Genomic DNA, 72089 nt, shown 5'->3' on the forward strand with positions numbered 1-72089 from the left:
TTGCCCTATAAGTACACTTTAGATGAAGGTCAATGGGCTGAGTCCTTTTATTCCACTCAAGTGTGACCCACTAGATAGTATGGGTTGAAAAATAATTTAATATAAAATTAAAGTATTTAAATGAATATTGAAGTTTTAAATTTATTTTTTGTTGTCCTAAATTGACTAGTGAAATCTAAGTCTATGATAGGGAAATGATATGTCCTAGATCTGATGGAACAGATGATGAATGGTGATGGATGAGGATGTGATGTCGAGTTTGTCATGTCTCCTGTCTCATCACATGTCCCAGGATTTTGACAAATTCATTACATTTTTTTCACCTGTAAGAGGACCACTCGTCCAGTCCTCGTCTCATCACCAGACAGCATCCCTGTCACAAGGGACGAAAGGACATATCTACAATTACACATTTTACACGTCTAATTTTATCATTCAGGTCTAATTATTCCAATTCTCTCTTGGTTACTCTCTTTCTCTCTATGTCTCCATCTCTTTCTCGGACACCCTCTATATTGCAGAAATAAATACATATCAAATTATAATGTATGTATAAATATTTTATTTTATTTTTTTAATTTTGACCACCATATCTCTTATTTTATTCGAAACAATTTTAGTTTCCCCTTTCCCCTTTTTTCATTAGGATGGCCATCCTATCACATCACCTGTCAGAGACCCTCCGTCATTGTCACATCACCTATCATGGATATTTCATCATCCAATCCGTCACCACCATGGGGCTAAAAAACGTCATCCATATGGATCCGTCACTGTGACAGATGATGTTTGCTTTTCCCTAATCTATGCATTCTAATTTAGAAGACTTATGGCCAACCATAAGCATATGTATAAACCTATAAGGATATTATATGATAAATGAATAAACCATTTTCACAGGAGCATATTCAGTTCATAAATAATATGTTCATGATTATGAATTCAACTGACATTTGACATCATGATAAATAATTTGAAACTTAAGATTGGATCAAACTTTCTTCTAAAAAACCATTTATCTGAATTTATAATTTCATAATTTGGAAATATTATAAGAGAGACTATGATTGAAATTAATATTTGGAAAGCTTCACTCAATTTGCAATCTTTAATGGGTCAAAAAAATCAGAAAATGTAGACTTAAATTTATTTAAGATCAAATTTTGCACGTATGGCAATAAATGTAGTGTGGAGAGTGGACTAGATTGAGCATATATATACTAAGATAGACATTAGCTGATGGCAAGAAATTGATTCATGTAATATTTGATTTGAAAAAGAGAGTAGTGCATTTATATTAGGTTGAAATAGAAAGTAGTAGAGAATCTTATTTTAAATAGAAGGATATTGAGAAATTTGAGGCATTGGATTATTTTAATGAAATAAAACCCGTATTTTTTTTGTTAAATTTTTTATCAGTATTCAAGATTAATAGAGGGATAAGAAAGTGAAAAAAGGGGATCCCCTAGAGAAGGAGAATGCTATTGGAAACCTTCATGACTGAAAGAGGAGGAAAATGATACATCTCAATATTGGGGATGTCTATGCAGTAAAGGAAAGATCATCTTCATCTCAAACTTCCTAGAGTAAGATCATTTTAATTTTCAGAAGAGTTCAATAAGTTTTGTTGGCTTATTTGGATATGGTATAATCTCAAAGTGGATAAATTAGGCAAGTAATTTCATCAATTATTATAATTTATGTTATCTTGAAAATATTTTGGTGACTAAGACTATAGTTCAGTGTGCTCCCTCGCTAACGTGTTAGGGATATCCATCACATTATTGTGATGAATCCTAAAAAATGTGAGAGCCCCCAGGATAAAAATTACTTGAGATAAAAAGACAGTTTACTGCGATATTGATAAAATAAATTTTGGTAAACTCTAATCTTATACCCCAAAAGTCTTCCAGATAAGATCAGAATTATACTTCCTCTATCTGATCCCCCAAAAGACTTCTCTGGGCTGGCCCATAAGACCTCCCCTAATTGACCCCATACGCCATCAAAAAACTAGTCAAGATCTATATACTAATTTAATTGAAACCAATGTACTGTAAGTGTACCAAAAATTTGATAAATACAATCTCCAATAAAAATATCCAATTACTAATGAAATTTTTTTCATTAGTATTTACTAATTACTCAGATTATATATCAATGATATTTCCCAAATAATTAAGAAATTCAGAAGTGTTCAAATGTGTAAAAAATACAACTATGAATATGAATATCCTAAAGTTTGAAATACCTTTTGTTTACCTTTTCCCTTTTGTTTCTTGATTTTTTAAAAGTTCTTTTCTCCTAATCAATCCAAATTTTTCTTTCAGCTAATCCTCAATCCAAAATTTTCTCCTAATACAATCTCCAAAATACATGATTCTAAATCCAATGAACTTGGAATTTTCAGATGCAATGTAATGTTTAACACAAACTGAAAAACAGTTCATAGAGAGCTCCAAGATTCAATATTCTGTTCTAGGCCTATGGTCGTGCAATCTCTGGAGGACAATGTTCTTTCAGCCATAACTAGTTGAAACATGCACCAAAACTAATATTCTAGATCATATAGAATTTGATTTTTGTGATACATTTTTTGGGCCAATGTAAACCTCAAAAACATCACGTTTAAATAATCAGATTGAAATCTTCTGATGTAGTTTTCTAGATTACAATTGTGCTTCACCTATTAACTCCACAAAACCTTCCACAAAATGAGATGAACCAAGGGTCAAAATGTTTTTAAAAATGTTTTCTAAAACTTCTATGTGCAAATCTAAACTTAGAAACACCATATTATTCCTGAAAATTTGAGATCACAAAGCTTTATTGTCTTTTTCGAGGAACCCAAAAGAGTGCCTTTTCAAATTGTGTCACCAGCGAAAGTTAAACATAAAAAAGAAAAGAGAAAATAGTAAAACAAATTGAGCGATAGATCTGGTAAAATAGTAAAACAAATTTGAGTGCAATTTTTAAATCAGACATCTTTGAAAATTTATGGTATAACATCATCGCCCAAGATATACGAATAATAAATCAGATTGTGATATATCTGGATTTTTTAGTCACCGAATTTTAAACGCACATGTCACTATTAATGTCACCAAATTCTTTAGTCTTGCATTGACGATTTGACACATTGACCATATGGTCAAAGAATTTTATTCTAAATTTAAATGATGATATACTCCTCTAATCGCATTTATGTAACTTCAAATCATACTGAATTACAGATGCCTAAGTCAAATTTGGATATATAACTGAATTATGTCATCATGCCTTTGCTTAATTTAAAGATGTGGTTGACCAAGCCACAGTACTCTTATCTATCTTGCATTTTCCCCCCAAAAAACAAGTCTTAATCTTTCAGTTTGTCTACATTAATTGGGATAAAGGCTCGGTGATCTAGACACATGATAAGGGTTGGGATAAGATCCTATTGAATTCTTCCTGATAAAAAAATTGAACTAGCCACCCCATGAGGGCCAATCATATCATGATCTAATCGGTCCAACCCAGTCAATCAAAATGTCTTGATCACATTGACGAAATCATACTGACAGCATCATCGTCATCAATTTATGATCTTCCTCTCAAAAGTAATTCTGAAATCGGGCGAAATTAAACTTACCATGATCAAAGTTAAGAACTTTAGATGTTATGACAGAGTCCCCTGGAGAAAAAAAAAGAAATAACTACCTTCCAGGAGCAGAAGCCATCGAATCCCCAAATCTCTGATCAGCCGAATTGGGCTTCCAGAATAAGAAAGAAATAAGCAAAAAAATAATAATAATAATTACCTTCCAGGAGCAGAAATCATCGAATCCCCAAATCTCTGATCAGCCGAATTGGGCTTCCGGAGAGCAGGAAGAAGAAGAAAATATAAAAAAAGGCAAATCCTTCGGCGTCATGATCGACCCACTTCAAGAACACGGCGGAGATTCCTTCAAGAACCCGCCGGAGATTCAGATCAAAGTTAACAACTTTAGATGCTATGACAGATTCCCCTGGAGAAAAAAATAATAATAATAATTACCTTCCAGGAGCAGAAATCATCGAATCCCCAAATCTCTGATCAGCCGAATTGGGCTTCCGGAGAGCAGGAAGAAGAAGAAAATATAAAAAAAAGGCAAATCCTTCGGCGTCATGATCAACCCACCTCAAGAACACGGCGGAGATTCCTTCAAGAACTCGCCGGAGATTCAGATCAAAGTTAACAACTTTAGACGATACGTCAGATTCCCCTGGAGAAAAAAATATTATTAATTACCTTCCAGGAGCAGAAATCATCGAATTCCCAAATCTCTGATCAGCCGAATTGGGCTTCCGGAGAGCAGGAAGAAGCCAAAAAAAAGGCAGATCGACCGACTTCAAGAACACGGCGGAGATTCCTTCAAGAACTCTCCGGAGATTCAGATTTGCACGGCGGAGATTCCGACTTGCTTCTCTCCCGCTTGACGCCGATGGATACTCCGAAGAGGCGGGGATGGCTTCCCTCTTCTCTCCGCCGCCGCTGCCGCTCCCCCGCCTCGCCCGCGTAGCCGGAGAGCAGGCAAAGAACCTTGTCGCAGAGCCCCCTCAACAGCCCCAACTCGCTTCTCAGCCTCTCGTTCTCCCTCCTCAGCCGGAGATTCTCCGCCGTCAGATTCCCCCCGAAGAAGGAATCCTCGCCGGAATCCGCCGCCGCCGGCGGCGCCGCCTGTTGCTGCGCGATTTTCCGGCGGTTGATCTCCCCGAGCAGCCCCCTCTCCCCCCTCCGGAAGCAATCGTTGGCGAATTCCCATCTGTCCGCCACCAGCTTCCTGAAACCCTAATTCGTTCGAAGAATTCCGATTCAGGCGGCGATCGGGAGAGAAACAGAGATAGATTTTGCGAGAGATGATCACGTAGGTGTTCAGCTGGCGGACGAAGCTGGAGAAGTTGCTGTGCTTGAAGAACTTGGGAAGAAGGTCTCTCGCGAACTCCGGAGGACGCCAGATGACGAAGCTCGATCCGTCTTCGTTCCACGAGATCACGTCGTTGACGGTAGGATCGTCAACGAGCTGGTACGTTTTGCTCAGGAACGGCGCCGGCACCGCCATGGCTCACAAGAAGAGATCGAGAGAGCAACCCCCGCAAACCTCCATCGTCTTCTTCTTCTTCTTCTTCTTCTTCCTTCTTCTTCTTCCTCTTCTTCTTCTTCCTTCTTCTGCTTCTTCTTCTTCTTCTTCTTCTTCTTCTTCGTCTTCCTTCTTCTTCCAGAAGTTTCCACGACGCCACGTAGGATTCGAAAACTTCTTTCCTGTTCCTCGCCTGAAAAGAGCGAAATTGTGGTTGTACCCTTCCTTTACAAACTGCCTCCTGACTTAGGGACATAGCCTTAGTTTTTTGTTTTTATGGGTATTATTGGAAGTAAGGGATCTTTGAAAGGGGTTTTGAGGAGTTTGATATGCTTCTTAGAAGATTCTGGAGCTCCTCCTAATTGGCCTAGCCGCGGGCCCCACTAGAGATAGAGATACGACGAGAAATTCTTATCCCTTCTATCTTAACCTATAGTTTATAAATAATATTTCGGTATGAATGGCGTTGAAGTTCAAATTTGGACTCCACCGTTTCCCTGCTATCTTAACATATAGTTTATAAATAATATTTCAGTACGATTGGCATTGAAGTTCAAATTTGGACTCCAGTATTTACGAGTTAAGATATGCAAATAAATATATATTCTTTATATAAAAATAGCCATTTTGAGCTTTGCTCTAACTGAAGTTATTGCATCGTTTGCCCATGTGGCTGATCTCATTTGTCTTCGAAAGATGCCAAATCGTTACTCTTCTCAATAGAAGACGAGGTCCTGTTAAATCCATTGACTGTAGGAGGTGAGTGAGTAGGACCTCCAGTTCTTATAGAAAAAGATAAATGGACTAGAATTTAAATTTCAGAAAAAAAGAAAAAAAGGGTCACCAAGTAGGGTTATCAAGCCAACAGGATCGGCCTTCAGACCCAGTGGACTTGACATCCGATGCAGCCTCCATATGGATCGAATTGGTCGGCCCGGGCCGACCTGACTGCTACATCTTTACAATGGGCTCAGGGATTTGGTCATTAAAGCCATTATCGAATTCAGGTCACGATCCAACCACGTCCATTGTTCCTAGTGGTCAAATCACATAAGAAGGGCCAAATTCACTCAAAATCCACGGTTCGAATCCGATCGAATTGAATGAGTCAATCTAAGAAACAAAATACAAATTTATTTTATATTTGAAAAATAAGTAGGAAACTTCCATCGGCCCAATTTCCCATGTGCCAGCCCTCTCTATCTCTCTCTCTCTCTCTAATAGAGATGGTCCGTGCGATCGATTGCAATCGATTGAGATCGCACCGCACTACGCACATCATATGCTGGAACCGCACCACACATCGCACAGACCTTCATGAGGGGCGAATATGCAAAAATGTGTGATTTTTCTCTTTTCTCTCTCGTTCATCTTTATCCCTCTTTCTCTCTCTGTCGCTCTTCTCTTTCTCTGGCGCACTCTTCTCTCACTAGTTCCTCTCTCTCCCTCTTTCTCTCTCTATATCGTTCTTCTCTCAGCTTCTCATGCTCTTTTCTTACTCTCGCTTCCTCGTCTCTCTCCTCTCTCTCTCTATCACCCATCTCTTTCTCTGTGACACTCTTCTCTCCCTCTCTCTGTCGTTCCTCGTTCTTTTTCTATCGCTGTTCTCTCTGCTTCTCTCGCTCTTGCTCCCTCGTCTCCTTCCCTCTTTCTCGTTATTTCTGTGCGGCACATCGCACAGGGGGTTTTGTGCTAGCAAAAAATTGGCACAACATGTGCGGAAATTCGCCCCGCACGGCACGACCATCTCTACTCTCTATCGAGTAATTCAATTAGATCTGAGTTGAACTGCATTTTGATCGTTCCACATGCCGCCCCAAAAATCAATTTGAATCGAATCCAAGCAAGGTCTGCCCAAAAATCAATTGCTGGTTAGTAGTTACTAAAAGGACGACGAACGGGACGGGAAGAAACCAGCCCATACCATCATCCGTCCCGTCCCGTCCATGATCATCCGTTGTCCGTCCCTTTCTTGTTCCTCAAGACAAGATCAAGAAACCGCAACGGAGGAAGACGAGAGTGGAGAGGGAGAAGACGGCGTGAACGAGCGAGATCCACCACGCGAAGAACAGCGCCGCCGCGGCGGCGGCGGAGGCGGCGGCGCCGGGGAAGAACGCCGCCGTCTGCGCGACTCCGACGAGCAAGATCTCCAAAGCCGGCGGCGCGAAGAACTGAACAACCGCCAGGCAGAGATTGTGATTGTGCAGGAAGATCTTCGCTCGACCTTGATCCATGGCCAAAACCTTCCCCCCGTGCAGCATCTGGTACCAGGACAGCACCGCCTCGTTCAGGTACGCCTGTAGATCAGCGCGGATCGCCATCAGCTTCAAGATCGCGGATCCGGCGAGAATCAAGGTTTTGATCTCGGTCGGCTCCCGGAAGCTCGCGATCGGCGCGGCCACGCCGGCGACGAACGAGGCGTAGAACAGGAACAGCGAGATCTTGCCGGAGACGGCGAAATCGAGGTTCCAGCGGAGCTGATCCGTTCCCAGCCAGAGCGATCGGGCGGATCTGACCGCCGGGAGGAAGAGGACTCCGGCTAGGACTCCCGCCGAAGCGGAAATCGCGACTTCGGGGAGGAAATCGAAGATCGGGGGTTCGAGAGCGGATCGGAGCAGGATCGCGGCGAGGAATCCGAGGACGGAGATGAAGGCCGCGAGCTGCTTATCGGAGGATCGCTGGAGAGAGGATCGGGCGAGGGAGGAGGAGATCTGGAGGGTAGCGAGGAGGGAAGACGAGATCGGGACCGTCGCTTGGGGGATGGACGGCGGGAGATGGGATTGGGAGGATTGGCGGAGGAGGAAGAGGGCGAGGAGGAGGGCGGAGGCGGCGGAGGCGGCGGAGACGAAGCAGCGGCGGTAGTCGGGGAAGAAGAGGCGGGAGCGGAGGTGGGAGTCGACGAGGCGGAGGCGGAGGAGTTGCGGGCCGGAGTCGGCGGCGGCACCGCCGTCAGAGGGGCGGCGGACGGCGGCGGCGCCGCCGATGCTGTCCTGTGTGACGTAGGTGTTGATTCCGTCGAGAAGCCTCGAGGGAAGGGAGAAGCGAGAGGAGAGGAACGCCATGGCCGCCAAGCAGGCCGCCTGCCCGGCGAGCTCCGCCATTGCCGGAGAAGAGGAAGAAGGTCGGAGAAGACCACCGGCTGCCTGGCTGATCTGACTTTGCTCTGCTCGGAGTGGTATTTATAGTGCAGGGTAGAGCTGGCGGACGAAACAGACGGCGGTTTTGAACGGAACGGAACGGAACGGACTTCCGCTCCGATATCCGTCCGGGGGAAATTTTTCCGTCAATTTCGTCATTCGTCACCGTTCCGTCATCGTCAGAAGTACTTCATTCGTCCGTTCCATCAACTGTCCACTGAAGTAAACGGAACGGAACGGACGTCACGGTGACGGAAAACGAACATCCTTGACCCCCCCCCCCCCCCCCGTCTCACAAAGACTCTTCGTCTGTCGCCATTTCTCCTCCTCTTCATCTGTTGACTCTCTCCCCGTCTCCGTATCTCGCCCCTCTCCATCTCTCCGTCTGTCCCTTCTTCCCTGTGCGGTCGTCGAACAATAACTCTCCTTCGTGTTGTCGCACAAGACGAGACTTTCTCTGCGAATTTCTTGCATTTACGGACTTCTTTCCAGAATTAAATTATATTGCCTTGAGCATGACTTAGTTATAGAGTCGTGCACTTACTCCGTCTTCTATCCCCAAGAGGAAAATGCATCCCAGATTAGTTCTCTCTAGTAGCTCTTTTCACATAAGAGTGGAGAAGGGAAGGAGTGAAGGAGGGGCAGAAAGAGAATTAGAAGTATGTGTGGATTTAGAAAACAATCGCAACATAGAGTCCAATTGATGCTAATCTCTGCGCTTCGACAAGGGGAATCTCGCTCATCAAGAGAGAATAAGTCGGAGGATCTCCCCCCAGTACATGGAGGACTTCTCCGTCTCTTCCAGGCAGTGGTCCTTCTCGTCCCGCGTCCAGTCATGCGGAGAGCCAGAAGAACAACACCATTACCACAATTAGAGGTCCCCAAAACCATCATGGCAAGTTTATCTCACGAGATAAGTATTTACATTGGCAACATCGTTGACCTTCTCTCGGACATTCTGCAACAGCAGAGAGAGATCGATGTCCCACTTGTAGAACTCTAGCTCCCTGTTATCGAGTATCTTCTCCGCCACCTGAAAAAAAACAGTGCTAAGAGATGTTTTGGGAGACACCCAGAACAATGGTTTCCGAGTTAACAGGACCTTCTTGTCAATTATTCTCCCTGCGGCAGTGTGCGCAAAGTAGATGTTATAGGACCTTAATTTTGTCTTCGAATTTGATTGCAATGATACTTCTTTCATCATTCGCGCCTGAGCTAGTAGCACGATAATAGCAGTGGCGGCGGGAGCACGGGAGGGGCAACAGCAGTGAGCAGGGGCCAGCATCATCGGTAATAGTCATTTGCTATTTTCGTCTTTTCATCCTTCATTTTTGTCATCCATCATTTGTCACGAATGATGGATGACTAAGGACGAATGACGAAAATCCAACCGTTCAGTCATCCGTTTGTTGTTATGGACGATGATGGATGATGAAATTTAAAACGACGGATGACGAAACGTCATCCGTCGTCCAGCTTTAGTGCACAGATGCGAACAGGAGGGTAATTTCATACTTGGAAGGATCGTCTGCCCATTCCCAGACTGGACAATTGCTTCGTCTATGGATGAAATAACCATCCCCCCGTCTGGGGCCTTGGATGGGGGACAGGACGGTTATTTTGTCCTGGTGGAGTATACTGTGTGCCTAACATGTTCACCAGCCAGGTGTCAATTTCTGAGTGGTCTAATGCCGACGCACGCCCTGTTAAGTCCCGAGACATTGGAGGGGATGAGAAATTCTTGGATGGGATGAGACGTGAACGAAAAGAATGGGACGGGATGAACCTTGAATGGGACGATTTAGACGAAACTCTAAAAATTGGGTTGTAGGACGAATGATCTGGAACTTTTACTTGGAGAAGAAGCTTTCATCTGTTGTTTCTATCCGTTCCAATTGGGCAGGGCCTAAAGTAATGGTCAGATCAACCTTGGTTTAGGGTTGGGGATTTTCTTGAATGGGTGAAAACACGGTGCCAGGTATGACGGACCCGAGGGTCATGCTCGTAGACCGATCCTGCTATCCCCTAGATGCCGCCCTAGGGGTTTTAATAGATTTTATAGGGGTTTACATGAACTACACTCGCCCACACCCACGGCAGAGTGAAAATATGCATTAGGCTAGGATAATAGGTCATCTTCATTGGGTGTAGGGTTTGGTTGATATGAAAATGATGATCAGTTTGACTGATTGAAATGGGCATTGTCGGTCACCGTCAATTAATGGTGAGTTTGACTGGGCCCAAAAGTAATGGTTAGATCAACCTAGATTAAGGGTATGACCTTTTTTTGAATGGTGAAAACATGTTGCTGGGTATGACTGACTTGAGGGTCATGCTTGTATACCAATCCAGTTGTGCCCTGGATGCCACCCAGGAGGATTTTAGAGATGTACAGAATTTTTAGCCAAGGACATTAGGTGGAGTTGAAAATAATGATCAGTTTGACTAATTGAAATGGAAATTTTCAGTCAAAGTCAATCTGATGCTTTGGGTTTATTGATCTAGGATTGGGCTGATCAACTTAATCAGTTGACTAGATTAATAGCTCATCAGAAAAAAGTTGATATAAACATCTGTGGATGTCAATTTTAAATGTAATAAAATAGTACCTTGGTACACAATTTTGTGAACACTTAAATTTATGTTGTGGAACTCATTGCTTTCTCATTCGGCTCCTGCTTCTTGGGCCCCTCTTGCCTTGTCACCTCGGGATTGTCATATCGACAAGGGGATGTCTTCGTTTTTATATTTCATCAATTCAAAACATGAATATTACTGATTTGGTGTAATTTACCCAGAAATTATTTATTTATTTACTTCAAACTGATGAACAAAGAAAATTTTAGTTTCATTGATTCTTCTATGCTGACCGAAAGTGCCAAACGAAGAATGTGGCAGATTTATAATTTTCTTATATGTAGTTCAAAAGAAAAAAATGCAAAGTTTTGATTTGAAGCCTTTTAACTTAAAACTTTTGAACTGGATTTTTATGATTTGTAATCCAAAAGAAAATTGACTTTATTAATAATGTTTTTCAAAATGATAATGCAGTGTATCCTGTATTTTTGGTTTCTAATGAAATAATGAGAAGTTCTCTGTAAAAAATATTTTTCTATGAGAGAATAAAGCAAGTCTTAGCTTCCAAGTTTCAAGAGACAATCAAAAGTGGTAAAAATTTTTCATTTTATGGTTTACCTTGAATCCTGTTTCAGTATACTTTTGTTTTGCCGGTTCTCCCAAAAAGTTATAGTTTTATGTTTAAACATTCTCAAACTGAGAAGGAAAAACCATGGGGTCATTTTAAATCATATTTCTATTAATGCTTCTTTGGTAGTATAATAGGTAAATTTTATTTTTCTTGATAACATATATACAAACATATAGGTGTTTTGGAACCTTTGACTCATGAATTATTATAGATGGAATTACACATCAGCTTAGCTCAAGTGCACCAAGAAATTAATTAAGATGACTAAGTGGTGAAGATGGGATCATTGGGCATCATTACAAGAGGAAGCTCAAGGAACACGATATGATAAAATCATTGGCCAAGATAGTAAAATATCTTAAAAGATTTTTGTGTTAATTTTCCAACACAACAATAATCAAGATGAATGATTGATTTTTTAAACTTAGTCATATCATAAGTCATCTCAACAGTGTATAGTGTCAAAGAGCCCATTCATAGACAATATTGTAAGTTTTTAGAGAAAGCTATTAAACTCATTTGTATCTTATAGAGCATGAAGTGTAGCTTGAAACCCTACAAGATGGAAATTTCACTTAATGATTAAGTTAAATCGTTAATTGATTAAGTAATTTATAAGTTGATAGCAATAATTAATTAGCTTGGTCAATAAAAATTATTGGGCCATTAGAGATGTTAATTAGATTGATAAATGGGTTTGGAGGATAACACCCAAATGGCCTTGTGGACATCAAAATTATATGATTGAAGTTTCAGGGTTCTAGAAAAAGTATCATCTATTATAGATAGGAGAAGGCCATGAACTAAACTCGCAAAGGCCAGAATTCTTCCGGTGCCCATCTTTTGTCTCCCATCTCTCATTGGCTCCCCTTCATTCTTGATGCATTCAAAATGGCATAACGCTAGCAATGGATCAACAATAGGTTTAATCGAGATGAAGGAAATTCAATTTGTTAGGGCTCCAAATCCCTCGAACCTAACATACACATCATAATATATTGTAGGATATTATGGAATTCATGTATCATAAATTCAATTATCTGATAGCTCAAAATGGACAGCTCTAAGAGGTCAAATTTGACGATAACAATTTATGGGATTTCTATGATGATAATTTAATGTTTAAAAAATTTTAAGTCTATTTGAATTTATTCTTTGTTTATACGTTCGGAAATTGAATTTATTATTCTTCCTAGGTTCAGATTTATACGTTGAAGTAGCTGTATGATGAATACTGACTCCATTATATCACAACGTCATAGAAGAATATTCCATTGCAATCTCCTTTGTTTGTTTCATAATTTGAGCAAGCAACATATGCTTTGCATCAATCAAACCTAGGAGGTGAAGTGTGTGTAATACAATAAAATGACTTTACTATTGTGGGTGAAGTTCTATAGCTGATAACGAACAAATGGTTCTTGTCATCGCACCTGAATGTAAGACAGAGGATGATGGAGCTAATGTAAGTTCTTATGATATCCTCCATAATGTGGTATGATGTGAATATGATATTTATTTGTGGAAAGTATTATGAGAGATATTACATTTGTAGTGACTAGAAAAGAGTTAAATTAACTAGGACATTGAGTTCTCATAGCTAGGAATTCTCTTTACTATGATCATCACGAAAGCACTGAGGCACAAAGTCACGTGATAATCACGCACTATAGGTATGCTTTCAGAGAAATTTCTCATTGATAATATATCTAGTTTTTTTATTTGGTCAAATGATAATTTGAGAATATTATCTAAGACCATCCTTGACTCCACTTATGGAAATATATGTGGACGGCAAGTCAACTATCTATTCCATGTCTCGTTCTATGTTCGTTGATAGAATATATTCATTTTAGTGCATGTGTGACACTTATAATGAAGTCCATGAATACATGATCGGACTTAGTGAATTATGATGAGATCGTAGTATGGAGATCACTAGTCTTTAAGCATGTGTCCCAAATATTCCTATTCAAAGGATACTTGAGAAGGAAATCAAAGTATCTGGATAGAATAACACTATCTAGTCTCTCTCATATGATGAGTATGGCCAATCTAGTAGCGATTATTGTGGAGACAATTGTATTTTGACTATGACCTATGTGTCCCTAATCATGGGATTCTAAATAGTCTTAGTTCGGGTGCATCAAAAATTTCATAAAGACGATTGAGTGTTTATGTTGGGATACCCTCGGTATAAGAGGTGACATATCAATGAAGACGATGAGATGAAGTCCTTGGCCAAGGCAATAAAATATCGGAGAAGAGTTCTCTGATGATTTCCAAACGCATCGGTACTAACTCGGATGACCAATTAAACTTGACAATTGGACATACCCTAAGGCGTCCGTGGAGCATCAAGTGGATGAGGGATTGTACATACATGATAACTGATGATGAACAGGTTACACAAATGAGTCGATCATATCTTCTAGAGCACAAGGTGTATCTTGGCACCCCACGTGTTGGAGACTCAATCTATTGATTTGATTAAATCGATTTGACGTTAATTAATCTATATATTAATTTTTTTAATTAATTTGGAAGGCCAATAAAGGTTATTCATCTACCTAAGCTATTAACTAGACTTGTACATGGGCCTAGAGGGTTACACGCAAAAGGTCTTTTGGACATTGGAAGTTATACTTTAATTTTGGGAGTTTGTTCAAAAAATATCCACTAAGGATACATAAGGGAAGGCCCTGAACTAAATTCACCCTGGCAAGAATTGTTTCGGGGCCTTCGCTTTCTTCTCTCCTCCCCCCACATCTCCTCGGCACTCCCAATGCAATAGGGACGGCCTAACGACAATGAAGGAGCGTTAACGGGGCTCGTCAATGAGAAGGAGGAGATTCAACATGACGAGGACCATGTGGATACTTCTAGAGGCTGCATGGGCAGCTTTTAATGATGACGTTTGATTCCATTGTGAGTTTTTTGCTGCATGGAATCCTTATCTTCATCCATATCTAGGCCTCTTGAACCCAACCTTCACAATATTTGTGTCTAGAAATACACATTTCCTTGGATGTGAGTATCTCCTGTTGGGTGATAGATTCCTCATGTAAGGACTTTTTTTTCATGTGTCTTAATTTGTAAAGTTTACTCATGGTCTATCGACAATTTCCCTCCATCAGACACATCTATTAAGTATGTATGTCACCTAATCCCTCCTAAAATATTTAGACACTACTTAGAGTATTCCTCCATGATTTCCCATGTATCATTGAATGTCTCACTTTCTCCTTGTGAAATAAAAAAAAATTTATTTTTTCCTATCATTCAAATTTCACATTCATCTTTTAAAAATTCCACCAATATTGTTTACCAAGTTTTAGCCATCACAACCATTACAAAAACAAGCATTATGGAAAGTTTATCAAGAATCAATGAGATGGAGGGTTCTGGCTCTCAAATATGTACATACTCAAGAAAGGATCATAAACTCATGCCTTATGAAATAAACATATCTTGAAGATTGACTCATTCATCTTTTTCTCACAACTGCCTAATGAAATAAATGTATATTGAAGATTGCCTTATGAAATAAATGTATCTTGAAGTTTATTTGAAGTTTCCCACTATTGTAAGGTCGTCAACTTATTAGGAAAAATAAATAGTATCTTTACTGTAATTTACTCGAGTTAATCATCCATTTCCCTTATCATATCAAGTAAGAGAAAACCAGCACACATTTTAAGGTGTCTTCAAACCCACTCAATTCCTCAAATAGCTTAGAGAGCATTAATTTCATTCATATAAAAAACCCCATCCTAAAGTGGCTGAGGGCATGAACAAAGAGTCATCTTCATTATGATTATTTTAGATAAAACTACTCTATTGAGATGTTCCTCATGGAATCCTATTATAGATAATTGTAACGGTAGTATGTGAAATACAAAAAAATAATTGTGAAAGTTAGAACCAATTATGAAGTTGATGTTTAAGTAAAAAAATATAGCAAAAATTTTAATGGCCTATGGACTATAGACGTGGAGTAATCCATCAAATTTTATATTGATTATTTATTGAACTATCTGGTTCTAAACTATAGTTGGTGTGGTAAACTCAAAATTAGGGTAAAAATTATATCATAGTGGAATTGAGTTTAATCAACAATATTTATAAACCTCTACTAATGAAATAATTTCATTAGTTAGCGATGAGTATGAGTCGTCTCCACAGGAAACAAATATTATGGAAGGAACTCTCTCAATTGGGTGAATTCGAGAAGATGAGAAGAGTTACGTATAGCATACAAGGTAGTGAATGGGGGACGACAGCAATCGCGATAAAGGTAATAAAAAATTAAGAAGACTGGACAAGTAAAGTACTAGTAGTGGATTGCTCAAGTGAGTAGGACTAGAGGTAAAGTTATATGCGAACAGTGGTGTGAGACGAGATGAGGATGAATAAATGATAAGAGGTAATTAATTTAGTGTTTATAATATATGATGATGGTGTAAGGTGTAGTGACAGGGGTAGTGAGAATGAGGTAGAATGATGCGTGAAATGGGAATATTGTGAGTTAGATTCTCTTGAACAAGTAGGGAGAAGGCACGTTTTGGAGTCGTGATGGTGTGGGTGATAGGTGAAATAGATGATAGGAGATGATGGATACGGATGATAATAGATGATGATGGATGGAAGTAGTGGATGTTGATGATAAATTAACAACCTAAATGTGTTGAAGAGCAATCAAATGTAGGGCAAGAGTGATGGCAACGATGTCAAAACGACTTCTGCGGACACGCTGCCGCCGTCAACCGACCAAGTCAACGCATCGACATCAAGCACGTCTCCATCTACGCACGCCCCATCAAGCACGTCTCCATATACACATGCCCCATCACGCATCGTGACACGTCGTCAACGCCAGATTAAGAACTGTCCTCTGACGTGACATGATATCACGTCGCCTATCTTTACTTTTATTTTTATCTCTCCCATTTTCTCTTTCCTCCAAGGCCTATATATATAGGCCCATGATGCAAGAAACATTTGGCAAGTTTTATTTCAAGAATTGAGTTTTTTTCTTGGAGGACTTGCCCTAGCCGTCTACCCATCAGATCGTCGCCGCCGCCGCCGTCGCCGTCGTCCCGAGCCGTCGACCACCGCTCCTTCTCTGTGCCTGTTCGTGTCCTGCCGTCCGTCGTCAGGATCACCCAAGCGCTAGGCCGCCAACACCAGGGCCGCCCAGTGCTAAGGCCGCCCGGCCATCCAAGCGCCAGGCCACCCGCCAAGACCGCCCAAGGGCCTGGTCGCGCACGGTAGGGCCGCCCAGCGTCCGGCCATCCAAGTGCCAGGCCGCTCCAGCAGGGCAGCCCAGCACCCGACCGCCCAAGCGCCAGGCCGCCCCCGCCAGGGCCGCCCAGCGCCACAGCTGCCAAGCGCCTAGCGCTGGCCGCCCAGCGCCAGGCCGCCCTCGCTGAGGCCGCCCAACGCCCAGGCTGCCGAGTCCCCGGTCGCCAGCGTGCGCCCATCGTGCTCCCGGATGCCCTCGCAACCACTGGTTGCCGCGCATACCGTCTAGGTGTCGGGGTGCTGCTCCGCATCCCACAAGGGGGCGACGCCAACTGACCACGTAGTTGGATCCGCGACACCCTGTGGAAGTGCACGTCAATCGTCCCGCCAACGATACGATCAGAATTCCCCGCATCCTCGTCACACACTCCTGGTGCAGAGGTACCCCTCAAACTCTTTGGTGTCCGTGTTCTTCGTCTAGTGTTCCGCGAGAAGTTCTTCCACCGCCGTCGGATTTGTTTTAGGTTTTCTGGAATTTTCAACAACTAGTGGATTTGAGTTTTCCCGTGAGCGTGAATTTGATAGTATTGATTTTGGTGATTGGCATCATCGCGGTGGTTGAAGACAGTACTCCCGCCCTCGACGAGGAAAGGGGCTGCATCACTACTATTTCATCGGATTTAAATCTTTCAAAATCGATCGTGTGAATTGTGGTCAGTTTTATCCATCCCCTCTCCAAACCAGCCCAATATTTGGCCTTCCCCGTCGTCCCTTTTTTGTCACCAAAGTTGTCCCACATCCATCATCTCATGTTGTCCTGCATAGTTGTCCTACATAAAAGAGGCTAACCTTAAATCCCTATGTTCTATTGGGATCAAGGCATCTTAATGATAAAGATTAACTGCCACACTTCTCTATTGACCCTCTCCAAGCTCTAGAGATACCAAGACACCTTAGATGGACCTTCAAAACTTCACTTTATTTCATTCTGCCTCTCTAGGAGGAAGCGCCTTAAGATATTTTTTATAAAGACCACAAGCTAAATTTGTAGATTCAACTGTATAAACAGATAAATAACATAAAGAAGAAGCTACCCTCCAGCTTGGAATTTGGATGATTCCTAGCCATTGATTCAATCAAAATATTTCTCTCTCCTCATCCTCGTCAATGTTGTCACATCTTTTGATAAAATTTTTGTCTCTTCCTGGTATTTAATGTGATGATTAGCTCAGACTCTTCCTCGTCGTCTGCAAACCCCACGTTAGTGCATTCCTCTTGAAATCCAATAAAGGGATGACACATGCGCACCATGTGTAGACGTGGCACCATGGATCGCATGACACCTCAGCATGGTCGCAACCTTTGACCGGTCAAAGAGAAAAGAAAAGGAAATTTTTTTATCCTCGCTCCTTGGTCTCTATGCGCCATTTATTACAAAAAGTCCTTTCTTTCATTGGGAGACGTCACCCTACACTATAAAAAAGTACAATTAAAACAATTATGCTTTAAATTCTATTAGGGCATCCCCAATCGCAATCCCATAACAGTTTAGGGCAATGATTGGCTGACACCAATCATTAACCGGGTTTAGTGCTTAGGTTTCGCCAATCATTATCCCTAACTGTGGTTGGTTTCTATTTGACGAATTGAACAGCGACACGTGGCGTCGCAAAAATAAAAACTGCATTCTAAAATTCATATTAAATTAAATAGAGGTTAAAAAATATAAATAAATATGTATTAAACTTATAAAAACCATATCTTTAATAATTCAATGTCAAAAAGTTCTAAGAAAATCATATTCTGATCGAAAAAATTATATTCTTTCAGAATTTTGTTTTATATCATAAAAATCCTTAAAATTTGTAAAAATGCATGAAATTTATAATATCATTCTAGATATAAAATTTATCATTTTAATCTTAATAACAAACATATATAATCAATTAAATGTAAACATCCATGTAAATATGGTCAGTTTAATCTAGTGAAGATGTGTGTTATCATGGTGGCCTTGGGATAACTCCCTCAAAAGGTATAGAAGATGAAGAATTTAAGAAAGGAGAAGACAATGGGAGGTGAAATGGTCTATTCCTTAGCCTTGTTTTGTCACTATATTTAGGGTTGACATGGAGGTGATGATAGAACTAGACTCCCTACTATGTCACTAAATTATATGTGACCAAGGACATGTGTTTATTCTTATACTACCCAAAATCAAATATTTGACATTCCATATTTTTAGTTAAAATGATATACACTGTAGGGATAATCCAATAAATTTAATATGAATTTTAGAATATTTTTTATAAATAAGTAATGTTTCATTTTCATTATTTTTAAATATAAAATAGTACTTGTTTCTATACAAGATTTTTAATTACTCAATATTCAAGAAAAATGAAGAACTAATTATCAAGAGTGAGAGATAGGGTTGATCATAGAAAATATAATCTAATTATCATAAGTATGATAAAAGATAAATTAAGATATAGAAATCAGAAAAATAAACATTAATTAAATCTTTCGTTAATAAGTAATGTTTCATTTGTATTATTTTTAAATATAAAATCATATTTATTTTTATAAAAGATTTAGAATAATATATAATGAATGAAAGTAATCAATAATAATAGGGGCATCATGTATATGAAATTGATTAATACTAAAACATATAAACTATAATTAATTTTAAAAGTATGTTACTATATATAGTAAATAGATGATTATGATCTCAACACACATATTTTCATCAATACACATTTGATATTTTGTGCTTGACTAAGAGGAGAAGAATGACCATATTTTCCTTCTAGGTAGAAGGAAACTTAGTGTGGATCTCGAATTCTAAGTAGCCGCCACTTGTGAGTGATTGTGATTTGTAGGAAGAAATGAGAAAGCATTTCCAGGACTATAATATTATATCCAATCAGTGTTGGGTTTTAGAGGCCTTGATCTGAATGAACATTTCAAAATGATGTGCAATGGAAGACTTTAAGGAATCGGAACGTCATTGACCAAACCATGAAATTAGGCACCTTTGAACAGATAGCATCCATGAATTCTGGGATCCTCAAACGAGACGAGTCTGTAGAATCGAGACATATCTCCTCACACGATCCTCATCACAACAAATCTCCTCCTCCACCTTCAAGGGCTCCGTTCACCCTCATTTGTCATCGTTACACTGTCCCGATCATATTGGGAATGGAGAGGAACCATTGGGAGAGGGGAGAAGAAGGGGAAAGCCCCGGAATAATTCTGGCTTGGGTGAATCTTGTTCAGAGCCTTCCTCTATTTATACTAACTGGGTATGTTTCAAACCCCCAAAGCATAAGTATATCTTCCGACGTCCAAAATAGCATTAGCATGTGACCGCCTAGGCCTATGTATAAGTCTAGTTAATGACCCTCGTGGCCCAATAACCTTTATTGGCCTTCCAAATTAATTATTTATATCATCATATAGATTAATTAAAGTCGGATCGATTTAACCCAACAGATAGTGAGTCTCCAACACGTAGAATGCCAAGCTACACCTCGTGCTGTACAAGATAAAAAGGAGTGGAATCGACTCACTCATTAGTGTCTCCAAATTAATGGCTATGGGAATGACCATACTCATCATATGAGTGAGATTAGATACCACTATTCTATCTGGATACTTTGATGTCCTTCTCGACTATCCTTCGAGTAGGAATATTTATAACACATGTTTAAAGACTAGTGATCTCCATATTATGATCTCATCTTTATTCACTAAGCTGATTAAGTATTCATGGACTTCATTTTAAGCATCACACATGCACTATGATGAATATGTTATATTAATGAACAAAGAATGAGATATGAAATGCGTGATTGGCTGACAGACCACATATATATCCATCAATGAGAAGTAATCTTCACTCCTCATGACCATCGACTCCTTATAAAACCATAAGGGAGTCAATCATGTGCAATGTAGCATTACTTGGATGTATTAATATTTGAAACTTCAATCGCATGTTTTAGGTTCACAAGGTGAATAGATAATCCAAGGGGGATTAGAGGCCATTTCTAAGAGGCTAGATATTATTTAAGTTTGGTGGTCTCATAACACATCAAATATTGGGTTAATATCAAAATATGTACATATTTAATCAGATTGGAAGGATTACTAAGCCTAAACTGATAAAATTGATTTTCAGAGTGATATTTTATTTCTTGAATTTTCATGCATTTTAGGAATTTTTAATTTGGAAATGATTTTCCCTGAATTTTATGACATAAAATTCTTAAATATATTGTTTTAAATCATATGATATATTAGTTTTATTTATTTGGACTTAATATACTTATCCTGCTGTACAACACCATTTTGTTTGTTGAATGCTAAGCAATCATCGCTGTCTACAATGATTAGCACATCTAATCATTGCTAAAAGGGCCATTATGGCATCACAAATCATGATGCCATGATGTTCAATCATTAATAATATGATCTTTTTTTTATGTGTGGAGGTGAGGTTGTCCAATCAAAGAAGGGTAGATTTTTTTGCAATAAGTGCCATCACGTGGATTGATGAAATATGAGTTTGATAATCATTTATTTATTTATCGAACATTGAACAGTCAAGTATTCCAGAACCCATCATACATGTCACATTGATAATGATTCAATGCATAGATTTGGTGCACACATGTATCAAAATGTTGGTGCATATCAAAACATGTGGACATGGTGAGTGCTGTTGTATCACCACATGGCATACTCCCATCATTTAATGAATTGTTTTGGTTATGTATTTTTGCATGCAGGGACACATGCACACTATGAACCATTAATCAAGGAGTTGAAGGATAAGTTCTGGTCAATTAGTAGCATAATTTCAGAAATACTAAGGAAGAAACACTAGATGCAACGTGATGGCGGTAGTAATGATTAGGAGAGAGAAAAATTTGGATTAAATTTACAGTTTAGAATCGTTCACCTGCTGAGAATCTATAAGATTGGATTGATAATATGGTCTCTTGATCTGTGTAAAAAACATCTTTGAACTCGTTTCTTCCTTTATGGGACTGATTAAAAAAGAGTGTGGTTTTGAAGATCCATCAAGTGTCCCTAGATGTTCTAATCGCTTGGGGAAGATCAATTGAAGAGAGGAATGGCTTGCTGATTTAGAAGATTATTGTGGTATTGGCGGAGTGGAAGGAGATATCTAAGATCTCTTATCTTACATTGATTGATCTCCATCACTTTTATTTAGTTAGATCTACACCATCTATTCTTTCTATTTTATTCTACTACCACCAACACACCTCACACCACCTCCATCACATCTCATCGTCTAGATCATAAACCCTAAGAGTCCTTGTCATCACCTTTTTTTCTTATTCATCTTCTATATTCATGGACACTCAGTCTCCATCTCATTCATCTTACTCCATTTCACTCACTAAATTCATGCACCAGAACTTGTTACTCTTATTTTTACTCATATTTGTTTTGTAAACAATTTCTATGACCATCTCACGCCTCATCACTTTAATCACATCACTATATCATCCCTCTCAAATAACCATATAAAATAGCATTATATCCCTAATATCCATTCTTTATGATGGCCAGCTTTACTCATCACTTACTAGCTAAATTTACTTGCCTCTGTCATGATTTTGATATAAATTTATTAATTCAACTCAAAAATATCAAAGTCATAATTAAAACATAATTTGTGTTAATTTTTTATTGGACGAGACTAATATGTGGGACAAAAATTTAACTCATGAAGGGAGTGTATATACTTATAAATAGGGAACGTCTTGGTCTCACCAAATTTTAGTCAGATCGGACAAAATTGAGATCATCGGTCCACCTTTCTAGAGTGAACCAAACTTCTGGTCGGATCCCAGACTAGAAGATGGCTACTACTATTTGATGTACCATGAAGCACGTCGGGATCGTACAACTCCTGTTACACCACAGGGAGGGTGGGAACATTAAGTTATGCAGTTGTGATGAATAATGCGGGTGTAATGTAAATGATAACTCGATGATAAAATCGATGAGAAGTACGACACCCCATGTCGGCAGACACCAACAAACACGACCTCATGGTCAGCAGGACCTTGGAATGCCTCTAGGCTCTTGATGATCCGAACATTGGGTTGAAGGCCAACGGTGCGAGCACGGTTATTGCCGCCAGTGCGCACGCCCTCGACGGTCTCAACCAAGGATGTACAGGTTGAAAACCTAATCCTCAGAATGTATATCCTATCTATCATTAACTTAACCAGGACGGTGGAGACACGCTCAGGAGGTACTGAAAGAAATAGCTGGATGCGTTGAAGGGAAGAAATGTGAGCATATCAGATTTGTACATGCTTCACAAATGTGAGCGGGGCTGACGGGTGACCGAGCATGAGCTCATGCGATGAAGACCGATGGCGGCAGGCGATGACGAAACTGGATTTGATGAATGTCGAAATCCCAAATGAAAAAATTTAGAGTGTTTTGATGAATGTCAAAACTGGATTATGCCAGATCAACCCTTAGTTAATGGGTTTGACATAATATCCTGCCTGTTTATTTATATTAGGAATTGTGCGTACAAAGAGAACAGACACATGGTTCAAATTGTGGAACTCATGCATTGGACAACTTCATTTATATGTACATGAAGACATTTGATGTTTGACTATCTAGTAAGCAAGACGAATCATCAATGACTCAATATTTGTATGACATGAAGATAACTGGGCTCTATGACAGGGGTCAAATATTTTTGCTGATCACACATCATTAGACAAGTGAAATTTGATGGCCAGAATGGACTTATATCTATCTAACTTGGATACTTACATCCAAATAAAGGGATTAATTTATAGAGATTACATATAAAGGAATAAACTTGAATATTTTCATTATTTTTTAAAAAAGATGATTTCAGATATATACCATAAAATTTTAAGAAAAATTTGAGTGTTTATTCATGGAGGAAATGCAATGATTGGGTTTACCTTTCTGTGTTTACGTAGTAACGAGCAAATATGTAATTGTATTAGGATGAAATTAAATCAGTTATTGCATCTTATTTTATCTGCAATATTAAATAAATTTAAGAATTTTTTAATTAAAATTTAAAAACTGAACTCATCACTTTGGGCTCTTATTTGGACATATGTAGCCTCTATTTTAAAACGTATCTCTTCACTCTCTGTCTATCTCTATCTTGATATTAATCACACTACAAAGAGAAAACATCAGATCTCCACTTCTCAATAAATTTTCTGGCTTTTTTTGAGAAATAATGTAACACCAATTTAGTTATTGGATCAACCCATGAACGTATATTTTGAATCCTATTTTTCGGTGCAGGTTTGAAGGAGCTTCAAGGAGGACAAGATTATGAACTAGAATTTGCGTCGTCTGATACCTTAGGCTGAAGATCATCATTTCACAGTTTATGCTAATAGTTTTTGAATTTCTGTTCAACCTAAAACTATTCATAACAATTATATGGATCTATAGAATCTAGAATCATTCCATTTGATGCACTATTGAGTAAGTTATAAGGAGGACAAGACTCTTAGTTGAGATTTACTGGTTCACCCACCTTGGCCTAAAGATCATCACTTGAAGATGTGCAATATTTTATTTGAAGTTTTATTGAGCAGAAAAAGTTGTTTCTAAAACTAAAAGAATTCCATAGCATCTAGAATCCTCCCATTTAACACCATATTGAATAAGCTAATGGGGACTTAAGTAGAATAGTGTAATTTTATGAAGATAATAAATGTCCAACTTGCAGGATAATTTACAAGAGAATCACTCAAAGCTTCATCATAAATCATTATGACTCAAGTTCTGTTGATGCTGAGGATATTTTATCCTTAGTTTTATGTAGTATTTTTAAAGTTACACACAAGAGAAAGACAACATCTAAAAATGCTAAGGTGGGATTTCAAAAGATTAATATTTATTTCTACACATCTTTAACTGATGATGGATATGATCTTCAGAATGCTTACTTGTGCATCAACATTGATGATGAGATAGATATGAAAATAAGGGAATAAGAGAATCATAAGATATATTAAAGAAACATATATTGAACCATCTTGTTATACTTAATTAAGTATTCAAAAAAAATTCCTTTAAAATATGTCAAAATGTTATTTCTTATTCAATATACCTGAATATCCATCTCAATAAAATTATCCCCATATTTGTGAGTTTTTTGATTGAATAAATGTAAAGACTTTAACTGGATCCTTGCAGGCGTTCGGGGTGAGCTAGGTGAAAGTTGTGGGTAATGAATAAGATGAGGTTTTGGAGGCAGAATCAAATAAGGTCAAGCACCATAATGGAATTTTGGGTTTTATGAAAACAAAGCTTTTCCCACATTTTCTTTATTGGCATCCTATGTAAGCCTTTATTCGCACAAACTTGGTTAGTGCTCGTCATTCAAATTCAAGATCACAGATTGAGGATATCATTTTCTTTTATTGTCATGTCTTCAAATTTTATCATTTATTGATGGATCCCTTCTTAAAATATATTATGCTCCGCCATCAGGAGGAAAGATGAAGGATTTTTGGTTGAAGATAGTGTGTATCACACCCCTTTCATTTCTCCTTTGAAGCCCAAAATTGAATTGCTCTTTTTTGCCCACAAGTCCAATGGATTAGCTTTAACCTCACATTGGATGCTCCATTTCACTTTTAATATCTCATGTAATTCATGTAACCTTGAACACATAAAAATAATACAAAAGAGTTTGAAAAAAAGATATTTAATGTAATACACCATTTTATCACAGAGGATGATTTCTCCTAGCATTTCTTCACAATTCTATCTCAAAACTTAAGAATTTATTTTGGTAGTTTAATGTAAGAAAATGGCAATATGTGATGGCGGACGTCGTCTAGGACGTCGTCCGGCCGATACTGAGACGATACTCAGTTACCTAGATAATGTTGTCAAACGTCATCAGGGACGTCGTCTGATGGGTAAAATTCCTAAGGGAATGTAACTACGAAATAATGGTCCTATGTGGAAGTACTTGCAGGCAGTGATTGGTGGAGGTTTGCCGGACTCCGAGCTCTGAAGGGGTTGTCGGGTGACAGTGACGGTGGCGTTCTGACCCTCGTCGGAGGGACGACGATGACTACGGCTCCGAACGGAATAATCCCGTAGGGGCTCTCACGTAACGGAAGGGCTCGGCCCGTGCCTAGGGAAACACTCAGTTCGTAGTTGTCTTGAAGTAATCTCTCACCTAAACTAACCCGAGCGCGGTGGAGTGCAGTCGAAAATATACTGGAAGATGTAATATAACTGACGAGCAAGGGAAGGACGTACCTCGTCGGTAGCGGCGTTCGTTCATGGCACGGAGCGGTGCGGGCAAGTGCGGCGGAGTCGTGCCGGAGATGGGCACGGGGTAGCTACGAAGGGGACTGACGCGGTGTTAGGATGAAGACAGGCAGAGCTGGTGACGAAAATAGTCTAGAACGGGTCAATGCCTTTGCCCCACGAGAGCTGTTTGGGGTGTTATCCGGTCAGAATCCCGACAGGGACCTGCACGTAGGCGGATATACGAGTCACCGCCGCACAACCCGGGGAGGATGGCGTTGGCAGTCCAGAACTGTGGCCGGTGAGAGTGGAATCGCGTGGACGTTGGTGCAAGAAATGTCACAGCAGGAGACCCTGGGAGAGGCCACGAGATTGCCCGATGGATTCAACTGATCCGAACAAGTGAGCACAGTGACCACGGCGATTCAAAGCTTCAGCATAGAATCCATGCGAGAACGCGACCAAATTTCACTCTTTGCGGCGGTCGTATGGAATGGGTTGACCGTTCATAGGCTGTACCAGATCGTTGGACAAAGACGTGGTTCGACGGCCGCACACAATCGACGTTCTGACGTGGCGTGACTCCGGAAGATGTTTCCGGATAGGGAGATGCAGATGTAGTTCCACTATGCTTCCCTTCCCTTCACTTCTCGCTTCCTCTTCCTCTCCCCCTTCTCCTCTTTCCCCACTTCTTCTTCCTTCTCTCTACTTCTAGCGTGAGATTTGAACACAGAAAATAACAACCACCATATGGAAATCCAGATCTGAGTAGAACGTGCCCCATCATGCCTTATGTAGGGCCATGATGGGCCCAATAAAGGACCCCGTTTACAACATTTAAAATGAAAAAAAAACACAGGAGAAATCTTTTGACAATTCGAAATAAAACAACAGATAAAACACAACGATACGGACGCATCACGATGAGTACGGTGAACTTGTCGTGATGAACACGAAACATGAAATTGGGTAAACGAAAAATAGATAATTAAAATGCAAACACGTGCATGGACGTGTTCTACACATGGTACTTAAACACAGGCGCCTTCATGGATGCTTTGGAGTGTCGGTCGGGCTGGACACGGATCAGCAGTGATGCTGATTACGGTGAGGTCGGCTCCGACGACGTTTCATTGATGTTGTTTGGATGCGTCCATCAAGGTCTTCCCTCAGACATTGGAAGAACTATCTTTATGGAGAACTACATCATCTAAAAAATACTATTATAATATTTGAATATCACATAGTTCCTGATCAGGAATTCACTCAAGTCATGATAATATTAGGATATCATTACGTCGATGCAGATTTATGTTTATTTATTTAACATTAACTCGGGCTCTAATTGGTGTCTATTAATGATATATTTATAAACACCGTCAATTTAAGCAATATTAAAAAGTACAGTAAAAAATGTAAAGAGATTGACATGAAGAGTCATGGACTGCTTAAAATACTTTTTGGTTCTTGGAAATTCGTCTGGAATATTTATATTATAGAATTTAATTAACTTTCAAGAACTCCAACCATCAAACGGTCCTATAATTCTCAATTATTATCTAGATGCCCGGGAAAAGACAAATTTATAGATCTTGGGATATGTCAAAGGCTAGTCGATAGTTACCTGCTAGATATAAGTACACATCATCGTACGCAGTGAAGATGAGAGGCAAATTTAGGCATGGTCATTAGCAAGTACATTTTCTTGTTGCCCTTAGAGTCTTACGATATTTGATTAAGCTGCTGGATTGTCTCATGTTCTCCAAAATGGCAAGGATAGTTAACATTTCTGGTATTCATAGGTGTATAATATGATGGTTTGTCATTGATCTTCATTCCATAGCATGTTAATTTTACTTTAGTCGGAGGGATTTCAGTTGCTTGGAAGAGCATGAGGAATAGGGTCATGGCAAGATCGACAGTGGAGACAGTTGAAAGCTTCAACACAAGGATTGTATGAACGCATTTGGATGAAGCTGACACCTGATGACCTGAAGATTATCTATGAAGTCAGAATCAACTGCCTATGCCATCTCTCAGGATTGGTTCATCATGATTGGATGAAGTACAAAGATGTGTACTGTCAATTATTTTGGAAAACCTTTATTTGTATTCCCAATATCCCGTTGTAAGATCAATCTGTGGAAGAACTTACTATGCTTTTACCTCAACCTTGATTGGGGATCTTTTTACTATCTGAGTAAAATGTATATCTCCAGCTTTAAGCGGGCAATACTGTCAGTTATACTTTTACTTTTTTTTTTTTCTCTTAGGGATAAGAAATATCAGGCCTCTCATAGTCCGATGTGCATTCAGTGATTAGATGAATAGAAAGACGGATCTAACCCTTGAGTAGGTATGGACCCCTTTGAGTTCTAAATAGCTCCTCTTTCCTCTCCCCATCTCTCCCCTCTATCTATTGGAGAACTTAATCCCCTTGCAGATCCGACACTAATTTTGGGTGTCGCTCATTTGGCCTAGCGTCAGTATCAGGCTTCAAGTTAGCAAATATTGACCATTTAATATGAAACATTGACCATAGGAGAGGAAAAAATAGAAGCCTATAAGCAAATAGCGTTCACAGTAGACCATTCTGAAAGTTAACGAGATAACCACCAATAGACCTAGGAAATATGATTTCAGCGGGTTGACATTACCAGCAAAAGGCCGACCAAGGCAATAACGTCGGAAAAGATCCGTCATCACCTTCAGTCAAGGCTCTGGAATAGCCCTTGGTTAAACAAGGCTCTTGTCCTAGAGTCTGGTTCATCAAGGCTTTGCTACCATATTCAATAGACTAGAGGACAGAGTAGAAGACATTAATAACTTCGATCGAGTCCAAGATAGTTTCTGAAAAGCGACAACGAAAACCAAAGCCAATTAAGAACTGGTTTAACTTTAGATAGCGCTGAGAAGATTTAGGGACGAGATATTAAGATAATTTTGCTCTTCTACTGACTGGTGAAACTCTTGAATTTCGAGGTAAGAATTTTGATAGAGTCGATGCAGGGACTAATGGACGATGTCTCCTTGGGTTTTCATTTCTTACGTATTGAACGAATAGCGAGATAAATCTTTATACGAGAACATGTCTAAGAGCTGAAGGGGAAATGAATGAAAGGTGGGGAGATGTGAATCAAAAGTCACCTGAATAATTAACTAGTCTAAAACTTTTTAAAGAAATTGGCGACAGCTTATTAAGGTTCCTTTGGTTAGGAAATTACGCAATGGACGGGTTCGCGTTTGATATAATGTATACAGATATACGGCATTAAAACAATTGAATTATGTCAGTTGTAAATGTACAGACACTTCATATGATATATAAAGATATACGGCATTAAAACAATTAAATTATTTAAGTTGTAAATGTAAAGGCCCCGCATAAATCTAAGGTGAAGGGTGGTGGGTAATGATTCCGCTTATTGGAACTCGTCCGCGGCAATCGTGCGCGGTTTGATTAGACTGTACGTGAATCCATGCACATGCGCACACACCAAGGCCGAAGGCCTGTCCTCCAACTTGCCCATGAAGCTGAGGTTACTGCGGCTCTCGTCCTCTTCTTTGACGTCTTTGCAAGAGATGGAGACCGAGAGAAACACGGAGAGAGAGAGAGAGAGAGAGAAAGAGAGATAGAGAGTGAGAGAGAAAGAGAGAGCGATAGAGAGAGAGGGAGAAAGAGAGAGCGGTACAGAGAGCGATAGAGAGAGAGGGAGAAAGAGAGAGCGGTACAGACAGCGATAGAGAGAGAGGGAGAAAGAGAGAGCGGTACAGACAGCGATAGAGAGAGAGGGAGAAAGAAAGAGCGATAGAGAGAGAGAGAGAAAGAGAGAGCGGTACAGAGAGCGATAGAGAGAGAGGGAGAAAGAGAGAGCGATAGAGAGAGAGAGAGAAAGAGAGAGCGGTACAGAGAGCGATAAAAAGAGAGGGAGAAAGAGAGAGCGATAGAGAGAGAGGGAGAAAGAGAGAGATAGAGAGGGGGAAAGAGAGAGCAATAGAGAGAGAGGGAAAGAGAGAGAGAGAGAGAGAGGGGTTCTTCCTCTGAGAGAGAGAGGAAGATGTCACGTCCGTCAATCCTATGTCACACTGGGAGCTCTGTGCAGGCCACACGAGGCCTACGCACTTTTGACTGTGAGAAGTTCGACTTCCGGCCACATCGCCTTCACCTCAACGCGGAAAAACGGGGGGGAAAGCAACCTATAGAGAGAGAAAACGATAGAATGGGAGCGAATGTGAGTGGCCACAACCTGCGAGCCGTGGACGTGGCCCGATTCCACGTGAAAGGAACAGGAAGCTTCTGTTCTTGCCGGGGGAACGGGGTATGACATTGGGACCTCAAACCAAATTGCACGTCTGGGCAGTCAGGCCTTGCTTAATAAGTTTATTTTAGCAGCCTTTTAAAAATCCTTAATAAATTCTCCACTCTTTACTCGAGTTCTCAGTAAATGAGGACAAACCTTATTTTTCATTGATTCATTCTTCATCTGTCACTTATATTCTCTATAGTACTTGTTCAGTTAAGACATACTTAATCAAATGTGATTTTATTTTAGCAGCCTACTTCCTCCAAATGACATTCTTTTTTTTAAAGAATAGTGTCAAACAGAAAAGCATTTCTTTCTCTCTTTATCTTTTTCGTTGGCTTTTCTATAAGTCTCTCTAAAACCACGATTCCTTTACGAGGAAGATGGGGACGGAGAGAGTCCCAGGGCAGAAGACGACATTCTTCTCCCAATTGCAGTTCCCGGTGAAACTCATGATGGTTCTGAGAAAGAGTTGGCCGAGATCTACACCTAGAGAGAGATGAGTTGTGGAGGAACCTCTCTTTCGTTAGGGGCATGTAGAGGCCGAAGTAGGGGATGCCATAAAATCCTACTGCAGGTCATAAATACAATTCTTATGGAACAGACTCAGGTGCTCAACTTGCTCTCTCTCCCTCTTCGCCGAGAGTCAGTTTTTCCATTTCTTTCGATCTAGCCCTTACTCCCTAACATTTCCCCCTTTCCGGGAAGCACATAGAGAGAGATGGGTAGTGGAGGATATAAGACCGGCCTCTCGGATGATTGCCCTTCAAAGTTTCAGATTAGAAAAAGGGTGAGATTAGCAAAACTGTATGTTTGATATGAGAAGAGAGGAGGGTTTTGTATGTATTTGTTGAACGAAGTCTCCAATTTCTTCTTACAGAATAGAGACAGTTTCATTCTCTGTATCAAAAAATACAATTGAGTGAGAACTGCGAAGGGGGTAGGGAAAGAAAGATAAATTTGAAAGATTTTCATGTGCCATCTTGTTTATGTTGTCTTTTTGATAACGTTAAACTCGGCTTTAATCTAGAGAGAGAGATCGAAAGAGAAAGAAAGAGAGAGTCAAGCAGTGGGGACAAGCAGGCGTCCAAGGGAAACCTGCACAGGATGTGAGCCGGACAGGAGAGGGAGTGAGATCACATCAAACAGTGCAGACCGACGGCAGAAAGAACGTCATATCGACCTGAGCAGGAATTGTGGCATTTCTCTTTGCCGACTATCGTATCGATAGCACGTGCGGTGCTTTCTCTCTCTTTTCTCTCATACTCAGGTTCCATTTCCATACAGGAAAAGACAGATCCGCAGAGAGAGATAGCTTGCACGTGTGAGTTACTGAGTTAACACAATCATACTAATTAGCCAGATATTAGAGTATAACGGTTCGAAAAGCTGTGCGGGTTGTTTTGGGTTGCGGTTTTGAGCAATTTTCTATTCAGTCAAGAGGATCACAGTGTGAAGTAGATTCAATCGGAAAATACATTAATTTGAACGCAAAGAGAGTCAACTCTTAGCCCATGGGGATGGGTGAGCGCAGGGCTCGAGAACTGTAAAGAAAAGTTTTTTATGCACCGAGGCAGAGGCACTTGTCGTCTCCGAATAATCAATAAGACATTTTAGGTAAACTGAAATATTTATTTTCTACGTGATAAGCTGGATATTTTTTTCTTCTTCTTCTTCCTTTGTCCTCCCATACGATCAAATCCTGCAGTCTACTCTTCTGGATTATCTCTCTTCTTTCTCTGCCTTTTCTCTTTCTTCCTTACCTCTCTGTGACAAGCGGCGATGGGGAAAAGAAAAGAGGGTACCTTTGTCGTTCTTTTTATTGGGAAGTCAATGTACGTCAACGGCGTGGGGCTGCGGTGTCGGCGACCGGCGCGTCGTCGCCCAGGTTGTTGGCTTGCTGGGACTGATATCTCGCTAACATAAAGGTTACAAAGAATCGAAAAAAAGAATGTAGTAGTGAGATTAAGAAATCGAAAGAATTATGCATGTTGGGTCTCAGTGACACGAGGGATCTGAAATCCATGCTACTGCGCTCAGTACAGAGAGAGAGAGGGGAGAGGGAAGAGAGAGAGAGAACGGCGAGGCCGAGTAAGTAGATGGCTCTTTCAATTTCTCTACACTGGTATCTCGATTCTTTTTCATGGCACCAAGATGGATGAAGGGAGGAATAGAAAGAGAGATGTATGGGTCGGTGTAGATATATGTAGACAGACAGACAGATATATAGATAGAAAACATAGATAAATAGATAAAATATGTGGATATATGGATAAAATATACCGAGAGGATAGAGAGAGTGATAGAAAGATAGAACGGATAGATAGAGAGAGAAATAGAGATAGATAGATATATAGATAGACAGAAAGACAGGGACATATCGAGTTAGATACAAAATATAGTCAGAGAGAAATAGAGATAGATAGATATATAGATAGACAGAAAGAAAGACATAGAGATAGATACAAAATATAGATAGAGAGATAGATAAATAGAAAAGATAGTCAGAGAGAAATAGAGCGATAGATAGAAATAGAGCGATAGAGAGCCAGAGATAGGGAGACGGAGATAGAGAGAGAGAGAGAGAGAGATAGATAGATAGATAGAGAGAGAGAGAGAGAGAGATAGATAGAGAGAGAGAGAGAGAGAGAGAGAGAGAGAGAGAGAGAGAGAGAGAGAGAGAGAGAGAGAGAGAAGAATTCCGCACGCCAAATTGTACAGGGGAAGAGGACGGTGAGTTTCAGCGCAGACTTCTCTCTTATTCTGGTGTTCATCGGCCTTTTTATCTCGACTTTCTCCTCGCAGACTATTCTTTAGCGTCTTCCACTTTCCACCCCTCAATCGTGCTCTTTTCTTAATCGCTTAATTCTGATACATTTAATAGAGCCGTCCCTCTGTGTAAAAAAGTTAATTCAGTAAGGCGAGGTACTGGCAGCGACGGCGGCGCCAGCCAGCAAGGTTGAGAACGGCGGCTTTTACGGTCGAGGACGGACGGCGGCAGGGCAATCGAGGCCGTCCGGTGCGATCTCAACGGCGGGTTTCGGGCGAAGAGTATGCCGGCGAAGGGTAAGGTAAACTACGTCGTTGTCGCCACCTTCAGCATTGTTTCGCCTTCTTTATTAAAGATTTTGTGGTAGATCTGCTTGCTCGTTGGCACTTTTAAAAAGTCTTGCAGCCACGTTATAGTTTCTAAACCTCAGAATCTTAATCTTTCGGGTCCAGTCGGACTCTGCTCTGGTCTCAGTACGGTTTCTTCTTGGTACTGACAACGTAGTTTGGCTCTGGATTTGAGAGAGAAATCATCCCAAGAGGTAAGCTTAGAAAGAGAACAGCAACAAAGAATCGGGCGCGAAACACGCTAAGGTCAGGTGCATTAAACACAGATGCGATGAGAGTACGAGAATCTAGAGAGAGAAAGATAGCGGAATCCCTATTAAATGCCGTGGCGACTCCGCTCCTTTCTGGTCTGAATCCATGGAAGTAATGTCGAGAGATGAAATGCACACCTCAAGAGAAGAAACAACCAATTTACGTGCGGTAGTATAAATAGAGATACAGCGAAAAAGACTTTCAAGAGCGGGTGTAGAAGCTGTATCTTCCTGCTGCGGCTGCTGCTGTGTACGCCCCTCTTCCTCTGTAGCCCGTAGGCCACTAGCGGGTGAAATAGAGACAGAGAGAGACAGAACACAGAATGCGAGACAAGGGAGAAAGAGGTGGAGGGAGAAAGAACGAATAGAGAGAGATTAAAAGGCGAGAGAGTGCAAGATAGAGTGGAGCGAGAGAGAGAGAGAGATAGCCAAGAGGGACAGTGAGAGAATGAGAGAGAGTAAATGACACAGACGAAAGGGTGCTAGGGAGAGGTTACTAAGAGGGATTATGAGACAATAAGAGAGAGTTTGAAAAGAGAGGGACCAAAGAGAGATATATGTAAGAGAATAAGGAGAGAGCGAAAGAGACGAAATAGAACAAAGGGAGAGAGATGTATCTAAGAGAATTAGGGAGAGAGTGAAAGAGAGACGAAATAGAGCAAAGAGAGAGAGAAAACCAAGGACAGTGAAAGAATGAGAAACAGAGACTGAAGAATAGGCGAAATGAAACTAAAAGAGAGATAAGATTACGAGGGAGATAGAAATAGAGAGAGAGAGAGAGAGGAACGACGGACAGTGGCAGAGAGACGTTAGCGTAATGGGATATCATCAACATGCATGATTACCCAAAGGGGAAGAAAAATCCGACGGCGACGTGGGAGTGTGCACTAAAAGAGGGAAACAGAGGTGAGGCATAAGGTCTGTAGCAGCGGAAAAAGAGAAGCGTCCCACAGATAACCGGCACAACTTGCCAGCTCCCTCCCTCTCTCTCTCTCCCTCTCCTTCCACAGCGAAACCCTAATCCTCTAATTCGTAGCAAAGTGCACATGTCCCAGAAGGGAAGAGCGAAGGGGGTCCTGTGATGGATGAAGAGCAATGGCGGGGTTCACTCTAGGAGACAGCATCGGCGGCGGAGCCCAGAACCAGGCGGCGGGAGACCAGATCCCGTCGGACAACCTCTTCCTCTTCACCAGCGGCGCAGCCAGGCACGCGCACGAGATCTCCTCCTACGCCAAGGGCTTCGAGCTATGGCAGCACCACCACCAGCACCTACAGCTGCGCCCGCAGCACCAACACCTCTACGCCGCCGGGCTGGGAATGATGCTCGACGATCCCAGCGGCGGCGGCGCCGGCAGCAGCGGCGGATCTGCGCGCGCCAAGACGAGCAGCGCCGGCGGAATGAGCTGCCAGGACTGCGGTAACCAGGCCAAGAAAGACTGTATGCACATGAGATGTCGTACTTGCTGCAAAAGCCGAGGATTTCAGTGCCCGACCCACGTCAAGAGCACTTGGGTGCCCGCCGCCAAGCGCCGGGAACGCCAGCAGCAGCTCGCCACCGTCATCCAGCAGCAGCTCGTCATCCGCGGCGGCCCCGCCGGCGAGCACGCTAAGCGGCCGAGGGAGGCTACCAGCAGTCTAGCCTGTACCCGCGTCGCTGTTCCTTTGGCCACGACCTCCACCGCTTCAGGTATTTGCCTTCTTTCTACCCTAATTTCTGCTTCAACACCCGGATTTTAACGGCGTTTTTGGCTCGTCAGGTGGGCTAGAGGCGACGATGGCGTTTCCGCCGGAGGTGAGCTCGGCGGCCATATTCCGTTGCGTCAGGGTTACGCCCGTGGATGACGCGGAGGAGCAGTACGCGTATCAGACGTCTGTTAGTATCGCAGGGCATGTTTTCAAAGGCATTCTCTACGACCAAGGGCCGGAATCTCAGCAGTCGCTTGCCGGAGACGAGTCTTCTTCCTCGGCGGCCGCCGCGGCTGCCGCCACGACTACCAACGGACCCGCCGCTGGTATTACAACCGCAGTTGCGACGGCGGCGGCAGCGGCAGCGGCGTCCTCCTCTCTCGACCCCGCTTCGTTTTACCCCACTCCTCTTAGCGCCTTTATGGCGGGTACGCACTTCTTCCCTCACACGAGATCGTAGAGCGGACAAGTGCTCGCCAACGCCATTGCTTGATGAACTGCCTTCGCTCATCAGAGTCTCGATCATCGGTTGCCTTGTTTATCTCGGATTTTCTGAAGGTAACGAGAACGATGCATTCTGGGCTGATTGAATTTCTTTGGTTCTCTCGCCTTTTGATTACGCTCCTTAGCTTTATCACCAATTGTTCAGACAGTTTGGCGTCTTGTTGGATACAAGTATCTGAGCATTATTGGATGGGATTATTGTTGTCGATATATATGAATGGAAGGGTGGATAAATTAATAGAGTTGGAGAGCTGGAGAAAGGAGTATTAGCCGATAGAGTTGGAGAGCTGGAGATGCAGAGATATAGACAGAAGAGAAGAAGATAAAAGATAAAAATATTCAGAGGAAAGAATATATTAATATACTGAAAGATAGAGAAATAGATAACAGATACATTGTAGGTTTGTAGTTATATCCTAAATACTTTAATCGCAATTCTCGTAGATTTGTCTCTTCTATAGCCCCCCGATGACCATCTAGGACTTCCACGTACAACTGGTCAGAACTTGGTTCTTCTTTCCCAGAATCCAATTGTTTAGTGCCTCCATTACCTGCCTCGTGTAAAAGTCTGATGTGACTGCCTTCATCCACTGGTTTCTCCAGACTCCAGAGATTTAGGGAACCCTAATTCGTCAATTATTTGTGATTATCCTGGCGACTTTCGAAGTATGCTTCCTCTAATTGATTTTCCTTTCAATTTATCCTTCATTCTTCTCTAATCAAACCCGCCATTCTCCTTCCCCGTCACTTCAACAGTCGCACTTCTTCACGAGCGTTACAGAATCACGAACTTTGGGGCATCTGCATACCCTCCTACTTCCCTTCGAATCATGATCCCTCTTTCTCTGTGTCTTGCTATAACTCTTACTCAATTTCTTCGTTATTTTCGAGCACCTGTCACTTGATAGATCTGTCCTTCGTTCTTTCGAGTTTTTCTGTCAGATCGCCTCCTGATCCTCCATCCCGATCGCAATCTTTCTGCGTGTGGCTCTTTACGTCAACTTGCTGTCATGAATGACCGCACATTCACCGGCCAAGCCGATTTGTACGTCGAAAAGACCTGAGCTCGCTGTTTTATTCCTTTGTTGCTCTACTTCTCCCCCTGTAACTCAGAGTTCTTTCTTAATCGCCTCTGGTCTGGCAGCTCTCGTCCGCTCTGAGCGACGAGACCGTTCATCATATTTTAATCTATTCCCACCTCTCGCTCGTCTTGTTTCCGCGCATTTATCTATGCAAAGCCAAGGGGAAAAGACCCGGTTCGTATATTATTTTATTGATTGTTTACCGTTTCCTCCTGCTTGGTAGAATCGCATTCACCACTCGATCTCTGTCTGTTCTCTTCTTCAGGCAGGGAAGGCCCGCGAATTTATTTCATTCCCCAGCCTTCACTCTGTTCTATCTATCACAGTAAACTGACGCAGAGTCATGAGCGATTTGCGGGAGTTGCCATGCCGTTGTATGACTTGTATCCTAATCTGAATTGGCATTTAAAGTGTCGAAGGTTTGTTATTCTCTCCTTATGTCGAGCTTACTTCAATATTAGCTAATGTACTCGTCAGATTCCAAAGTTGATCGGTGTATCGCATTCAACATTTCCCCCACAATACCGGTTTTCTCAACTCAGTGATTTGATACTGCGATACGAATTCACAGCACCTGTTTTCTCTACACGTCCGACGTTGAGCACCAAATATCCTGTTCTAAAAGGTATAGGTCATAGATGGTGTGATCGTTGAATTCTTAACTGAATCAGTATATTGACTTCAACATTTCCCCCGGCCACCTGTTGAAGCTAAGAATTGGACCTGCAATTTTAGGTCTGATGCCGTGCTTGAAGTTGAGCACCAAACACCGTTCATAAAGCTATAGCTAGTGGCCAAGCTAATACTTAATTACGCAATCAGAACATTGACTTCAACATTAAATGGCGAAGTTCTCTGATGGTACCTAAAGCGGCGGAGAATGCGGTGTCAGATCAGAGGAATGGCTCTTACTCTTTCTTCCGTGATTCTTTACTAGTATCCGAAGCCATGCTTTAGTTACTTACTGCTTGGACAATGCAGAGGGTTCTTTCTCAAACCATGACCGCTCACGTGCTATCTTCATAGAGTCTAAGTAGGGTAAGTGTTACCCTCCTATAATCAGACGAACGTTTCGGGTGGAAAGGAGTCCTTCAAAGTACCCAAAGAGGGTCTAATTTTTCCACGAGTAGAATCCTCCATTCGAGAAAGAACAAGATTCGGCAACCCGTATATGTACCTCTCTCACTCTCCTGCACACAATTTTCTTTGTAAGCGAAACAAAAATTCCTTTCTGTGTAAAAATTCAAGCCGTATTTTGAAGCCTCTCAGAATCTCTCTCCCGCGCGTTATTGCTTGTTGTTTTCTATTGGACAAAGATACTTCTTTTTCTGACCTCCGGAAGTCCTCAAACACGCTGCAAGAGAAGTATCCTTTTTCTACACAGTTCTCTCTCTCTTGCTCTCTTTCTTTCTCTCTCTCTTTCTCTTTCTCTCTCTCTCTCTCTCTCTCTCTCTCTCTCTCTCTCTCTCTCTCTCTCTCTCTCTCTCTCTCTCTCTCTCTCTCTCTCTCTCTCTCTCTCTCTCTCTCTCTTGCTCTCTTTCTTTCTCTCTCTCTTGCTCTCTTTCTTTCTCTCTCTCTCTTGCTCTCTTTCTTTCTCTCTCTCTCTTGCTCTCTTTCTTTCTCTCTCTCTCTTGCTCTCTTTCTTTCTCTCTCTCTCTCTTGCTCTCTTTCTTTCTCTCTCTCTCTCTCTCTTGCTCTCTTTCTTTCTCTCTCTCTCTCTTGCTCTCTTTCTTTCTCTCTCTCTCTTGCTCTCTTTCTTTCTCTCTCTCTCTTGCTCTCTTTTTCTCTCTCTCTATTGCTCTCTTTCTTTCTCTCTAGGCATCGGGGATCGGATCGTTCGAATCTTGATCGAAAGATTCGAACAAACAAATGCCGATTCGTTCGAATATTTCGAACATTCGATCTGAACAATAATCTTGTTCGATCCGAACCCGATGCGCAGATCGGGTTCGGATCGAATTAGAACTGGACAGATTGGTGTTCGGTTTTGATCGTTCGAATGCCTGATCCGATCGAACATTCGAACGATCTGTCCGATCCCCAATCCCTACTCTCTTTGCTCTTTCTCTCTCTCTCTCTCTCTCTTAGTCTCTTTAAATCTCTCTCTCTCTCTCTCTTGCTCTATTTCTTTCTCACACTCTCCGTCTCCCTCTCTCTCTCTTTATTCCTCTCTCCCTTCCTATTTCTCTTTCTCTCTCTCTCTTTCTTTCTCACGTTCTCCCTCTCTCTCTCTTTATTCCTCTCTCCCCTTCAACCTCTCTTTCTCTCTCTCTCTCTCTCTCTCTCTCTTTCTTTCTCACACTCTCGCTCTCCCTCTCTCTCTCTCTCTCTCTTTATTCCTCTTTCCCTTCCTACCTCTCTTTCTCTCTCTCTTTCTTTCTCACACTCTCGCTCTCCCTCTCTCTCTCTCTTTATTCCTCTTTCCCTTCCTACCTCTCTTTCTCTCTCCCTTTCTCCCTCACTCTCTCGCTCTCCCTCTCTCTCTCTCTTTATTCCTCTTTCCCTTCCTACCTCTCTTTCTCTCTCTCTTTCTTTCTCACACTCTCCCTCTCCCTCTCCCTCTCTCTCTCTTTATACCTCTCTCCCTTTCTCCCTCTCTTTCTCTCTCTTTCTTTCTCACACTCTCCCTCTCCCTCTCTTTATTCCTCTCTCCCCTTCAACCTCTCTTTCTCTCTCTCTCTCTTTCTTTCTCACACTCTTGCTCTCCCTCTCTCTCTCTCTCTCTCTCTCTCTTTCTTTCTCACACTCTCGCTCTCCCTCTCTCTCTCTCTCTTTATTCCTCTTTCCCTTCCTACCTCTCTTTCTCTCTCTCTTTCTTTCTCACACTCTCCCTCTCCCTCTCTCCCTTTCTACCTCTCTTTCTTTCTCACACTCTCGCTCTCCCTCTCTCTCTCTTCCTCTTTTTCTTTTTTTCTCACACTCTCGGTCTCCCTCTCTTTATCTCTCTCTCTCTCTTTCTCTTTCTTCTTCGCTCTCTCTTTCTCCCTCTCTCTCTCGTGGTCCCTCTCTTTCGCACTCTCTCACTCGCTCTCTTGGTCCCTCTCTTTTTCCTTTTTTTTCTCACTCTCTCTCTCTCTCTTGCTCTCTCTTTCTCTCTCTCTTTCTCCATCTCTCTATATCTCTCTCTTTCTCGATCTCTCTCCCTCCTCTCCTCTCCCAACTACAGGAAAAACACGGACTCCTTTTACTATCAGTCATTTTTCCTTGACCCCTCCACTCTGTTAAGCCCGCTGAAGAAGACTATCGCCCACAGCTAACTTTGACCTCGTGACAATCTGCCCACTGGCTCCATGTTCACATGCGCTGTGCGACGAAGACCCCGAACACAATCTACAAATCCGATCAGGACTTTTAAGCGTTTTAACTTGGCAAAATCATCGAGAAGATGTTAGAGACGTGCCAGCGGGGGACTGGGGGAGAGTCGGAACTTGGATATCACAACATCCGAAACAGAGTATTTAAGGGTAATACATTAGTGCAATAGAATAGCGTCGACCGTTTTCATAAGTCATCCATGTAAGTCTCCTAGTTCAGGAGACCTCGATAATTATCTTGTCATCACCGGTTACCTCTTTTCTCTCAGAGATCTCTTCTTACCTTCCTTTTTATCTCCCTTATAATTTCATCCGTGTTTTAGGTGTTATTTATCTCCTTCATAGTTTCATTCACTAGTGCTTATAACCTTATCGTTAAACTAAGGTAGCTAGTGGTGAGAGAAGAGCCTAAACATAGGGAATGGGTACTTTTTTGAGATTCTGGAAAAAGATAGGGGTTGTGATTTAGAAGATTAAGGAAGACATATAGAGATGAAAATCAGAAGTGTAGGAAAATTCTTCTTTGGATGATATAGAAAAGATGATAGAATTAGAGGGTTGTTGATTCATAACTTCCCAGTCTGATATCTCTACTCTAGTTCAAATACGATTCAGTGGGTAAAATGATGCGCAGGATCATAAATTAGAGGAGGGTAACTATTTATGCGCCAGCTCAAGCTTTAGTTTTTCAACCCTCTTGATAACTTCACTGAGGCTAAGCCGATCCAATCATCCTCATTCACTCATGTTTAATTCCCAAATACTGGGAGATGAAAGGTTGAGTCCTTCACGCTTCAGTTTGCCGGACAGATTTCGGAGAACTCGTAAGAACGAGATAAGAACATGAAACTACAGCAAACAAGACAAGTTTGGCTAGTGAAAATACCATTAATTAGTCTTAAAAATATTTGACGGATCTTCGTAGACAAGGGAGACACAAGGGTGGTTCAAACTGTTAGTTTTAATATCTCGATTTCATTTGCTACGTAAGTGGAAAATAGTCAACCACCGGATTCTTCCCCAAATCAAACTTCGAAATATAATTTTACTGCTCAACATAATATGTCTAGCCCATTAAACTCGATCCATGCCTACCTTCATCCCACCACATACAGTCCACTACTAAGAAACTGAGGTCAGCGGAGTCTAAATTCTTTTACCTATAACATCCTTCATTTCTCTTCTTAAAATTTTTTATCACCTTCAAAGTCAAATCTGAAGAAGTATGACCTTGTACATCATCACTTCAACATGGGTTCCTTAATATTTGAAATCACGTTTACAACTTCCTCCTATGATTTTATGGCTAATTTTTTGGGTACGCTCGAGTCAATGCTTGCGCTGATTTAACTTTTGATATTTTGAATGACCCTCCAAAAATATAGGGGACAATGGCTGCATGAAAGGTGATGAATCTAGGGTTTAGCCATCTCAATTGATATGTTTATCTCATGTATTTCTCCTACTCAGCTCAGAATACTTAAATGCTTTCAGAAAAGTCTTGAGCATCATTAAAATCTGGGATAATCTTCTATACTAGTCCATTTGATTAGTATAAACTCAACGATGGTTACTCAACCTAATTATACAAACAAAATTTTAAAATGATGGGTTTCAATTAATATGCATTAAGATCATGAATGACTCATTCCAGTAATCTGAACTACTAAAGAGCTAAATTTAGAAGCATTATAAAATAAAGACAGAGAATGAGTTCATAAGAATTTAGGTCACCATGTGTGAAATTCCTGACCTTAACATCATGAAAATGCAGTATGAATAATTGTGGTTAGTTTGACCTGTCCATTATAATTGACAATGATCGGGTCAATCTATGTGGCCCAACCATGGTATATTGTGTAGAAATTTCTAACTGCTTAGCCATGGCCAGGTTGATATTTTCTTGCTGATTATTATCGTTGGTCTTGACCTGATAGACTACGAATGATCTTTTTTACTCGATATCTCTTCTCCCCTCTTCTCCTCTCTCAGTTATATGGTCTCCTCTCTCCTTCTCATGATCTATTCTCTTCTTTTATCCTCTCTCTCTCTCTCTCTCTCTCTCTCTCTCTCTCTCTTCAATTCTCTCACTCTCCTCGCTGCTCTGACTCTCTTCTCTTCTGTAGTATCTCATTCTTTCTTCTTCTTTTCATTGTCCTCTTCCCTCACTCTCTTCTTTTCTAGTCTCCTCTTTTTCATTCTCTCACTGCTTATTGTCTTCTCTTCACTCACTATTTTTCCATCCTACTGTCCTCTGTCATCTTCCCTCACTCTCTTCAGTCTTTTCTCCCTCTCATGATCTATTCACTCTGTTTTTCGTCTCTCAGTCTCCTTAATTCTCTTTTCTCCTCTAAAATCTAGTCTCTTTCCTCACTTGATGTCTAGTGGGGAAAGAGTTACCCCTCCTGAAAGAAGCATCACTTTTGTTGTAAATGTTAGGATGCCAGAAAGTGAAACATTACACGGTCCGGAGTTCACTGTTGTGTCTGTGGAGGATGAGTCATTAGATAGTGGCATAAACTGAAAAAAGGAAAAGCCTCATGTTAATAGATGTGATGTGTTGAGGTAATTCTCGTATCTGGAACGGCAAAAATTCAGATGCAACTTATGCACTGTAAATGCAGACCGCAGCAAATATCTGAGCAGCACACCTCTGCGGAGACTTCTGTAAATATTTCATCAGAAAGTGCTAGCATCCTTGAACAGCAAAGAAAAAAGAGTTCAAAGGGAGAGGCCAATGGCTGAATATTTTGATGCAACAGGTAGTAAGAATCAATGTTATACTGGGCGTCCAATAGAGAATACAAAGGAAGAAATGTTGTGATTCATATGTCTTTTCGATTCACCGTGGACAACTGTTAGGAAGAAGTTCTTCATAAGACTTCTCTGTTACATCGCACATGAAGATATATCTATCCCATCGGTGCGTGCTACCAAAACCAAAGCACATGCTTTTTATAGGGATATGAAAAAACATACGACAAGAACTGGCTAACGTTGCTTGTGTATCACTAACACTTGATGTGTGGACTTTTGAGAACAATATTGCATTCTTAGGGGTGACTCTGCGTTGGGTAGACACATAGTGGAAACTGTGTGATCGTGCATTTTGGATACACCAATTGAAAGGACCTCACACTCCGGAAAACATTAGTGCAACTGTCCTCCAAATTTTGGCAGAGTTTGACTTAAAATAAAAGGTATGCATAACGATGTCTTCAATAATAGTTCGTACTCTGGCATTCATTATGTAATTTTATAATAGTTTGTATTATCACATTAATGATGTACTTTTATGCAAATGTGCATAGTGACCACAGACAATGCATCCAACAACAAGAAAATGAATTGAAGCAAGTGAACCCTCAATTCATCACAAGTAGGCATGTGTTAGGTGTGGTACACATGATCAACATTGTAGTCCAGGCCAGCCTGAGCTCACTACGGGTTACAGAGGCACCATCAGAGCAGGTCATTCTGGATGATAGTTATAGTTTTTGTACCAATGACAGTGACGAGTTCAATCCAGTTGATGACTTTGGTTCATCTACCATGGGTAATGCACTGCTCCAGCTGATGTACATTGTGACTACAATACATGGGTCGACACAACATGACGAGCATTACATATCCCTATGTAAGTAGTTTGGATTATAGAACCATAAGAAGATCCCTCCAGACTGCACGACAAGTTGGAATTCAACATATGAGATGCTTGTAAAGGGCATCGAAAAGAGGGATATTCTTGATGTCATGGCAATAAATGTGTTGTAGAAGCTTGTGCTGGTGGACAAAGAGTGGTAGATGATCAAATATTATGCAGGGATACTACAACCCCTTGTGATGGTTGATAACATGCAAAAAACAACAAATACACTGCTAATTTCATCATGTTTTTAGGATTTTAATGCTTAAAAACATTAATTTTTAACGCATGTTTTCATGATTTTAGGTTAAAAGAAGAATTTTCCTGAATTTCAAGTTAAACAACACTTTCGATAAATAATTAGGTCTATTTATACATTTAAAACGTTTTTAAAATGATGTTTATAAGAAACGAAATGTACTAATTGACCTATTTCTATAAATAAAAAGAAACTAAACAATAAAATGGATTTTAGAAATTAGTAAAAAAAATCGCATTAATAAACACTTTTTACGATTTATTCTAGTTGTTTTTGAATTAAAAATGTTTTTTTATCTAAACTGCCCCTTATTGGGCCAGTTTTAGTGCTCAACAATTGTTAAGTCGCACAGGGCGTACGCGAGTCACACAGACCAATCAGAAGGTGAATTCATGCCTTTGGTGTGACACGCACGTACACAACTCCGTGCGTATCACGCACTACATGGAGCCACGTGAAGCAAAAAAAGACTAATCATGACGCTTCGTGCGACGTGCGTAGAAAGCGAAACCTAAAAATTGTGGAAATTAAAATATAAGCTCCCATTCTTGATTGTTAAGCTCGAAGAATGATCGCCTAACCTCCTCGAAGTCTCAAGAATGCCCTGGGTGCATTTTGGAGCTCAAATTGGATGAGACTTTTATAAATCCTGTGCCGTATTCATTCCCAAATCAAAGCACCTATTCGCGGGAGATTCGGTCATTTGTTGCGCGGGATTCCTTCCAATTGATTCAAAAAAACTCTTGGTACCTCTAGGCTCTTATTTCTTTGATTTTGCCCTTGATTTTGCATTCAACCTTAGCAATTTTATGGTTTCTATTACGTCCAAAGTCTTGCCTTAAATTCCGATTTTTTTTCTTTGAATTCTCAAATTTCCTTATTTGTTTGAATCGATTAGTTCTCATTAGTTTAGGTTGAATCATTTTGGATCGAATTAAAAACTATAATCTCTCACATTAGTTCCCACTATCCCTTAACAAGAAAATCGTAATCATGATTTGCTAATTTAAGGTATTTCCCCAATGTCATGGTAAAATTTGGATAAAAATACAAAAAAATAATATAAACATTTTCTTATGGCTGTTAATCCGTGAGACACAATGAGCATGTGTTATCAAAACAAATTTTAATAAATCCATCAAGATTTATTAACATTTGTAAATACATTTCTAAGATCAATTTGGCACATGATTGATCCAACTTAGGGGACTATTTAGCAAATCTTATCAATAATTGCTAAATAAACATAAATTTAATTCTCATTGATTGCCAAGAATACAGAAATTAAGGCATTTTAACTCTCTGTTGATAAATAACAGAGGGTTCATTTTGATACTTTGAATTAAAAAAAAAGGAAATATTAGAATGCCAAACGCAAGATGCAAGCGCTTCCTATCACCTAAGTAATAAAAAATTCATCTCATTTTACATTTGGATTTCTAGACCCTTATTCGATCAAAAATTGAACGTCACCACCGCCTCCCTAGGGTTCGTCCCCTTACTCGAGTATTTAGGGATAAATAAATTTTATTGATTAAGTTCAGGAAACCCTTAAAATAATGACATATAAACACATATTTGTGAACTTATCAATGGTTATGGCCCCCGCTTGTTAGTCTAAGTCACCAGCTACAAATGAAGGAATTGTTATCCCCAGAGCTATGACAAAATTTCTTGATTGTGTCATGCATGGAATTTGAGAATCAACCATGTTTCAAGTAAATGGTGTCATCTCATCACGGCAACAGACTTCCGTTTACAATGCTTGTCAAGCAATGAAGACCAAGCTGTCTAAATATTCAACAATCCTCACTTGCGATCAGGCCTTGATCGTTGTTGCGCTCATTGATCCATCCATGAAGGTACGGTTAATCGACAGTGACTACTGTGACGAAGTCATCAGTTATGTACGGAATTTATTAGCTACTCGTGAGGATAGAAATGATCAAAACATGGCTGATTCATCCTCCTTTGGGCGTTTTCGTCCTGCTTGGACAATGATAGCTTTTTTCAGCGAAGCACTTGACGAGGTATTGGCAGATAATGATCATACTCTGATCTCTGATCCAGTGCACGAGCTAATTTTCTACATTAGCTCACGTCCTATCAAGGGGACATAATCGGTACATTAGTGGAAGGTCACAAGTGAGCACTCGTATCCAGGGTTAGCAATAATGGCGAAGGAGTTCTTATCAGCCTCAACGACTAGTGCGCCCTCAAAGAGATTTTTCTCTGCCAATCGTGAAGTCTTCATCTACAAGCGAACGAGGTTGACATTGGAAAGCATCGAGCTACTCATGACACTAAAGTGTTAATGGCGAGCGGATGATGATGTCCATGATGGTAGCAACAAAGATGACGAAGATAGCGATGATGATCCAATGGTTGATTAGCATGTTGCTCTATTGGAACAATGTTTTGTATACTTTTTGGTGACATGACAATTGCATTTTGACTTCATTTTTGTAAACATTTCATAATTTTCAACATAATGGACTATGATTTACAACCACTATAATTATTATCTACTTTCAGATCCAATTGACTAATAAGCAATTTTATCTAGAAATCATATTATTGTTCCAAATAATAAGCCCACCTAACATCTAATAAATAATGTTCCTAAAATTTTTAACATTATGTCCTAAGATTCACATCCACTATAATTATTATCTAGTTTTAGATTAAAGTAACATATAAACTACTTAATCTCTAAACCACAATAATTTTCTACTAATAATACCACCTGACACCTAATGTTCCTAAAATTGTTAACACAATGGACTAAGATTTACAAGCACTATAATTATTATCCACTTTCAGATCCAATTGACTAATAATCAATTTAATATCGAAATCATACTATTTTTCCCTAATAATAAACCCACTAATAATCTCAATTTTAGGGGTTTAATTCGTCATCAGTAATTGAGATTATTCAATAAAAATATATTTAACCATACTTAAGAATATTAGTTAGTGATGGGTACGGATCATCTCCACAAGGAACGGTGATTAAGGAATTAATTTCTTAATATAGTGATCATCAACTTGAAAGGAGATAAAGACGATAATAGAGCAAAGATGTAAGTCATATGTTAATTTAACTTGGTAAAGAGTAAGTGAACATGAATAATTTGAAACAATATGGGGTTGAGTTAGATAACAAGAATGACACGATGGTCATCGAGTGCGTGGATGATGGTAGTGGTTGAATATAGAACGGTGTAATGGAGAGGATAGAGAGGAGAGATAAGAGGATATAAATAAGTAAAATGCGAGTGAAAATATTATGATTAACCCTAATTAAGCTAACTATGATGTTAGGAAAAGAAACAACGTAAGGCGAAGACACTTACCTTAGATCCTTACGTTCTGCCAGGATCATGACGATTTACGAATGCCAGTAAGCTCCCCCCTCTTTTTCAATGCTTCTCTCCTCACACCCAGGACACCAAGAACACACTTGATGGATCTCAAAACTCACTTTCTTTCAATCATCCCACACAAGTAGAAAGCAAGTTCAAGATAAATTTTGCAGTGATCCAGGCCTCTATGTATAGACCAGAAGATATGGATGGAAAGAGGAGGGGAAGACAAAGCAGTGCTGAAAATTTCAGCTCAATCACTGTTGTAGATAAAAAGTTATGGCCGTTTGAAGTTGAGCCAATCCTGGCCCTCGATTTCTTTCTCTCTCCTCATCAACATCGCTAACGCTTCCTCATTTTCCATTACATAAAACGGTCACATCTCTTGAGATACGTGCCTTATCATCTTCTGTGAGTGCGCTTTTCAGAGTTGCCACATGTACCTATAGGTGAGAAAAGTCAAAAAGACAAAACGAAGAAAAGACACCAAAAAAACAAAATGAATTCCACAGCTAACGTGGTGGCACGTCAGGGCACTCCACGTCACCACAATCTTTCTTCATCCAATTAGCGGCGAACACAGGGGTGTCATGTGTACACACGCGGGCTACGTGTACATGTGGCATCGTGACGTATCGCTTGGTCGCTCACCGGTAATTCAAAGAAAAATAAGAAAAATAAACTAAAAAGTAAATTTTTGTCATTTTGTGCTTTGGCCCACATGCCCATTTATAGCAAAAAAATAGCGTCCTTTTTTTGATTCGTCCACGTTGCCTGCATCAGAAAAAAAAACTTAAAAAATTGTTAGCCTTAAATGCTATTATGTAATCGCTTTTTGTGATGCCATAATGCTAGCGACATGATTGGCTGAGGCCAAACATTATCTCAGTTAATGATTGGCTGTCACCAATCATTATAATTAGTTCTAAATTTTTGCCTTTAGACGAGTCGAACAGCGACACGTGGTGATGCAAAATAGATGGCTATAAATATTTTAAAAATTCATACTAATTAAAATAAAAGCCCAAAAATACATATAAATATATATTTTGACTTAGAAAAATCATATCTTTCCAAATTCAAAAAAGTCCAGAAAAATCATATTTTGTCTCAAAAATTATATTCTTTTAGAATCTATAGTTAGAAAATTTTCCAAAAATGCATAAAAATTAAGAAAATCATTCTGAAAATAGATTTAATCATTTTAAGCTTGATAACATGAAAATATGAGTGATTTAATGCAAATAGACTTGTAAATATGGGCATATTAAAGTACTAAATTCATGTTATCAGACGCCCCAACTTAAATCACTGCTAGTCCCTTAGCAATGGTTTTGAAGATTCCTTGGGTTGTTACTCTCATTGGGATCCTAGAAACGTGGGTATGATGTGTTTATGATATCAAGTACACTTCTAATTAATAACATTTCCATGCATTTCTAGAACACAAATGATAATTCCCTCATAGTTTTGGAAAGAGCTGGTTGTCATGAGGAGGGAAGCTTACTTATCGCAGGGTATGATACTAAAATCATGGTGGTGCTCTCTCTTTCCTTTCAATCTAGGGCACTCTCTCACTTGTGATAGATATGGTGACCTCTGGGGTTCCCTACTAACCTTCCTCTCACTTGAAGTTAAAAGGTGAACATTCTTCTCCTCTTATTTGATCACAGAATATCATATGTGTATCAAAAAATAATGGCTAAGGGAAAGAAAGAAGTTGGTGGGTGGCCCAGAAGAATGGGTAAGGGTAGGTAAGGGATGTGGGGTGGATAGGTAATACTTGGATAGCTTACTCCCAATAACAGATGAATGAGTGGAATACACTAGAAGGGAGAAGAGAATGATGATAAATGTGGAGGGCAATCTTGAATCTCAAAATCATATTATTTTACCTAATAATAAGCCCACCTAACACCTAATGAATGATGATCCTAACTAAGGGCACTTAAGTTTGAATAACATTATACCTGTTCTCTAATATTTAAACACTACTTTTTTATTTATGTTCATAATTATGAAATGCATTTCAAAGCAATGATTAATTTATCTATTCATATCAATATTACATTTCAAAGCATATTATAGATATGTATGGATACAGAAATAAAAAAAGACACCTATGGCTTCAAATGTGAAAATTTGTGCAGTATGCGATCTTATTTTGTCTCACAAATTTTCTGCCATCAAATCGCGATTTTGTGTGATCATAAAATTTGCGCGCTGGCCAAAAAAATTGGACCAGATCGCACGACCAACCCTAGCAACAGCGGCGATGGCGGAAGATAGGATTTCTAGGGGTTGCTAAATAAATGATGGCTAAAAATGAAAATAGCAATAAAAATAAGAGAAACACAGATTTTTTTGCCTTTTCTTTTCTTTTTAAATGAGGGGGAGAGAGGGAGAGAGAGAGAGGGAGAGAGGAAGAGAGAGGGAGAGAGAGGGAGAGAGAGGGAGAGAGAGTGGGAGAGGGCGAGAGAGAGAGCGAGCGAGAGAGGGAGAGGGAGAGGGAGAGAGAGGAAGAGAGAGAGAGAGAAAGAGTCAGAGAGAGAGGGAGAGAGGGGGAGAGAGAGAGAGAGGGAGAGGGAGAGGGAGAGGGAGAGAGAGAGAGAAAGAGTCACAGAGTGAGGGAGAGAGGGGGAGAGAGAGAGAGAGGGAGAGGGAGAGGGAGAGAGAGAGAAAGAGTCAGAGAGAGAGGGAGAGAGAGAGAGGGAGAGAGAGGGAGAGAGAGATAGGGAGAGAGAGGGAGAGAGAAGGCGAGTGAGGGAGAGAGAGAGGGAGAGAGAGGGAGAGGGGGGGAGAGAGAGAGGGAGAGAGAGAGAGAGGTGTCTGAGGACTATTATGTCGTAATCCGAGGGGTTCGAACTTCGAAGAGTCGCAATCTGAGGGGGCTGTACGTGGGGACCGAGAAGGTATCCCTGATAGAGAGAACAGCAGAAACTCACGGAGGATTAGGAGAGAAGACGAAAGGAAAGACGATGCCAGAAAAGAGTATAAAAGTCTCACTTTCTTCTCACAACATTCTATTAACCATATTTCCCACTAGTGTTTGCCCGTCCCGATGCCGGTACCGGATACCGGTATCGGGACGGATGCTGGACGGATGCCGGTACCGGAAACTTCCGGTACCGGTTTTTTCCGATATCCAGATACCGGATATCGGTATCGGATATCGGTTGCTACAGTGCCGATATCCGATACCGATATCCGTCTGATACCGTGATCCGTCTCCCGTCTCAGGGGGACAGATGACGGTATCGGATATCGGATGCGGATATCGGTTTTCGATATCCGCATCGAATTTCATAAACATTTCATATAAGTTAGTTCTTTTATGAAATTTCATATAAGTTACGTATTTCGAATTTTTAAAGTTTTGAACCTTGTTTTCTGGCAACGCGGGAGCGGGCATCGCGAGCACCGGGCAAGCGGCAACGGCGGGCAACGGCGGCAGAAGGCAACAGGGGTAAGTCGATTTTCAGCTCTCTCTCTATCTTTCCTCTCAGCTCCCTCTTTTTCTCTATCTTTTCTCTCCCGTTATCTTCGTCCTCTCTCAATTTTCTATCTCTCTTCGTCCTCTCCCTCTCTCACTTTCATATCTCTATTTTACTTCTCCCTTTCTCAATTTCGTAGCTCTATTTTTCTTCTCCCTCTCTCGGTGTCTGGTTCGAGAGGCGACTATCGCGTACGTACAGTCGTTGTTGCCCGGTGACAGGTCGAGCCGTGTTCCGAGAATGGCCGCTCAGAGGGGGCGGCGAGGAGGTGCAGAGTTGGTTGGGTGGCTTAGCACCACTATGCGACACGTGGAACCGGCACCGTTGAAAATGCGGTCGGCCTGGGATGAGTTCGACCAGTTCCTTGCGGAGACTGTGCCGAACGACGGGGGCGAAGCGTTTCCCCTTGCTTGCAGCCGTCGCGAGGGACTTGTTATCCGTATGTGCGACGAGCGCCCCCGCCGAGCGCATGTTCTCAGTTGGCAACGCTATTGTCACGTACAAGCGTTCCCGTCTCTCGCCGATAAGCATTGAAACACTCATCACCGTGAAGTGTTGGCTCCGTGCGGACAACAAACGTTGGTACAATGACGTCGAGCTAGGCGAGGATATTGAGGACGATGAAGATGGTGGGGTTAGCTGTTCTCGAGGTACACGTCACATAACTCAACCAAATGTTATTTATACATATTTATCACTACTTATCACTTCTCTTATGCAACGCAGGTGACGATCAGGTGAGCAGAAATCTTTGACAGAGACGTTGGGCTTATGTTTTTTTGACATGGCTGCATTCATAGCCTACCCGTAATTTTTTTGACCGAATATCGAAAAACCGGATACCGGCGAACACTACTGTATGGTGTCTTTTGTATTAGTAGAGTTTTAATCCACTGGCCAGTCATGTAATTAAATATCCCGAATTTACTACGACAATACAGTTGAATGCACTTGCCATTAATTTCTTCATCCCATTCACTAACTACCAAACGCCATAAATGAAAATTAACTACAACCCGTGAGTATGTTCGCTTGAAATGAAAATCGTTTCCAGTTCTTAATTCAATTAACTATGTATGAAACACCATAAACTCAATTAACTTAATATGTTCGTTACTCTTAATAACTAAATCTGCACTCCTCAATACACTAACTACAACACGTGACTTCTACGCTCCCAAATACACTGACTACGCTCCCAAAAACACTAACTACAACACGGGACTTTGTTCACGTAAATGAAATTTGTATTTACTCTTTAATTCAGTTAACGCAAATTTATTATTATTTTTATGAAATACATCACGTAATTCTGTTAGCTTAAATTAAAAATTATTTTAACTTCTTAATTCAATTAAGAATTATTTATTACTATTTTTTACTGTTTCTTATAACTACAACACGTTAGTTAATATTTTTGTTACCTACATCTATGCTACCAAATACACTAACTACAACACGGAACTTTGTTCACGTAAATGAAATTTGTATTTACTCTTTAATTCAGTTAACACAAATTTATTATTATTTTTATTAACTGCAACCCGTAATTCTGTTAGCTCAAAATAAAAATTGTTTTTACTTCTTAATTCAATTAAAAAATATTTATTAATATTTTTATTAAGTACATCACGTAATTTTGTTTACTTAAAATAAAAATTGTTCTTACTTCTTAATTCAATTAAAACAATTTAACAATATTTTTTACTGTTTCTGTTCAGTACAACACGTTAATAAATATTTCTGTTAACTACATCCACACTCCTTAATACACTAACTACAAACGTGACTTACTTCTCTTAAAGTGAAAACTCCATTAATTTATTAATTCCACTAACTAAATATCAAATGCCATGAATTTTCCCAAGATAACATTAAAATTCTTAGTATTTTTATTAACTGCAACCCGTAATTCTGTTAGCTCAAAATAAAAATTGTTTTTACTTCTTAATTCAATTAAAAAATATTTATTAATATTTTTATTAAGTACATCACGTAATTTTGTTTACTTAAAATAAAAATTGTTCTTACTTCTTAATTCAATTAAAACAATTTAACAATATTTTTTACTGTTTCTGTTCAGTACAACACGTTAATAAATATTTCTGTTAACTACATCCACACTCCTTAATACACTAACTACAAACGTGACTTACTTCTCTTAAAGTGAAAACTCCATTAATTTATTAATTCCACTAACTAAATATCAAATGCCATGAATTTTCCCAAGATAACATTAAAATTCTTAGTATTTTTATTAACTGCAACCCGTAATTCTGTTAGCTCAAAATAAAAATTGTTTTTACTTCTTAATTCAATTAAAAAATATTTATTAATATTTTTATTAAGTACATCACGTAATTTTGTTTACTTAAAATAAAAATTGTTCTTACTTCTTAATTCAATTAAAACAATTTAACAATATTTTTTACTGTTTCTGTTCAGTACAACACGTTAATAAATATTTCTGTTAACTACATCCACACTCCTTAATACACTAACTACAAACGTGACTTACTTCTCTTAAAGTGAAAACTCCATTAATTTATTAATTCCACTAACTAAATATCAAATGCCATGAATTTTCCCAAGATAACATTAAAATTCTTAGTATTTTTATTAACTGCAACCCGTAATTCTGTTAGCTCAAAATAAAAATTGTTTTTACTTCTTAATTCAATTAAAAAATATTTATTAATATTTTTATTAAGTACATCACGTAATTTTGTTTACTTAAAATAAAAATTGTTCTTACTTCTTAATTCAATTAAAACAATTTAACAATATTTTTTACTGTTTCTGTTCAGTACAACACGTTAATAAATATTTCTGTTAACTACATCCACACTCCTTAATACACTAACTACAAACGTGACTTACTTCTCTTAAAGTGAAAACTCCATTAATTTATTAATTCCACTAACTAAATATCAAATGCCATGAATTTTCCCAAGATAACATTAAAATTCTTAGTATTTTTATTAACTGCAACCCGTAATTCTGTTAGCTCAAAATAAAAATTGTTTTTACTTCTTAATTCAATTAAAAAATATTTATTAATATTTTTATTAAGTACATCACGTAATTTTGTTTACTTAAAATAAAAATTGTTCTTACTTCTTAATTCAATTAAAACAATTTAACAATATTTTTTACTGTTTCTGTTCAGTACAACACGTTAATAAATATTTCTGTTATCTACATCAACACTCCTTAATACACTAACTACAAACGTGACTTACTTCTCTTAAAGTGAAAACTCCATTAATTTATTAATTCCACTAACTAAATATCAAATGCCATGAATTTTCCCAAGATAACATTAAAATTCTTAGTATTTTTATTAACTGCAACCCGTAATTCTGTTAGCTCAAAATAAAAATTGTTTTTACTTCTTAATTCAATTAAAAAATATTTATTAATATTTTTATTAAGTACATCACGTAATTTTGTTTACTTAAAATAAAAATTGTTCTTACTTCTTAATTCAATTAAAACAATTTAACAATATTTTTTACTGTTTCTGTTCAGTACAACACGTTAATAAATATTTCTGTTAACTACATCCACACTCCTTAATACACTAACTACAAACGTGACTTACTTCTCTTAAAGTGAAAACTCCATTAATTTATTAATTCCACTAACTAAATATCAAATGCCATGAATTTTCCCAAGATAACATTAAAATTCTTAGTATTTTTATTAACTGCAACCCGTAATTCTGTTAGCTCAAAATAAAAATTGTTTTTACTTCTTAATTCAATTAAAAAATATTTATTAATATTTTTATTAAGTACATCACGTAATTTTGTTTACTTAAAATAAAAATTGTTCTTACTTCTTAATTCAATTAAAACAATTTAACAATATTTTTTACTGTTTCTGTTCAGTACAACACGTTAATAAATATTTCTGTTAACTACATCCACACTCCTTAATACACTAACTACAAACGTGACTTACTTCTCTTAAAGTGAAAACTCCATTAATTTATTAATTCCACTAACTAAATATCAAATGCCATGAATTTTCCCAAGATAACATTAAAATTCTTAGTATTTTTATTAACTGCAACCCGTAATTCTGTTAGCTCAAAATAAAAATTGTTTTTACTTCTTAATTCAATTAAAAAATATTTATTAATATTTTTATTAAGTACATCACGTAATTTTGTTTACTTAAAATAAAAATTGTTCTTACTTCTTAATTCAATTAAAACAATTTAACAATATTTTTTACTGTTTCTGTTCAGTACAACACGTTAATAAATATTTCTGTTAACTACATCCACACTCCTTAATACACTAACTACAAACGTGACTTACTTCTCTTAAAGTGAAAACTCCATTAATTTATTAATTCCACTAACTAAATATCAAATGCCATGAATTTTCCCAAGATAACATTAAAATTCTTAGTATTTTTATTAACTGCAACCCGTAATTCTGTTAGCTCAAAATAAAAATTGTTTTTACTTCTTAATTCAATTAAAAAATATTTATTAATATTTTTATTAAGTACATCACGTAATTTTGTTTACTTAAAATAAAAATTGTTCTTACTTCTTAATTCAATTAAAACAATTTAACAATATTTTTTACTGTTTCTGTTCAGTACAACACGTTAATAAATATTTCTGTTAACTACATCCACACTCCTTAATACACTAACTACAAACGTGACTTACTTCTCTTAAAGTGAAAACTCCATTAATTTATTAATTCCACTAACTAAATATCAAATGCCATGAATTTTCCCAAGATAACATTAAAATTCTTAGTATTTTTATTAACTGCAACCCGTAATTCTGTTAGCTCAAAATAAAAATTGTTTTTACTTCTTAATTCAATTAAAAAATATTTATTAATATTTTTATTAAGTACATCACGTAATTTTGTTTACTTAAAATAAAAATTGTTCTTACTTCTTAATTCAATTAAAACAATTTAACAATATTTTTTACTGTTTCTGTTCAGTACAACACGTTAATAAATATTTCTGTTAACTACATCCACACTCCTTAATACACTAACTACAAACGTGACTTACTTCTCTTAAAGTGAAAACTCCATTAATTTATTAATTCCACTAACTAAATATCAAATGCCATGAATTTTCCCAAGATAACATTAAAATTCTTAGTATTTTTATTAACTGCAACCCGTAATTCTGTTAGCTCAAAATAAAAATTGTTTTTACTTCTTAATTCAATTAAAAAATATTTATTAATATTTTTATTAAGTACATCACGTAATTTTGTTTACTTAAAATAAAAATTGTTCTTACTTCTTAATTCAATTAAAACAATTTAACAATATTTTTTACTGTTTCTGTTCAGTACAACACGTTAATAAATATTTCTGTTAACTACATCCACACTCCTTAATACACTAACTACAAACGTGACTTACTTCTCTTAAAGTGAAAACTCCATTAATTTATTAATTCCACTAACTAAATATCAAATGCCATGAATTTTCCCAAGATAACATTAAAATTCTTAGTATTTTTATTAACTGCAACCGTAATTCTGTTAGCTCAAAATAAAAATTGTTTTTACTTCTTAATTCAATTAAAAAATATTTATTAATATTTTTATTAAGTACATCACGTAATTTTGTTTACTTAAAATAAAAATTGTTCTTACTTCTTAATTCAATTAAAACAATTTAACAATATTTTTTACTGTTTCTGTTCAGTACAACACGTTAATAAATATTTCTGTTAACTACATCCACACTCCTTAATACACTAACTACAAACGTGACTTACTTCTCTTAAAGTGAAAACTCCATTAATTTATTAATTCCACTAACTAAATATCAAATGCCATGAATTTTCCCAAGATAACATTAAAATTCTTAGTATTTTTATTAACTGCAACCCGTAATTCTGTTAGCTCAAAATAAAAATTGTTTTTACTTCTTAATTCAATTAAAAAATATTTATTAATATTTTTATTAAGTACATCACGTAATTTTGTTTACTTAAAATAAAAATTGTTCTTACTTCTTAATTCAATTAAAACAATTTAACAATATTTTTTACTGTTTCTGTTCAGTACAACACGTTAATAAATATTTCTGTTAACTACATCCACACTCCTTAATACACTAACTACAAACGTGACTTACTTCTCTTAAAGTGAAAACTCCATTAATTTATTAATTCCACTAACTAAATATCAAATGCCATGAATTTTCCCAAGATAACATTAAAATTCTTAGTATTTTTATTAACTGCAACCCGTAATTCTGTTAGCTCAAAATAAAAATTGTTTTTACTTCTTAATTCAATTAAAAAATATTTATTAATATTTTTATTAAGTACATCACGTAATTTTGTTTACTTAAAATAAAAATTGTTCTTACTTCTTAATTCAATTAAAACAATTTAACAATATTTTTTACTGTTTCTGTTCAGTACAACACGTTAATAAATATTTCTGTTAACTACATCCACACTCCTTAATACACTAACTACAAACGTGACTTACTTCTCTTAAAGTGAAAACTCCATTAATTTATTAATTCCACTAACTAAATATCAAATGCCATGAATTTTCCCAAGATAACATTAAAATTCTTAGTATTTTTATTAACTGCAACCGTAATTCTGTTAGCTCAAAATAAAAATTGTTTTTACTTCTTAATTCAATTAAAAAATATTTATTAATATTTTTATTAAGTACATCACGTAATTTTGTTTACTTAAAATAAAAATTGTTCTTACTTCTTAATTCAATTAAAACAATTTAACAATATTTTTTACTGTTTCTGTTCAGTACAACACGTTAATAAATATTTCTGTTAACTACATCCACACTCCTTAATACACTAACTACAAACGTGACTTACTTCTCTTAAAGTGAAAACTCCATTAATTTATTAATTCCACTAACTAAATATCAAATGCCATGAATTTTCCCAAGATAACATTAAAATTCTTAGTATTTTTATTAACTGCAACCCGTAATTCTGTTAGCTCAAAATAAAAATTGTTTTACTTCTTAATTCAATTAAAAATATTTATTAATATTTTTATTAAGTACATCACGTAATTTTGTTTACTTAAAATAAAAATTGTTCTTACTTCTTAATTCAATTAAAACAATTTAACAATATTTTTTACTGTTTCTGTTCAGTACAACACGTTAATAAATATTTCTGTTAACTACATCCACACTCCTTAATACACTAACTACAAACGTGACTTACTTCTCTTAAAGTGAAAACTCCATTAATTTATTAATTCCACTAACTAAATATCAAATGCCATGAATTTTCCCAAGATAACATTAAAATTCTTAGTATTTTTATTAACTGCAACCCGTAATTCTGTTAGCTCAAAATAAAAATTGTTTTTACTTCTTAATTCAATTAAAAAATATTTATTAATATTTTTATTAAGTACATCACGTAATTCTTTTCACTTAAAATAAAAATTGTTCTTACTTCTTAATTCAATTAAAACAATTTAACAATATTTTTTACTGTTTCTGTTCAGTACAACACGTTAATAAATATTTCTGTTAACTACATCCACACTCCTTAATACACTAACTACAAACGTGACTTACTTCTCTTAAAGTGAAAACTCCATTAATTTATTAATTCCACTAACTAAATATCAAATGCCATGAATTTTCCCAAGATAACATTAAAATTCTTAGTATTTTTATTAACTGCAACCCGTAATTCTGTTAGCTCAAAATAAAAATTGTTTTTACTTCTTAATTCAATTAAAAAATATTTATTAATATTTTTATTAAGTACATCACGTAATTCTTTTCACTTAAAATAATTTTTTTTTCACTTCTTAATTCAATTAAAAAAATTTATTAATATTTTTTACTCTTTCTGTTCAGTACAACACGTTTATAAATATTTTTGTTATCTACATCTACACTGCCAAATACACTAACTACAACTCGTGAGTTTGTTCACGTGAATGAAAATTGTATTTACTTTTTGATTCACTTAATACAATATTATTATTATTTCTATTAATTACAACCACACTCCTTAAGGTCATTTTGAAATGTTAACATCGTTATTAATGGGCCACGGGGCGGCTCAAATGCGTTTCAATTAAAAAGTGGGCCGCCCGTACTTCTACTCTCCCGGAATTTAAAATTTTCCGGTATGTGATAGCAAAAACTGTACAAACAATTCGCCGGATATCGATTTTCGATATCCGTATATCGAAAACCGATATCCGGATATCAAAACCGATATCCGGATATCGAAACCGATATCCGGTATCCGAGATCTGCCACGTCCCTACCCCTCCGATATCCGATATCGATATCCGTCCACCACCTAAGGGACGGATATCGGCCGATATCCGATATCCGAGATCCTATACCGTCCCTCTTTAGTCCGGATATCAGATATCGGTTGTCCGATATCGGATATCGGACGGATATCGGGACGGGCGAACCCTATTTCCCACGAGCGAGCAGGAGACTGCGAAACCTTAGATAAGACACGCCTTATCGACTGGTGGTAGGTATTGACGTATTCATATTCATACATCGGCGGTAGGACGATGTCCTACGGAGGGAGAGATAGAGTGAGAGAGAAAGAGAGAGAGAGCACCGAACCAAAACCTGGTCACCCACTTTTCAGGAAGATACTTTACATCATATGTTAGTTCCTGAATAAGTCCAAAATATTTTCTTGTGGTTTCCATCCTCTGACCCTAATAGTCTCGCATCATGGGGCTGTGATATTTCCCCAAACCACTCCATACCAAATAATAGAGTAAATTCAGCTCGCGAGAAGCCAAGAATCCAAATATATAGACTCTAACATGACCAGCCCTTCGTACAGATCACCATGAACGCTAGATTCAACCCATCCCCCATTCCAGTTCGGATTATCTCGCAGCCCAAGACATTGTCTTTCCTCCACCAGTCTCCTCCCCTGTGCTTAGTAGATCGCCACTCATCTTTCACCATCAAGCGATTGATAGGGTGGTCCAGTCTTGGGGGGGGTCCCTGCGACGGCGAGCTTCCGCCGACACCATGCAAAGTAATCAGGGGGAAAATACCCTCTGCTCTCCGAGGTGGCATCTACATATGCAACAAGACAAACCCACAACATCACTCACAGTCGGGGGAGCTCGTCACTTGTTCGAAGGAGACGTCATGCTCCATTCTCTTCTCTTCCTTGACAATGGTAGCGATTGATAGGGTGGTCAAGTCTTCGCAGGGACCAACAGTAACAACCTCTGCTGACGGATTCCTCTGGGCAATTCTATTCCTCTATTTTCTGCTCTACAGGGTCAATCATAACGGCAATGCGACGGTGGAATCTGCTCCAAGGATTCCTAGCCAGAGTTAGTTACAACCACGTTTTTTTCCTTCCCTTGCTCCATTGGACGCTCTATATAAAGGGCTGTGTTGGAACTTAGCTCATGATTGAAGTTGTGTTTTTGTTCATTGTTTTTCCTTCTTCTCTTTACATCTGGTTAGCAGTATTAGTGAGTGAGCTTCCCAGCTAGTAGAGCCAACATCAATCCCATCTTTTGCAGTCGCTTCATGCAAACCTACAGATTCAAACTAGAGAAGAAACTCAGGAAGAAAGTTGTCTTGAGCTTCTTCTCTGATATCTGCGGTCCCCAACCACTAGCCCACATCATATGAATCATTGCCGATGTCATCACCAGGAAGATCGATCTGTCTTCCGGTATGCGCCAGGCGAATGCGATGATGGAGGTAATCTAGAAGAAAGCTGTCTGGCAGTAACAACCTCTGCCTGTCCAGATTCCTCTGGGCAAGTTTGTTTCTCTGTTTTCTGCTCTTCAGGTTCTATCATAACGGCAATGCGACGGTGGCTTCTGCTCTAACGATTTCTGGCATTTAAGTTAGTTATAATCACGTTTTTTCCTCCCCTTGCTCCATTGGACGCTCTATATAAAGGGCTATGTGTTGAACTTCATTTTTCAAGGGAGTTGTGTTGTTTTGTTCATTGTTCTTCCTTCCTCTCTTTACGCCTGGTTAGCAGTGTTACACGGGTATTTATATGCATCAATATGACCGTTGAATTGTTGGTTCCCTGCCGACCGTTGTTCTTCTGTTGAAATAGCAGTAGTTGCCGTTGTAGCCCTCTTTTGAAATAGCAATCTTTTGGGAGCAACGGTCCTCCAGTCTTTGAATGAGGTCGACCGTTGCTTCTGTGTCAGCTTCCTTATCACCTTCCCCGCCGTTCCTCACCTTCTTTCGATTCGACGCACAGGGAAGGAAGCAGCCGGACGTGCCGATCTTCTCTCTTAGAGGCTCTCTTTTGTCCACGACTTAGCCATCGCCGAGAAGCACGCGATCTTCTGCGACACCGGCTGTTTCCTTCAACCGGTGAAGATGGTCCTCTTCTGAGCCCCTCTGGTGAGACCGAACGGTTGTAAGGTGTCCAGACTGGGCGTGATTCCTCGCTACGCCGAGTCTGAGGAGTTGGAGTGGTTTGACGTGTATGATGTCCAAATATGATTTTACAGTGTCTTATATTGAGTTATCACATTACACACAAATGTATGATATCTAAATAAGATCTAATTACATATAAACTTGGATTGTGATTTTTTTGCCCTATTATTTTACTTAAACTATGTTTATCATTGATTTTGTTTAATATTTGGATATGCCGAATCAGGAAACTCTTGTTGTCTATATTTGGTGATGAAGTTTTTTCCTTCAAATTTTTAAAAAAAGCTTGAAAACTGGGAAATAAATCAATCATGGTTACTTCCCTGATGGATGATTTCCAAATCATTATCGATTCTTTGAATAAGCACTTGTCACCTTCAAGAAGTGCATCATCCGAAACAATCACTGAGTAAAAGTTGAAAAAAAGAAAGAAGAAAAAAAAGAGATTTAACGTAGAGGTAAGAATGATGCACGTTATAACTGTTGATTCAGTTATTCTCTAGATTCTTGAGTATGACATTATATGTTCATAAATTCATGATCATATTTGGAGGACTCAATGAAATAAAGATCAAGTTAATGATGATAACTTTACAAACTCTCGTTGTCTATGTTTGGGGACGAAGTTTTTTTCTTAAAATTTGAAAATAACTCAAAAAAGAACCGAATATTATTTTCTAGAATCACGGTGAACGGCCAAGATAAATCAGGATGCAAAAGCGATAACAGTGGGATAAACTTGAGCAGGTTCAAAACGACCGATTCGCTGAACCGCGTTCTTGATAATTTCTATTGCCTTTCTGGGCTTGAAGTTCTTCCTGGGACAAGAATAAGCCATGGAAGCCATACGGCACCCGTCTCGGCAAGGCCACCTCGGCCACAATCTCCAGCTGGGGCGACCTCGCATCCATCACCACGAAGCTCGACTTGCCCGTACTTTCGTCGTGCAGGTACGAGACCAAGTACCCATCGTCTTCCCCGTCGCCCTCCTCCGGCGCCGGCACGAACACCGCCTCACCGCCAAACCTTTCCTTCCCATACATTCGACACGCCACGATGCCATCTCCCCCTCCCTTCTTCTCCATGTCGAGCTTCACGATCCCACCAAACTTGGGACTCTGTCGAATAACGCAGTAGTAAGCGTAACGAGTGCGCCGGCCCACGTACCTCGAATTGATCACACCAAAGTCGAGTTTTTCAGAAGAGATCGGAACCCTCGACACGGTCTTGTTTCTGAGATCGACGGTCACCATCTCCACGCGGGCATCGACCAGGTCTATCCTGTCAAGTATCCTCTCAAAGGGCGTCAAGTTACAAGCAACAAGCTTCACCACGGCTCCACCGTTCTCCTCCCATGCGTTGAGCGTGTGCAGAGGACTGAACCCCGGCACGTCAAACCACTCTAACTCCTCCTCAGACTCGGCGTATCGAGGAATCACGCCCAGTCTGGACACCTTACAACCGTTCGGTCTCACCAGTGGGGCTCGGAAGAGGACCATCTTCACCGGTTGAAGGAAACAGCCGTTGTCGCAGAAGATCGCGTGCTTCTCGGTGATGACAAAGTCGTGGACAAAAGAGAGCCCGCTGAGAGAGAAGATCGGCACGTCCGGCTGCTTCCTTCCCTGTGCGTCGAATCGAAAGAAGGTGAGGAACGGCGGGGAAAGACCGTATCTCGTGGCGAAGACTTCGTTCGTCGAAGGGTCCTTCTTCGGGTGTGCCGTCATGCAGGTGGAGAGCCTTCCTTCGAAGTTGCACCTCCCCAACGTCGTCAAGTTTCCGCGAGATGAGACGTGGACGGCGTAGGGCAGGTCCGACTCGTCCAGAGCGAATAGCCGGCCGCCGAAGAAGGCGAGGCTCGCATTCGCCTGGCCCATCCCGGAAGACAGATCGATCTTCCTGGTGATGACATCGGCAATGATTTGTATGATGTGGGCTAGTGGTTGGGGACCGCAGATATCAGAGAAGAAGCTCGGAATTACGTTCTTCCCCGCTTTCTTTTCCAGTTTGAGTCTGTAGGTTTGGACGAAGCGACTGCAGAAGATGGGATCGCTACCATCGTCAGGGAAGAGAAGAGAATGGAGCATGCCGTCTCCTTCGAACAAGTGACGAGCTCTCTGCGACTGCGAGTGATGTTGTGGGTTCGGCCCGTTGCGTATGTAGGCGCCACCTTGGAGAGCAGAGGGTATTTTCCCCCTGATTACTTTGCACGGTGTCGGCGGAAGCTCGTCGACGGGTTCCCAATTGTTGGGCTCTCGCTTGCCGGTGAAAGATGAGTGGCGGTCTGCTAACCAGAGGCGGGGAGACTGGTGGAGGAAAGACTGTGTCTTGGGCTGGGAGATTATCCGAATTGGGACGGGCGATGGCTTGAATCTAGCGTTCATGGTGATCTGTGCGAAGGGGTGGTCATATTAGAGTCTATATATTTGGATTCTCGAGATAGTTTTGCTCTATTATTTTGCGTGGAGTATTGGGAAAGAATCACGCCTGCTAGACAATGGGGGCCCATGGTGAAAGAGGTAGAGAGACATAACAAAAGGAGGGCCGGCCGAATGCCCCACAGGAAAGGAGGGCCGGCCGAATTTTGGTCCAGTGCTGTCTGTCTCGTTCTCTTTCTCTACCTCTCGCTCTTTCTCGCTCTATTTCTCTCTCTCTCCTTCGCTTTCTCTCGTTCTCTCTGTCTCGTCTCTCTCTCTCTCTCTCTCCCCTTCGCTCTCTCTCGCTGTCTCTCTCTCTCCTTCGCTCTCTCTCGCTGTCTCTTTCTCTCCTTCGCTCTCTCTCGCTGTCTCTTTCTCTCCTTCTCTCTCTCTCGCTCTCTTTCTCTTCTTCTCTCTCTCTCGTTTGCGCTCTCTCGTTCTATTTCGCTCTCTCTCTCTCTCCCCTTTCGCTCTCTCTCTCTCTCTCTCTTTCTCTCTCCCTTTTGCTGTCTCGCTCTCTTTCTCTCTCTCCTTTTCGCTGTCGCTCTCTCTATCTCTCCTCTCTCTGTCTCTCCCTCTCTTCGCTCTGTCTCGCTCTTTCTCTTGTTCGCTCTCTCTCCCCTTTTCTCTTAAAGAGAAAGATCGGGAATTCGGTCTGATCGTTCGATCGGATCGGGCATTCGAACGAACGAACGAACGAATCGGAACCCCGATCGTTCAATTAGTTCGAACAAATGGCCGATCGAACACGAACGAACCGAATAGTTCGTTCGAAATATTTGTTCGAACACAAGCTAATGGTTCATTGGGTCGAAACATCCGAACAGATCGGTTCGAATCTGCAGTTCGTTCGAATCTTTTGATCTGGATCCCCGAGCCCTACTCTCTTTCTCGCTCTCTTTCTCTCGCTCCTTCGCTCTCTCTCCCGCTTCTCTCTCTCACTCCATGTATATTTATCTCTTTCTCTTTCCCTCTTTCTATCGTTGCATATAAATATATATACATGTATCGATAGAGAGAGGGGGAGAGAAAGATATATATTAATATATATACACGTTTTCAACTTCATCCGCCTTTTGGGAGACGACCTTTGCCACAGTCACAAACGGCTAGGGTTTATCCTCCTCCACAGAGACTGTCTCTGTCTCTTTAATGTCGCCCTGTTCTCAGCCGTAAATAAAGTCAAAGCGCCACCTTCAAAGTTTTTCCAGAATAAATTAAAGTCAACTTGTGTTTTATCTATGCCCAGATCCATAGCCACTGACCACTAGACTTTCGACGTGAGTGAAATAAATACAAGTTCCCTTTGATTCAGGGAAATACAATTTACGACTTAAAAACACAACTCAAATTGCTACCATCATCATATTCACTATTCGGGCTTAGATCCGTAGCCCTGACGAGCAATGGATCCAACCCTAAATGGTGAATATGGTGATGGAAGCAAATTGAGTTGTTTTTTCAAGTCATAAATTGAATTTCACATAAATCAAAGGGAACTTATGTTTATTTAACTCACTTGGAAAGTCTATGGTCACTGAGCTCATCTCCAAAGGGATTGGTACTTTGAGATATATCAAATTTATTACTTAGAAAGAGGGATAATTAGATGAAAAATAAGATAATTCAGAAATAAGAGTTATTAATTATATAATAATATAGAATTAATAAGATAATGATAGTGGAGGTGTTAAGGATTGGGTAAGAATTATATTCAGAGCGAAGGGGTCAAGGTAAGGATAGCAAATAAATAAATCAGAGATAATGATAGCTAGAATCTTTATAACAAAGGAAAATTCTATAATTTTTTTTATGATAAAACTAGATCACAGGTGTTGAGATAAGTACTGATTATTGTATTATAAGAAGGAGACATATGTAGAAAGAGTTAAAATTTTATTCGTAAGTTTTAATAAGCTATAAAGGTAATGACATAGAGAGAATTGAGCTGGAGAGGGGGGGAATAAAAAAAGGATATTAGATGTTAATTATGACAGTCAAGGAGGAGAATGAGTAGATTATCTTTATAGATTCATATTTAGATACTTTTTCCAATCTTTGCTTTACCCCAATTAAAGATACTTTAAAATATCAAAAATGTGGTTTTCTGACTCATAGATGGAGACTAACATGCTGTGAGGTAGTTAATTGCTTTGAGGAAGACCTTCGGAGACTGCATAATCAAATTGCCTTGAACCCCTCACTGGAAACCATTGGTCAGGCAAAAGGGTTGACAACTAGGGGTTGATAAGTGACATTGACAAATTAGGGTGTAATTTCAATGTAATTGCCAATTTGATTTGTCATGATAAAATAATGTTTTATTTATAAAAGTCACTCTTGTATATGTAATGGTGAGTAAGGTTGTCTCCAAAGGGACTTGCGAATCTTTTTTAGTAAATAAATTTCCTGTTCTCGAGGTCTCCCCCTCATGGTGCCCACATCCAATGGTATGCAACAAGGACACTCCATGGTGTGGGCTATCCTATTTGACACAAGATTCATCCTCCAAAGATGGCTCTGACACAATTTTTAATGTTATATAATTCACAGGTCTTGGTGGTGTGTTTATGATGATCTCATGTTCCTTGGAGTTGGAACAGTTTGGAAAGGCAATTGACCTGTACTTTCTGCAGAAGGGGTCTCCACTTTCTCAACTCGTACCATCAAAGCTTCACTTCTGATTGAGTAGTGTCATCCTTCTTCGTCATTTTTATTATCATTTCTTGAGTTGATAGGTTGCTTGGAGCCGGAGGTGGTTAAGGTGATGGTGCCGGCCGAGAATAAGCATGAAGTGGAGGGTAGTGAGGTTTCTCAAGCTCCCTCCATAGTCCAGGTAGTAACTAGTACTAGGGTGGTTATTTTATTGATTATCATTTTAGTTTTTATTAAAACTATTGTTATTATGTGAAGTTCTAGTTTGTTGACCTTGTCCACTTTCTGGTACATAATGTTTTGGCTTCAGAACTGCCTTCCAATTCTGACCTGGCTGGAAATCATATTATTCATGGTCTGAATTAGAGCTGATAATACAAGGAGATGCTTCATGACTTAGTGGACCTGCCTGGTCTTGAAGATAACTGAATCAAGTTAGCCTATCGACTATAGATTTCTGTGTTTGTACCAATTTGTCCATCTTTCCATCATCATGTGAGTTTGAAATAATTTGGCATTGTGATACCTCCCCTTTTGGATGAAACAGCACTGTTAAGGTACACTAGTGCTGTATGATGCTTACTATTCTGCACTACAAGTTCAATCAGCTCCAATGCTTCATTACCGTAATAGCTCTAAAGACTCCTCCACTTATGTCCAACACTAGCCTATCGTGACGGCTCAACCCTTCTTAGAATACTTGCACAATGTTGTGCTCTGGCATGCCATGGTGAGGGCAAGTTCTAGTGTACTCCCTCAAACACTCCCACGCCTTGTTGAATGGTTCTCCTACTTCTTAGTGAAAATATCTAATCATCTTTGTGTAAACAATCAGGTAGACTTCCAAAGAAAGACTTTTTTATTTCATCCCATAAATTCAAATCTAGTGACAGATTCCAAAACTTTCCATTGCTCTATTGCGCAGAGTGAGTAGGCACAATCGTATCTTCACTACTGGTGGAATATTTTGAAATTTTTTATTTCACATAATCTAGAAATATCCTCTATCACTTGTAAGGATCCACTGTAGTCTTCTATAAGAAGATATCTCGTAGGCTAGCAGTATGAGAGTCTATTCTACAGGTCATTCATTCACCAATGGGTGCATGTACCGTGCTGTGGGATCAAATGATCCCTCAACCTTATCCTCTCATTTTACTGCTCTTTTTTGGTCATGATCAATCTATCTAATGCAGAATAATTGGTGTTGTGCCATGAAAGATCATCTTCCTCCAACGGTAAGTCAAATAGATAAACAAAAGGATGTGGTAGTGATCTATACCCATTCATATGTTGTCATCCATTGGCAGGTAATACCTCTCATTGCGCCATGCAATCAAGTAAGAAATTTTATTTGATTTAATTATCCCCTCAATTCCTAGGTTTTACACCTAAGATTGTGTCAATAATAATATAAAATTTCTATCTCTGCTCTAAGTGTTGTAGTGTCTATGCTTTCCAATCTGACATTTCTTCCAAGGCGCCACCAGTTTTTTCACTCCTAACCAAAAATAATATAATATGCAAATAACAAAATTCCGTATTAATTTCAGAAGAATATACCTGATCTTAAATCATTGTACTTGCGAGTTCAGTTAATGACATGAAACAAGTACGAAAGAAAAAATCAGATCAAGCTAAGATAAGTTTTCAATTACTTGAGGTATATTTTTTCCTTGTGCACTGGAGAGTTAGGCCAAGTACCTCAATTTGAGAAGTATAGGGCTAAAAATAAATAGAGAAAGGTGAAAATTTTACAGATATTCAAATAAGTTATTTTTGCATCCACTTGCCCCATCATAGTGAAGCTTCTAAAGATTGAAGGCCATTGAATTCAAGTCAATGTATGTATTTTGATGAATTTACCTTATGAATTCTACATGGAATTTGTTCAATTCATTCAAACCTATAAACCAATTGAAATCATTTCCAGAGAGTTTTTTGGATAAGATTGAAATTCAAAACTGTCTCTTACATGCACACATCACTTACGATCATGGAATGTCTTGACATAGTGAACTTAGATGGCAAGGTCATGGATCAGACCAAAAGATATTGACTCCCAATTTTGGTGGTGAACTATATACTTCATGCATGACTAGATCCAAAATTTATAGATCAATTCAAATTTATTTGGTTAGTCGAAAGCATTGGCCAAGATATGGCTTTTGTTTACAGGTAACCTTGAACGATTTAATTCAATATTTTCTACAAGAAAATATAGTGAATCAATCTTTGATTTTAAATGTAACTTTATCTAATATAAATTAAGAATCTAAGGAATTTATTTACACCATTATATGACTAGATATGCTTCAGTTTAAGGCCGATCAGATATCAATTTATTTATGCATCTTGTTTTTGAGCCAACCATATATGAATTAAATGAAATTTTTTTATTGTTTGATAAATATCAAATCAATGGAATTTGTCAATAGACATGCTGAAATTTATGCTTTTTTGGAATTTTTTTTGTAATTTTCTGATAAATATTCCAGAATGTAGGTCTTTCACATCAATTGAACGTCCACAAATTGACAGTTTACCTTGCAACCTTGTCCTTATTTTAGACTATTTATTTTCTTCTTTATATATACCATGTGCTTTAATTTTTTGGAGGTCAGAGGTTCTCTAAAAGTCCCAAAAATGCCCTTCCATGAAGTTATACTCGTAAGAGAAAGAAAATGGCAAGAAATATAAGTAGTCTTGCTTTAATTCAAAAGTCATGTGAATTTAATGCTTCCACCTACATTCTCTTAAAGAGGAAGACTGTCCCTTTCTTTTTAGCCCTAATTTTTAATTTTAAAGGTATCTACTCAAGCACTCTCTCTGCAAGCAAGATCTCACAAGAAAGATAGAAAAGGCCTTCAAGCTTTTTCTCCCATTGTGATAATCTCTCACAAGGTAACCAAGGGAAGAGGAAGTATCAAGGATTCATTCTCCATCTCTGGTATGTCTGGTTTTATTTTCTATTGGTTTATTGATTTCATATTGATGAAGAAGAAGCTGGAAGTTGAAAGAAAAAAAACGAAGGAACATTCAAGAGAAAAGAAAAGAGGCAAAGATATAAGGTTTAAATATTAAAAAAATGCACATTTCCATTCTTATGTGTCATAGGTCTAAGACCAAATGGATATTTCTTGGATATATATTGAGAAATGATAGAAGAGATTGAGAAGAAAAGATGAGAGAAATATTTGATAGAAGAAGAGAGGAAGAATCCTATACAAGTGTTTTACCTACATCTAAACTAAGTAGATTCATAAAAAAAATAATTAACTTGAGAAGAAATCTGGAATAAATCCTGAGTTGGGTAGTGGAAATATTTTAAAAGACCTTTTTAATGATTTTTCTATAGGCGCATTCAATTCATCATTATTAATCAATCTTCATGCATAATTGCCATGACTTTTGAAAACAATATCATCTCTTTATGTCATTTAAGAATTCATTTTTGTAAATTTTATGCACGTTATTATTTATTCAGTCATTTGCTGATATTTGAGTAATTACCACAAAATGATGGATTATTCAGGTTTGAGTTTTTTCAAGGTCAAACCCTTGTGAACTAATCATTATTTTTGAGTTCATGTTTTTCAGATGTGAGAGTGAAAGAAATAAAGAAAAACGGCCAATGCGCATAACTCCTAAGCAAAAAATAATGGAACCGAAGTGCCATCTTTGGCACACATTTTGATGGCCTTGTTAATACTGTTTTGAAATGTAGGATGAATGACTGAGAAGAATCCTGACAACAGAAGAATCCTGATATTTGAGTAATTACCACAAAATGATGGATTATTCAGGTTTGAGTTTTTTCAAGGTCAAACCCTTGTGAACTAATCATTATTTTTGAGTTCATGTTTTTCAGTTGTGAGAGTGAAAGAAATAAAGAAAAACAGCCAATGCGCATAACTCCCAAGCAAAAAATAATGGAACCGAAGTGCCATCTTTGGCACAAAAAAAAATACTGTTTTGAAATGTAGGATGAATGACAGAGAAGAATCCTGACAATAGAAGAATTGTGGGGAAAAAATTATTGAATTCTGAGTTTTGGATGAAACGATACAGGCCTTTTAAGTTAGGAGAAAAATGTTTTTTGCATTTGCCTTGGAGAAATTAAAAAAATGGAAGTCGGTGAAGCATTAGTGCCGCGTCTTTTTAAAGGATAGCACGTACGATGAGACCATCCGTTGTGACGTCCTTCCTAAGAATGTAGGGAGTATCATCCTAGGTCTTCCCTAGATCTATAACCATGATGTCACCATAGTCAGCAGGACGAACACGTGTTCATTCATGTATTGAGAATGACTAGTTACATGGTAGCCTTATACCGTGAAGCCGGTGAAGAGGGCCTCGACCAACCCAGTTGGGTTAGTAGTCATTAGTCGCCCTTGACTCCTTGAGAGAGGGGACAAGATATTAACGACACACCGTCACACCCGGCCGACCGCACCACCCGCCTGGCTAATTCCCTAACGGAATGTAACTACATGACGCGATGAACCCTAGGTGGACGTACAGCGGGCCCCGACTCATGGGATTCTCTGAGCTCTGAGCTCTACGGTGGATGACTGGTGACAGTGACTTTTTGACCCTCATCGGAGTGATGACGATGAATATGGTGTCGAACGAAATAATTTCGTAGACGCTCACACATACCAGGGAATTCACTCGAGATGTAGTTTTAAAGATATATTCACTCACCTAATCTAACCCGAGCATGGTGAAGCATAGTCGACAATATACTGAAGACAGTAATATAACTGACGAGTAGAGAGGAACGATGTACCTCATCGGCGGTGATGCTCATCATCAGTGTCTTCGTCGGTGCCTAGAACGGTGTGGGGAGATGCGGAGAGTGGATGCCAGAGGACGGCACAGCGTAGCTCAACAATCGATGGAGGCTCGTGCTAGAGCATGATTCTGGAAGGAGAGACGAGGTTGAGGCAGAGAGACGGCAATGGCGAAGTGGCTCGAGGATTGTATGAATCCAATGGGCGCAACCTCAAGCAAGTTGGCCACGATCGGAATCTGGTGGTGGATGCGAACGGTGTCGGCGGTATGAAGGAGGGGCACAAACAACTTTGACAGTAGACAACACAATAGGGTTTCGCGGTCCTGGGGTAGCGGCGCAAGAGGCCCTAGTCTACCGCAAGGCGATGCGCTGGAATGACGAACCTCGAGTCGGTGCGGGGCAGTGTCATGCAGCAGCAGACAGGTAGAGTGAGATACATTACCACCCACCGCTACTGGGGCAGGCAGCAACCATCACGTTTGCCGATAGCAGCTCCTAGCGGAGAACGATGGCGAGGTCGAACGACCACACGTTTAGGTGTTCGACGACACAGGACGTCACCCCTGCGATCGCATGCGATCCCGCACAAGGTGCAACAGCGTAAGTCGATAAGGGTTGATGGCAGCATCACGGTTGCCATAACCCTCAAGTTTGTGTTGACGTGCTCAGACAGGCATCCGAGAGTTGACTGACGTGGGAAGTCCATCATGCGACAACCAAACCCAGCACGGAAAGGAATCGATGACG

General features: G+C 39.3%; 3 protein-coding genes, 1 non-coding gene and 2 pseudogenes across 18 annotated transcripts; 2 read left to right on the forward strand and 4 right to left on the reverse strand.

Moving 5' to 3' along the window:
* Window positions 1–3518: 3518 nt before the first annotated feature.
* On the reverse strand, window positions 3519–5233 carry LOC144714957 (heat stress transcription factor B-2b-like). Of its 15 annotated transcripts, none has more exons than XM_078589785.1 (4): window positions 4887–5233; window positions 4366–4802; window positions 4160–4244; window positions 3519–4007 (listed from the first exon to the last, which is right to left on the reverse strand). In XM_078589785.1, exons 1-2 carry the CDS (start codon window positions 5079–5081, stop codon window positions 4413–4415), a joined length of 585 nt encoding a protein of 194 aa, XP_078445911.1. In that variant the 5' UTR covers window positions 5082–5233; the 3' UTR covers window positions 3519–4007; window positions 4160–4244; window positions 4366–4412. The 15 variants fall into 15 exon arrangements, with proteins under 15 accessions (XP_078445911.1, XP_078445912.1, XP_078445909.1 ...); XM_078589786.1 differs by having other exon boundaries at window positions 3519–3944; window positions 4037–4244; XM_078589783.1 differs by having other exon boundaries at window positions 4370–4802; window positions 4887–5232.
* Window positions 5234–6802: 1569 nt separating this feature from the next.
* On the reverse strand, window positions 6803–8239 carry LOC144714942 (transmembrane protein 161AB protein). Its single transcript, XM_078589756.1, has 2 exons — window positions 7024–8239; window positions 6803–6949 (listed from the first exon to the last, which is right to left on the reverse strand). The coding sequence occupies exon 1, from the start codon at window positions 8198–8200 to the stop codon at window positions 7079–7081; it is 1122 nt and encodes a 373-aa protein (XP_078445882.1). The 5' UTR covers window positions 8201–8239; the 3' UTR covers window positions 6803–6949; window positions 7024–7078.
* A 739-nt stretch (window positions 8240–8978) lies between these two features.
* LOC144715306 (heme oxygenase 1, chloroplastic pseudogene) lies at window positions 8979–9524 on the reverse strand (annotated as a pseudogene).
* Window positions 9525–34635: 25111 nt separating this feature from the next.
* On the forward strand, window positions 34636–36073 carry STY1 (Lateral root primordium (LRP) protein-like protein). Its single transcript, XM_078590285.1, has 2 exons — window positions 34636–35380; window positions 35451–36073. The coding sequence occupies exons 1-2, from the start codon at window positions 34789–34791 to the stop codon at window positions 35837–35839; spliced, it is 981 nt and encodes a 326-aa protein (XP_078446411.1). The 5' UTR covers window positions 34636–34788; the 3' UTR covers window positions 35840–36073.
* Window positions 36074–62224: 26151 nt separating this feature from the next.
* LOC144715307 (zeaxanthin 7,8(7',8')-cleavage dioxygenase, chromoplastic pseudogene) lies at window positions 62225–63856 on the reverse strand (annotated as a pseudogene).
* Window positions 63857–67266: 3410 nt separating this feature from the next.
* On the forward strand, window positions 67267–67371 carry LOC144715382 (small nucleolar RNA R71). The gene has a single exon (XR_013584609.1). It is a non-coding gene; the product is annotated as a small nucleolar RNA R71 (small nucleolar RNA).
* The last annotated feature ends 4718 nt before the right edge of the window (window positions 67372–72089 follow it).

Source organism: Wolffia australiana, chromosome 18 (genome assembly GCF_029677425.1).
Source record: "Wolffia australiana isolate 7733 chromosome 18, ASM2967742v1".
NCBI lineage: Eukaryota > Viridiplantae > Streptophyta > Magnoliopsida > Alismatales > Araceae > Wolffia > Wolffia australiana.

Excerpts from the sequence above, each read along its gene's own strand:
- LOC144714942 (XM_078589756.1), bottom strand. The coding sequence starts at position 8,200 with ATGGCGGAGCTCGCCGGGCAGGCGGCCTGCTTGGCGGCCATGGCGTTC.
- STY1 (XM_078590285.1), top strand. The coding sequence starts at position 34,789 with ATGGCGGGGTTCACTCTAGGAGACAGCATCGGCGGCGGAGCCCAGAAC. Across the intron at positions 35,381-35,450 it reads CACGACCTCCACCGCTTCAG|GTGGGCTAGAGGCGACGATG; the intron begins GTATTTGCCTTC and ends TTGGCTCGTCAG.
- LOC144714957 (XM_078589778.1), bottom strand. The coding sequence starts at position 5,081 with ATGGCGGTGCCGGCGCCGTTCCTGAGCAAAACGTACCAGCTCGTTGAC. Across the intron at positions 4,811-4,886 it reads TCCGCCAGCTGAACACCTAC|GGTTTCAGGAAGCTGGTGGC; the intron begins GTGATCATCTCT and ends CGAACGAATTAG.